The following is a 72,089-nucleotide window of genomic DNA, read 5'->3' as shown; positions in this document are numbered from 1 at the left end:
TAGGTTCGTATGATGATTTCGGACTTGGGCGTATGCTCGGATCGGTTTTGGATGACCTGGGAGCGTTTTGGCACCTATTAGTGAAGGTTGGTTCTTTAGAAGTTCTTTAAATTTGGTTTTGAGCGGGTTTTGGTGATATCGCAGTCTAAATGGAATTCCAAAACCAGGAATAGTTTCGTAATGTCATTTAAGACTTGCACGCAAAATTTGGCATCAATCCGGGTAGTTTAAGTACGTTTCGGCGCATTAGGAGTAAATTGAAGAACTTGAAGTTTATAAGTTTAATCCAATGAGTTTTGGGGTGCGATTCTTACTTTCAATATTGTTTTGGGCATTTCGAGAGTTCGAGCGAGTCCGTTTTATGATTTCCAGCTTACTGGTATGTTCGAGCGGGGCTCCGGGGGCCCCGAGTACCGATCGGATGAGAGCTTACAGCCACAGTTGAAGCTCCCAGATCTAACATAATCGCACCTGCACTTGGCCAGCCACAGGTGCAGGCTCGCAGATGCGAGACACGAGCCGCAGAAGTGAAATATCGAGGGCGGCCCCAGAACCGCAGATGTGAAAGATTGGGCGCACCTGCGTGACCGCAGGTGCTGGAGTTGTGGTCGCAGGTGCGGCCAGGCTCGTAGAAATGGCCCCTTCTGTCCGTAGATGCGGAGTAAGGCCAAGTGAGGAAAAACCGTACCTATGAGGCAATTGCCGCAGGTGTGAGATTACTAATACTGCCAAGGCACCACAAGTACGAAAATCGCTGGGCGGTGAGCGTTCATATAATACAGGACTTAGGCCATTTTTATCACATATTTCTTTCGTTCTTAGGTGGTTTGAGAGCTTTTAAGGATGAAATTTCACCTAGCACTTGCGGGTAAGTGATTTCTACCGATCTTGAGTTAAATACATAGATTAAGGGTAGCTAATAACATGTAAATTAGTGAAAACCTAGGTTTTTGATAAAATGAGATTTAACCACGAAAATGGTTATGGAACTTAGTGAAAATCATATATTTATGTTCCTAAGGGTATGGGTAACGACTTTCTTCGAAAAGTTTCGGAATCCGGGCACGTGGGCCCGGGGGTGAATTTTAGGAATCTTGCATTTAGAGTTGGGTAATCACTTTAATAGTTGGGATATGAACTTTTGAGCATAAATTGATTAATTTATATAATATTTGACTAGTTTCGAGTCGTTTGGCACCAAATTTGGAGGTTTGAGCACGACCTTGGACCGGAAAGTAGGCCTTGAGATGAGGTAAGTCTCTTTTCTAACCTTGTAAGAGAGAATTAACCCCATAGGTAAGTCTCTTTTATAACCTTGTAAGAGGGAATTAACCCCATAGGTAAACTTAATCAATATGTACGTACTTCTATTTGTGGGGGGGGGGGGGGGTACGTACGCACGATGTGACGAGAGTCCTTGTGTAGCTACTATTCATGCTTATGTCCGGGTAGATTTAGGCTTACACCATGCTTTGTTGATATCGTTGCTTGTTTATGCTTACTTGTTGTTGGATTAAAGTGGAAGTTGAGGGTTTCAATATTTAAAATCCAAGTTGAATTTCTTATTTTTAGAAAGGAATTGAGAAATACTATGATGAATTTAGAAATTATATGTTCAACCGCTTCGCAAATATATTCCGCGAGTGGGGTAAACTTCCACTACTCTCAAGGGAGCAGGTCGTTCGCCTCAGCAGGATTTATTGATATATTATATGGTTCGGGCCTTTTGACCCTCGGCAGTGCACAATATATTATTATGTATATTTGGATCGGTCCGTACGTCCTCGGCATAACTCGTGCGTAATGATACCGACATCCCTTTTATTATTTAATAATGTTTCATGGACTTGAAAAGTGAAAGGAATAAATGAGAGAAATGGTTTGATTCTTACGTGAAAGAAGGATTTGCTTACTTACTTCTTGTTTTGAGCGCTGTTATCATTGTATATTTACATGCTTTATTAGAACTTCATATTATTATGTTTTTTGCCCTTAGTAAGTGTCGAAGTCGACCCCTCGTCACTACTTCTTCGAGTTTAGACTAGATACTTACTGGGTACATGTTGTTTATGTACTCACGCTACACTTCTGCACTTGATGTACAGGATCTGAGGCAGGTGCATCTGGTTTATAGTCCGACGTGCACGCTTGACTTCTAGCTTGAGACTACACGGTGAGCTGCCCTTCTGAGCCGTTCAGCAGCAACCGAAGTCTCTCTTTTGGATTTATATTTCTATCTATTTCCTTGAGATAGTAGACTAGTATTCTTTTGTATATTCTGCTAGTAGCCCACACACTTGTGACACCAGGTCCTGGCACACACTAGTAGACTTATGATTTTGGATTTATTTTCATGACTTCGATTTTCTCTCAGTTGCTTTTGTTTAATTATGTTACAACAGTAAATTACTAAAACTTTTATCAATGAGGAAAGATATTCACTTTGCAAACATATTAAAAGTGGAAACCACTAGATTTATCAGTGTTGGCTTGCCTAACAATGATGTTGGGCGCCATCACGGCCTATGATGAAATTGGGTCGTGACATTGATACCTTCACTCAACATTACATGACCCAAAAACACCACTGAATCAAGCCAGAATTCACACTTTGAAAATTTTGCATACAACTTCTTTTCTTCAAGGACTAGAGCACGGTCCTTAGGTGTTGCTCATGTTCCTCCCGACTCCGAGAGTACACCAAAATATCGTTAATAAAAACAATGATGAATGGGTCAAGATAGGGTTGGAATACACTGTTCATCAAGTGCATGAATGTTGCTGGGGCGTTGATCAGCCCAAATGACATCACAAGGAACTCGTAATGATCATACCGAGTCTTTAAGGCAGTCTTCGGAATATCCGGCTTCCGAATCTTCAACTGATTTGCCGGAAATACATATGGATAATCTCTCACTACTCGAACTGACTCAACTATAGGAGTATCAACACTGACATCTCTCACGAAGGCTAGATATGCCTCACACCCCTTCCCAACCATCCGTTGTGCCTTAAGGAAAGACACCACCCTGCTAGGAACATAATCCAAGGTACCCCTCCACTCCAACCGCGACAAACCTGGCATAGCCAACATCACCGTCTTCACGTGACAATCAAGAATAACATGATAGGGTGACAACCAGTCTATGCCCAAAATAACATCAAAATCTACCATACTGAGCAATAATAGGCCGGCTCTGGTCTCAAAACCACTAAGAACAACTAAACACAACCGATACACACGGTCAACAACAATAGAATTTCCCACTGGCATGGACTCATAGACAAGAGAACTCAAAGAATCACGGGATACACTCAAATATGGAGAAAAGTAAGATTATACATAGGAATAAGTGGTGCCTGGATCGAATAAGACTGGTGCATCTCTATGACAAACCAGAACAAAACCTGTGATAATTAAGTCGGATGCAACCGCCCCGTCCTAGTAGGAAGAGCATAACATCTGGCCTGGCCTCCCTCCTCTAGGGCGACCTCTACCTCTAGCTGGCTGTGCAGGTGGAGTGTGATAAGTATGGATTTTGACAACTTATTAGCACCTTTTTGCTTTTGTTTTAGTTCAAAAGTATTGATTTATGTTCCCAACACTTATGAAAGTGTGCAAATTGTAGGAATGTTGGAAATTTGGGCTATCATGAAGAAATCCGACTCAAAAAGTAGTGTTCCGACTCACAAGGCAAGAAGGGGCGCAACATACAAGAAGTGCGGTCTGCAGAGGTATTTCTGTGGCCGCAGAAGAAAGTGCAGGCCGCAGAATTTCCTCTGCGGCCATAGAATTAGTGAAAATGCCTAGCAGACTTTAAGCAGAAGTGCGGACCATACATGAATTGTGCGGCCACAGAACAAGATCTGCACTGACAAGAATTCAAATGTTTAGAGAGTGTGTAAATGACCAAGACTTGAAGCCTTGCTTAAAGTTTGGACCGCACAAGAATTGTGCGGCCGTAAAAGCTGACTTGAAGCCGCATACCAAATTTTGCGGCTGTTGAATCCACGTCCCTACAAGACCAAGCAATGTGCGAACTGTACATGGAATTGTCCAGCCGTAGAACCTCCTTAGGGTCATTTTTGCCCGCGAATTTTAGGCCACTATAAATAGACGTGAATTACATTTTTAGGTCAAGTTTTGAAGTTCAAGCAGTTGTAATATTCCATTTTAGGAAATTTGTGACTATTTTGGGATTAAAACCTCATAGTTTATCATTTTAATCTTACCTTATGAGTTTAATTAGCATTTCTTCTTTGTTTTCTTCATTTTCTACTATGAGTAGCTAGACTCTTACTAGGGTTATGACCCAACCCTAGTGTGTAAACCTTATGGGTATTTAATTCAATGCTTGTTTATGATTGGGTGTTAAAGATTATTTAGTCTTGTTTATAATTTAATTTTAGAATTAATGGTTGCAAACATTAATTCATGCCTTTTTGACTTGGTCTTTACTTGAGAAAGAGGGAACTAGTCTAGGAAAGATTGGCTAACAAGAAATTAAGCTAATTAAGGATTTTTTTGGCCTAATTAAAGGGTTTAAACTAGAGATAGAGAAAACCCGACTTGAGCTCATATCAACTATATAGCTTGATACCCATTTGGGTTTGATAAATCCAAATTGAAAAAATCATTCTATGACCGAGAGGTATTGAGTGGGCAACTTAGAGTTGAGAGCTATAATACACCAATCAATAAAACAAGTGTTAATGTACTTAACCATTAGGCGAACACCTAGGTGAAGGTCACATTCCTAGGCCTTTTAACCATTTGGTAAAAATAACAAAAACAATCATTCTCTTTCTAGTTTCTTCTCATTTAGTTTATAATTGTTAGTGATGATTTAGAAGTAGAAAACAAAATCCTTTGTTTGGAAGCGCAATTCAGTTATTTCATTTGCTCTCATCAAGTGTATACCATAACACCCATATTAAACTCCCTGTGAAAATCGACCCCGACTCTTGTTGGGTACTATTCTTTCAACGGCCATTTCCACTCACTATTGAGTGCGGATTGGACGTGAATCAATTTTTGGCGCCGTTGCCGGGGAGTTAAAATGATGTTAGCTATATATTTGAGTGTGTCTTTGGAATATCTTATTTCCCTTCCGTGTTACTAACTTGTGTGAGAAATTCTAGGTACAAATATGGCGAACAATGATCTCAAAAATTTGCCTTTAGGGGAATTGGACAGCGAGTAGGAACAAGTAGAGGAGGTACCTCTTGAACCTCAAGCAACCATAGAGGTCGGGTACCTCATGACAATGTGCCCGTTCCACCCCACCTCCACCACGAGCGGCACCACACCGGATATTGCCCAACGAAGGTTATGCTAGTGCAATAGTCCCTTCCCATTTTAGGGCGGACAACTTTCCAAATAACCAATGTGATACTCACTTTGCTTGAGCAATGGGGTTTCTTTACCGGTGCTCCAACTCAAAATGCTTATAAACATTTAAAGGGCTTTGTGGATACATGTTGGGGGAGCAAGCAAACTAATGTTTCCTAGGATGCATTGAGGCTAAGGCTTTTTCCCTTCTTTTTATGGGGGAAAGCTTTAGATTGGTTAGAACGATTGCCGAACCATTCAATTCACATATGGGATGAGTTGGCGGAAAAGTTCATTGCTAAGTTTTTCTCTCCCGGGTACATGGCTACACTTCAAGATGAGATCCTGGCAATCAAGCAAGAGCCGAATGAACCACTTCACGAGATATGAGAGTGCTATAGAACAATGGTTAAGGAATGTCCCAACAACGATATGACGAAAAACATGATTCGACAAACTTTTATCGTAGAATTAACACAACTAACCAATGTGTAGTGAATCAACTTATCGGTGGAAACTTTATGACTACGCCTTATGTGGAGGCGTGTGAATCCTTGGATGAGATGGCAGAAACATCGTCGGCTTGGCAATCCCGGGCCAATGTCCCACAAGGTAACCCGAATATGATCTACCTTCACGAAGAACTGCAAGATCATGGGCATGGCATTGTCGAATTGACCACTACCATGACTCAACTAGCAAAGGCCCAACTAAATAAAGTACAAGTTCCTAAGAAAGTTAATGCTATGGAGGGAGAGTATATGTTTGTAAACAAGAGGAGGACCAAGGTTCCACAAGTGCAAACTCGAGTGGAGAACTATGTGCAAGATGATGGTAGTCTTGAGCAAGATGATTCTTACAATGAACAAGAGGAGGAAGTGCAATATGTGAACAATTTCAAGGGCAAATAAACAACTTCCAAGGCCCAAGCCAACAACAATGGCGACCACAAAATAATCATGGCAATTGGAATTCTAACAACCAAGGAAATTGGAGTGGAAACAACAATCAAAGGAATTGGCATAACAATAACAATCAAGCAAATTGGAGTACAAACAACCAAGGAAATTGGGGAGGCAACAATCAAGGTGGATGGAGTAACAATCAAGGAAACCGGGGGTCGGGTTTTCATAGGACCCCAATGTATCAACAACCGAGCAACCTACCTTCTTATCCTTCCCATGGTTCAAGTTCTTCAAACAATGAGATGGGACATATTGAAAGTATGTTCAAGCAAATGATGGAAAAGAATGCCGATTTGGATGCCCAACTTGCCTCACACAACACATCAATCCGCAACCTTGAGGCTCAAATGGGGCAAATCTCTCAAGCTTTAAATTCTCTTCCTAAGGGGGAACTACCAAGTGACACGATGGTAAACCCAAAGGGTGATAACAATACGGGGCATGCTATGGCAGTTGTCACAAAAAGTGTAAGAGGCGGGAATGCACCCACCTCAAGTGGAAGGCGACTTGTCGATGATGATCAAGTGATGCAAAAAGAAGAGATCCCGAACAATGTTGTTCAACCTAATGAGGAAGTTCGGAGTGATATTGATGATAGTGTGGAAGAGACTCAAGAGGAGGTTAATCCATCTAGGGAACACATTATTGACATACCGGAGCCGGTAGTGCAAAATACTAAGGCACCATTGCCTAAGCCTCCACCTCCATACCCTAAAAGACTTGCCAAGCAAAATGGTGAGAATCAATTCAAGAATTTCATTCAAATGGTGAAGAGTCTTTCAACCAATGTACCATTGGTCGAAGCTTTGGAAAAAATGCCCAGTTATGCAAAGTTTATGAAGGATCTTATGACAAAGAAGCAGTCAATGAATTTTGAGACCATCAAAGTCACTCATCAAGTGAGTGAAATTGTTCACTCAATGGCTCCTAAGTTGTAGGATCCCAGTGCTTTCATGATTCCTTGTACAATTAGAAGTGCCGAGTTTGCTAAAGCTCTTTGAGATACTGGGGCAAGTATAAATTTGATCCCCTATTTGGGTTTCAAGACTTCGGGAATTGGGCAAACAATACCCACCTCTATTAGATTGCAAATGGCTGATCGTACCATGAAAAGGCCATTGGGTGTGATTGAAGATGTTTTGGTCAGGGTTGATAAATTCTTTCTCCCAACGGATTTTGTCATTCTAGATAGTGAAGTTGATTATGAAGTGCCAATTATTCTTGGGATACCTTTTCTTGCTACGGGTAAGTCTCTTTGTGATGTTGAAGATGGAAAACTCACTTTCTGGGTTGGTGATGAAAGAGTTGTATTCCATGTGTGTAAGTCTATGCGACAACCAAATAGCAATGAGATGTCTTCTTTTGTGGATTTGATGACCGATGTCATTGTTGATGATACAAGTGCTACAATCAATGTTGGTGATATATTGGAGACCGTCTTGCTCAACTTTAATGATGACGAGATGCATGGCTTCATGGAATGAGTGAATTCTTTGCAAGGAATGGGGTCGTACAACTATGCACCCCAGAAATTGTCATTTGATATTGAAAATAGGAAGACTCTTCCTACAAAGCCTTTTATTGAAGATCCACGTATCTTGGAGTTGAATCCATTGCTGCCACATCTTCGGTATGAATTTCTTGGCCCTCGTTCTACTTTACCGGTTATTCTTTCCTCTTGTTTGACTAACATGCAGGTAGATTCCATATTGACGGTGCTACAAAAGAGAAAGAAGGCTATTGGGTGGACCTTGACAGATATTCGGGGTATAAGCCCCGCCTTTTGCATGCATAAGATCAAGTTGGAAGATGGCACTAAACCATCTATTGAATATCAAAGGAGACTCAATGAGGCCATGCAAGAAGTTGTCAAGAAGGAGATTATCAAGTGGTTGGATGGGTTGTCTACCCAATATCCGATAATTCATGGACTTCTCCGTATCAATGTGTCCCAAAGAAGGGGGCATGATGGTGGTCACCAATGACAAGAATGAATTGATTCCTACAAGAACAGTGACTGGTTGGAGGAATGAATCAACAAAGTCATTAGATTGGCCGGCCGTGCTTTCTATTGCTTTCATGATGGTTACTCGGGGTACAACCAAATTCTCATTGCTCCGGAAGATCAATAGAAAACAACCTTTACATGTCCCTATGGTACTTTTGCTTTCAAGCGGATGCCATTTGGTTTGTGCAATGCACCAGCGACTTTTTAAAGGTGTGTGATGGCTATTTTCACGGACATGGTGGAGGACTACCTTGAAGTTTTCATGGATGACTTCTCGGTGGTTGGAGATTCTTTTGATGATTATCTTTCAAATTTGGACAAAGTGTTGGCTAGATGTGAAGAAATAAATTGGGTGCTCAATTGGGAGAAATACCATTTCATGGTCAAGGAAGGTATTGTCCTTGGCCATAAAATCTCAAGGAATGGAATTAAAGTTGACAAGGCAAATATTGAGGTGATTTCTAAGCTTCCACCCCCAACTTCGGTGAAGGGTGTGCGGAGTTTCTTAGGCCATGCAGGTGTTTAACCATGCGTCATCAAAGATTTCTCTTAGGTGGTGAACCCGTTGTGCAAGCTTCTTGAGAAAGATGCCAAGTTTAATTTCAATGATGATTGCATGAGAGCTTTTGAATTGTTGAAGCTCAAGTTGACAACTACTCCCATCATCACCGCTCCAAATTAAAGTGTGCCTTTTGAATTCATGTGTGATGCAAGTGACGTAGCGGTTGGGGCTGATTTGGGGTAACGTATCGACAAGACTTTTCATCTGGTCCACTATGCTAGTAATACCACGAATAGTGCCCAAGTCAACTACACTGTTACGGAGAAAGAGCTCCTTGCTATTGTGTTTGCAATTGAGAAGTTTCTCACGTACTTGATGGGTGCAAAAGTTATTGCCCACACAGATCATGCAGCGCTTTGTTATCTTATGAACAAAAAGGACTCCAAATCTCGGTTGATGAGATGGGTGCTCTTGTTACAAGAGTTTGATATTGACATCCAAGATAGGAAAGATAGTGAAAACCAAGTGGCGGACCACTTGTCTCCTTTGGAGGAGGAGGGGAGGCAATATGATGGCCTTAAAATCAATGACTCCTTCCCCGATGAGCAACTTTTGGCAATTTCAATGAAGGAGGTGCCATGGTTCGCGGACTTAGAAAAATTTCTTGTGTGTGGAATCATTCCGGATGAGTTCTCCTCAAGCCAAAGGAAGAAGCTCAAAAGGGATTGTCAAGATTATTATTGGTATGAACCATACGTTTTCCGGATTTGTATGGATGGGGTGATTAGGAGGTGTGTACCGAAGGAAGAGAAAAGTGAAATTCGTGGGGCTTGTCATTCTTCGCCATATGGTGGTCATCATGGTAGAGCAAGAACAATTACCAAAGTACTTAGTTGTGGTTACTATTGGCCCACTCATTACAAGGATACTAGTGAGAGTTAGTCAAAAGATGTGATGAATGTCAACGAGTCGGTGGAATCTCAAAGAAAAATGAAATGCCTCTCACAACCATATTGGAGATTAATATTTTCTATGTGTGGGCCATTGACTTCATGGGCCCTTTTGTGAGTTCTTGTGGAAATACCTATATCTTGGTCGCGGTGGATTATGTGTACATATGGGTTGAGGTCGTCGCTTTACCCAACAATGAGGCGAGAAGTGAGTGGATTTCTTGAAGAAGAATATTTTCACAAGGTTTGGTACTCTACATGCATTTAGAAGTGATGGGGGGTCACACTTTTGCAACAAGGCTTTTGACACTTTACTTAGCAAGTATGGTGTTACTCATAAAGTCACGACCCCCTATCACCCACAAGCTAGTGGGCAAGTGGAAGTCTCCAACCGGGAGATAAAGATTATCTTGTCTAAAACGGTGAATGCTAATCGGATGGATTGGTCCAAGTAGCTTGATGATCCATTACTAGCTTATCGGACAACTTACAAAACACCTATCAAAATGTCACCATACCGGTTGGTGTTCGAAAAAGCTTGTCATCTTCCGGTGGAACTAGAGCACAAGGCAATGCCGGATCTAAAGAAGTTGAATCTTGATTGGGATGTAGCTACTAACTTGAGGGTTGCATATTTTAATGAATTGGATGAGTTCTGGTACCATGCTTATGCGAGTTAATCCTTGTACAAAGAAAAGATGAAATATATTCATGATAAATACATTTGGAACAAAGAATTCAAGGTGGGCGATCTTGTATTGTTCCAGCATGCATCATATATATGTATCTATTTTACCGAGCTCCACGTGGCCGGGTACGATTCTACCGAGCCCTATGATGGCCGGGTACGTTTTACCGAGCCTATTACGGCCGGGTACGATATGATGATGGTGATGCCCACAAAGGCGTATGTTTTAAAAGTTTATGTATATATATGTATGTATCATGTATTTCATGTCAGTAGCCCTCAGAGGTACCCAGATGTCACAGGTTGTATATTCTCTATCCCTGTTTACATTACTGTTCTTACTTATGCTTTCTTGCCTCACATACTCAGTACTTTATTCGTACTGACGTCCTTTTTATTTGTGGACGCTGCATGTCGTGCTGCAGGTCCTGATAGACAGGTAGACGTAGCTCCCCCACCACAGTAGGCTGTCCAGTTCAGCGGTTATTGGCGAGATCCCTTCTCCGGACTTGCCGTGGTCTTGGTATGCATTTTTGTTATAGACATTATGGGTATGTCGGGGCCCTGTTCCGGCAATGTTGTAGCACTTATGTTCCTTTAGAGGCTCATAGACAGGTGTCGACTTATGTATGGTTTAGAATGCCTTTTCGGCTGATTTTTGTTGTATAGTCTTTCATGGCATCATGATAGCTCGTACCTTATATATAGTTTCTTGACAGTCTTGTCGTCCCATGTTATGTATGTTCATGACATTATCTTTCATTGTTGGATGTTCATGATCCATGTCTACTATTTATATTGATCTTGTCGGCCCTTAAAGATAATAAGGAAGGTTAGATAAAATGTACGTTGGTGCTCGGCAAGTATGGCCCGGGTGCTAGTCATGACCCTCCAGTTGGGTCGTGACAAACTTGGTATCAGAGCAAGTCTGTCCTAGGGGTTGTCTATGAGCCGTGTCTAGTAGAGTTTTGATTATGGATGTGTAGCGCGCCACATTTATAATCAGGAGGCTACGTGACATCTAGGGTTGTTACCTTCTTCCTGAATCTAGATCGTGCGTAGAGTTGAGTCGTAAGTGTTCATATCTAATATTCACCTTGTTTTCTTTTAGCGATGCCTTCGACTAGGAAGCAAGCGATTAGTAAACGGCTTGATACAGCTGTAGGAGAGGGTAACATTCAGGTGCTGCTGATAAACCGGTTAGTGCGAGAGTTCATGATTTTATTAATCTAGACCCTCCAGTGTTTACCGGATTAGACCCCAAGGAGGACCCACAAATATTTATTGATCAGGTTCATCGTACATTGCGGGTTATGCATGCTAGTGATACGGAGGCAGTAGAGTTGGCTTCTTATCGGTTACGGGATTTAGCAGTTTTTTGGTATGATAGTTGGGAGAGATCTAGGGGTCTGAACGCTCCTCCAGCCGTGTGGAAGGAATTTTTTGAGGCCTTTCTTCGTCACTACTTGCGAGTTGAGATACGACAAGCTAGAGCTGATAAGTTCTTGAACCTTCGACAGGGTAATTTGAGTGTACGAGAGTATAGTATACAGTTTGATTCTTTAGCAAGGTATGCTCCCTATATGGTGGCCGAGATGAGTGATAGGGTGCACCTGTTTGTGAACGGGTTGGGACCACATCTAATAAATGAGTGCACAACAGCCTCCTTGGTAGAGGGCATGGATATTTCCCGTATTCAGGCTTATGCCCAGACCCTAGAGGATCGTAAGCGCCAGCAAAGGGCAGATAGGGAGCAGGATTGGGGCTAGCATAAGAGGGCGAGATTTGTAGGGTATTCTGATGAGTTCAGAGGCAGTATCAGGCCCCAGTCTTCGAGGAGTTTGGTGCCACCTGTAGCTAGTGCTCCTCCACAGTTTCAGAGGCCTCGGTATGATCGATTTACCTATTCTGGTTCAGGTCAGAGTTCGAGGGCATCAGGCTCACAATTTCATAGAGATACTAGTCAGACAAGACCCCCAACACCTCGTTGTGATCAGTGCGGCAAGGTCCACTTTGGACTGTGCCGTCGAGGTTCCGATATGTGCTATTCTTGCAGACAGCCTGGCCATATGATGCGGGATTGTCCTAACAGAGGAGGTGGTGGTTTGGCTCAGCCGACTGGATCTGTGTCTGGTTCTTCCTCATCAGTTCGACCTCCAGCACAAGGTTTTCAACAGTCGACAGGTCGTGGTAGAGGTAGAGGTTCAGTGCCGAGTTCGAGTGGTGCTCAAAATCGAACCTATGCTCTAGTAGGTCGACAAGATCTCGAGTCATCTCCGGATGTTGTTACAGGTATATTGTCTGTGTTTTCTTATGATGTATATGCGCTAATTGATCCAGGATCTACCTTATCATATGTTACACCCTTTGTGGCTAATAAGTTTGGCATTGAACCTGAATTGATAAGTAAACCACTTGCGGTATCCACTCCGATAGGAGATTCTGTGATTGCTAGAAGGGTATATAAAGGTTGCACTGTGATGATTTGTAGTCGTCAAACCTCGGCAAATTTATTTGAGTTAGAAATGGTTGATTTCGATATGATAATGGGAATGGACTGGTTGGCCTCATGCTATGCAAATGTTGACTGTCGTACGAAGATGGTTAGGTTTCAGTTTCCTAGTGAACCCGCCATTGAATGGAAGGGGAACATTGCTACGCCAAAAGGTAGGTTTATTTCCTATCTTAAGGGAAGGAAGATGATCTCAAAAGGTTACATTTATCATCTTGTTCGCGTTAGGGATGCGGAGGCGAAGCCGCCTACTCTACAATCAATCCCCGTGGTCAATGAATTTCCAGATGTTTTCCCAGATGAACTCCCAGGCCTTCCTCCTGAAAGGGAGATTGAGTTTAGCATTGATGCGTTGCCTGACACTCAACCGATCTCTATCCCTCCATACAGGATGGCCCCGGTAGAGTTGCGAGAGTTGAAGGCGCAGTTGAAGGACTTGCTGGATAAGGGTTTCATTAGGCCTAGCACTTCACCTTGGGGTGCTCCAGTCTTGTTCGTGCGGAAGAAAGATGGGTCGTTAAGGATGTGTATTGATTATCGATAGTTTAATAAGTTTACAATAAAGAACAAGTATCCACTTTCAAGGATTGATGACCTGTTTGACCAACTTCAGGGTGCCAAGTATTTCTCCAAGATTGACTTGCGTTCAGGCTATCATCAGGTGAGGGTTAAGGAGAAAGATATTCCAAAGACGGCCTTCCGGACAAGATATGGGCACTTTGAGTTCTTGGTGATGTCGTTCGGGCTAACAAATGCCCCAGCAGCTTTTATGGATCTCATGAATAGTGTATTCAGGCCCTATCTTGATGTGTTCGTGATCGTATTCATTGATGACATTCTGGTGTATTCTCGTTCGGAGGCGGAACATGCGGGCCACTTGCGGATAGTATTACAGACCCTTCAGGATCATAAGTTATATGCTAAGCTCTCTAAATGTGAATTCTGGCTGAACTCAGTAGCATTCCTTGGCCATGTGATATCTGATGAGGGTATTAGTGTCGACACTCAGAAGATCGATGCAGTGAAGAATTGGCCGAGACCTACAACACCGTCAGAAGTCCGCAGCTTCCTGGGGCTAGCAGGATATTATAGGCGGTTTGTAGAAGGGTTTTCCTCTATATCAGCACCATTGACTAAGTTAACACAGAAAGCTACCAAGTTCCAGTGGTCTGATGCTTGTGAACATAGTTTTCAGGAGCTAAAGAATCGATTGACATCCGCGCCAGTGCTCACTCTCCCAGAAGGAACAGAAGGTTATGTGGTATATTGTGATGCCTCAGGTATAGGTTTGGGGTGCATATTGATGCAACGTGGGAAGGTGATTGCTTATGCATCAAGACAATTGAAGAAGCATGAAAAGAATTACCCGACTCATGATTTGGAATTGGCTGCAGTAATATATGCTTTGAAGATATGGCGGCACTACTTATACGGCGTCCATGTTGACATCTACACAGATCACAAGAGTTTACAATACATCTTCAAGCAGAAGGAGTTGAATTTGAGGCAGCGTAGGTGGCTTGAATTACTGAAAGACTACGATGTCGAGATATTGTACCATCCCGGTAAAGCTAATGTTGTGGCAGACGCTCTCAGCCGTAAGTCAATGGGAAGCTTAATACATATTGAGGCAGGTAGACAAGGGTTGACCAAAGAGCTTCACCAGCTGGCCAATATGAGAATCAGATTGTTGGACTCTGATGACGGAGGTGTTACTGTACAGAATACAGCAGAATCATCTTTGGTAGCCGAGGTAAAAGCACGGCAATATGAAGATCCTACCTTAGTAAGATTGAGAGAGGGAATTCAGCAGTGTAAGATTACAGCTTTCAAGATCGGAGGAGATGGGACACTGAGATACCAGGGCCGATTATGTGTGCCTAGTGTGGCAGGGTTGCGAGAGAAGATTATGATTGAGATTCATCAGTCCCGATATTCTATCCATCCTGGCTCGACAAAGATGTATCATGACGTTAAGGAGCAGTATTGGTGGGATAACATGAAGAAGTCTATTGCAGAATTTGTAGCCCAGTGTCCTAATTGTCAACAAATAAAGATCGAGCATCAGAAACCCAGTGGATTGATTCAGAATATAGAGATTCTGACCTGGAAATGGGAGGTGATTAATATGGACTTCATTATTGGATTACCTCGCTCTTATCATAAGTTTGACTCCATCTGGGTGATAGTTGATCGACTTACAAAATCTACCCATTTTCTGCCAGTTAAGACAACTTACACGGCTGAGGATTATGCGAAGTTGTATATCAAGGAGATTGTTAGGCTTCATGGTGTGCCGGTATCTATTATATCAGACCGAGGAGCTCAATTTACGGCTAACTTTTGGAGGTCTTTTCAAAAGGGTTTAGGCATACAAGTAAATCTCAGCACTGCATTCCATCCGCAGACTGATGGACAGGCTGAACGTACCATTCAGACGCTTGAAGATATGCTACGAGCATGTGTTCTAGATTTCAAGGGGAATTGGGATGACCATCTGGCACTTATAGAATTTGCCTACAATAATAGCTACCATTCCAGTATTAAAATGGCCCCGTATGGGGCATTGTACGGGAGGAGATGCAGATCACCAGTTGGATGGTTCGAAGTCGGTGAGACAGAATTATATGGGCCAGATTTGATTCACCAAGCCATTGAGAAGGTGAAAGTGATACAAGAGCGACTGAGGACGGCACAAAGCAGGCAAAAGTCTTATTCCGATGTCCGACGTCGTGATCTGGAATTTGAGGTTGGTGATTGGGTTTTCCTGAAGATCTCACCGATGAAGGGTGTTATGCGTTTTGGGAGGAAAGGTAAGTTGAGTCCGCGGTATATTGGGCCGTACAAAATTCTTCAACGAATTGGACAGGTTGCTTATAAGTTAGAATTGCCATCCGAATTGGAATTTGTCCACCCGGTATTCCATGTATCTATGTTGAGGAAATGTATTGGAGACCCTTCTCGGGTCGTCCCTATCAAAGATGTACAAGTTACAGAGGATCTATCATATGATGAAGTGCCAGTGGCTATATTAGATCGACAAGTCCGCAAGCTGAGAACAAAGGATGTAGCTTCCGTGAAAGTATTATGGAGGAACAAGAATATAGAAGAAATGACATGGGAAGCAGAAGAACAGATGAAGTCTAAATACCCTTACCTATTCCAGAGTGAAGATAACGAGGATGCCGGGGGAAAGAAGGACGCATTATAAGGTGAAACGGCTCTATGAGGTAAGCAATAGCTTGTGAATACTCTTTTTTTAATACAAAATGGTGATATGCAGATAATGTATATATCCATAATGCTTTTATAGTCTTGTAAGGACATAGGTTGGGTTTAACTGCTTGCAAGTTTGGCTAGTGTCCATTTTATAGGGGAAACTCAGCCAGAAATTTCCGTCGGAATCCACTATGAGTTAGACACCCCATAAACCCTTACATTCGAGGACGAATGTTCCTAAGGGTGAGAGGGTGTTACAACCCAAATTTGCGTACCTTAGATCATGCCGTAAGTTAGTCGACGTAAATCCAAGAAGAGATTATCTTTAAAATGATAAGAAGTTAATCCTATTGGTCTTAAACGATCCAAGGGTGTATAAGAGTGGTTAACAAGTATTAGAAGTTAAACGAATCAAGGATGTTGTAACCCGTATTTTCGGGTAACACAAGAGGTGATTAATTTTCCCAAGAGGTCATGTTTTAATGTATTTGAATCATATAATATCCGTATCATAAGTCTTGAAGTCAAGCGAATTATGAAACAAAAGTCGATAAAAGTTGTCGCAACTTACGTTTATAATTTTACTTAAACTTTAGGTCAAATGTTACTACATTTTTCTCCCAATGTACTTAAAATTATGGGGTGATCTACCTATAAAATTGAATATCTATGAGTCTAGTTTTCAACACATTAAACCGTTCATCGATTCGATCTCGGAATAGAGATATATTCGCGTTTTCGCGAGAGTGCGCCAAGCAGCTCTCTATGGGGCCCACATAGGCGGTTTAAGACATATGGATATATATAAGATACCTCAACCCCGTTTTAAGTCATTGTTTTTCAGTATATTCAGACCTTAGAACCCTAAAAACAGTCTCTCAAGGTTCTCTCATGATCCAAGACCCAAACAAAGGGCAAACAACACAAATCAAATGTCGGGAATCCCGTGGCGCTAGTAAGTTTCTTGTTCTTCTTGTTGTTGCTGATTTTTGTGTTGTTCCAGCTCGTGTGGGAGGTTGTTTTAAGTGTTTTATGTCCTGTAAATACACCTTCAAGTTTTTAATATCAACCCTAGGTGATTTCAAGTCTTCTAAAGTAATTCTAGTGCCGAAAAACCCGAATTAATTGCTAGTTTCGCTTCCTTGTTCTTGTGGCAGAATTGAAGGGATATTTCGTGGAAAATTAAGGTCAAATTGGAGTTGTTATTTCTGTTTAAAGGTAAGGAACCTCTTACTCTATATATATTTAAGATTATCCAAGTTGCGGCTAAGTCGTTGAAGCTAGAACTTGTGAAATATATATCGAAAGGCTTGGTAGTAATGTTGTTGGTTGGTGGACTGTTTTGGGAGGCTCAATGTGATTATTAATGATGTTGTTTGGGCTTTTTGGTGATTGTATTGACTTGTGGGAAGTCATATAAATAGGGGAGGTGCTGTCCGTTTTATCGTAAAATAGGTTGCGGTCGATACATAATAGTTACGATGCTTAAACGATAATGATAGTGTCATTTCTCTTATTGTAGACTAAGGAGTCGTGATATTTGCATAGCTTGAGGTTGGGCAGTATATACAAGGTATGTGAGGCTATCCCCTTCATTCTTTTGCACGACTCTGATAGTACATAATGTAATGAACGAGCTCCCAAAGATACTCTACTCTTAGAAGCTAGCAGTACTTACATTGCTGCCCTTCTTATGAAACGATTGATATTGATGTTACTTCTCTTATTCTTATATTATCAATGTTGTTGGTAGTTCCTGATTCTTATAAGATTCTTGATGAAGAGTTAATCCTAATAACGTGTACGAAGGATACCGACCTTACGTCACTCCGAAAGGTTCAAAATATGATTCCAATGAGTCCAGCATGCATCATATATATGTATCTATTTTACTCTACCGAGCCGCGCTATAGTTGGCCGAGTACGGCACCTATTGTGCAACCACTGATCAGTTGGGTTTTACCGAGCTTCACGTGGCCGGGTACGATTCTACCGAGCCCTATGATGGCCGGGTACGTTTTACTGAGCCTATTACGGCCGGGTACGATATGATGATGGTGATGCCCACAAAGGCATATGTTTTAAAATTTTATGTATATATATGTATGTGTCATGTATTTCATGTCAGTAGCCCTCAGAGGTACCCAGATGTCACAGGTTGTATATTCTCTATCCCTGTTTACATTACTGTTCTTACTTATGCTTTCTTGCCTCACATACTCAGTACTTTATTCGTACTGACGTCCTTTTTATTTGTGGACGCTGCATGTCGTGCTGCAGGTCCTGATAGACAGGTAGACGTAGCTCCCCCACCACAGTAGGCTGTCCAGTTCAGCGGTTATTGGCGAGATCCCTTCTCCGGACTTGCCGTGGTCTTGGTATGCATTTTTGTTATAGACATTATGGGTATGTCGGGGCCCTGTTCCGGCAATGTTGTAGCACTTATGTTCCTTTAGAGGCTCATAGACAGGTGTCGACTCATGTATGGTTTGGAATGCCTTGTCGGCTGATTTTTGTTGTAGTCTTTCATGGCAGCATGGTAGCTCGTACCTTATATATAGTTTCTTGACAGTCTTGTCGTCCCATGTTATGTATGTTCATGACATTATCTTTCATTATTGGATGTTCATGATCCATGTCTACCATTTATATTGATCTTTTCGGCCCTTAAAGATAATAAGAAAGGTTAGATAAAATGTACGCTGGTGCTCGGCAAGTATGGCCCGGGTGCTAGTCATGACCCTCCAGTTGGGTCGTGACAATCAGAATCTACTAATTGAACCCCCAAACAAGCCAATTGATGAATCTCTCTAGTTAATTGTCTTTTCTCAGCCTCTACATGTGCTAAACTACCCATAGATTGGCGACTTAAGGCATCTGCTACAACATTAGCTTTCCCTGGATGGTAGAGAATGTTAACATCGTAATCTTTCAATAACTCAAGCCATCGCCTCTGTCGCAAATTCAACTCTTTCTGCTTGAAGATATATTGTAGGCTTTTATGATCTGTAAATACATCAACATGAACACCATATAAATAATGCCGCCATATCTTAAGTGCATGGACAACCACAACTAACTCGAGGTCATGGGTCGTATAATTCCTCTCGTGCTTCCTCAACTGCCTTAAAGCATACGGAATTACCTACCCATGTTGCATCAGGACATATCCTAACCCGGCACCTAAGGCATCACAATACACGGCATAACCCTCTGGACCCTTTGGAAGTGTTAGAACTAGCGCTGAGGTCAACCTGTTCTTAAGCTCTTGGAAACTCCGCTCGCAAGCCTCCATCCATTGAAACTTAGTTGCTTTCTGCGTCAACTTCGTCAATGGTGCCGAAAGGGAAGAAAAGCCCTCTACGAATCTCCGGTAGTATCCTGCTAAGCCTAGAAAGCTATGAACCTCTACCGGAGTGGTAGGTCTAGGCCAAGATTTCACGACCTCAATCTTCTGAGTGTCTACCTTTATACTTTCATCTGATACAATATGCCCCAAGAATGCTATAGACTTCAACCAGAACTCACATTTAGAAAACTTAGCATATAACTTACAATTTCGAAGGGTTTGGAGTACCGCTTTCATGTGGTCCGCATGCTCATCCTCTGAATGGGAATAAACCAAAATATCATCAATAAATACTATCACGAACAGATCTAAAAATAGCCAGGATAGGCTATTCATCAAGTCCATAAACAAGGCGGGTGCATTCGTCAACCCAAAAGACATGACAAGGAACTCGAAGTGGCCATATCGGATCCTGAAGGCTGTCTTCGGAATATTTTTTTCCCGAACTCGGACCTGGTGGTACCCCAACCTCAAATCTATATTTGAAAAGAATTTATCCCCCTGCTACTGATCAAATAAGTCATCGATCCTTGTAAGTGGATACTTATTCTTAATAGTTACTTTGTTCGGCTGCCTATAATTGATACACATCCTCAGCGAGCCGTCTTTCTTCCACACAAATAGTAACGGTGCACCCCAAGGTGAGGTACTGGACCTGATGAAACCTTTCTCCAGCAAAGCTTTTAACTGCTCCTTCAACTCCTTCAATTTGGCAGGTGCCATTCTATACGGAGGGATGGATATTGGTTGAGTTCATGGAAGCAAATCGATGCTAAAATCAATCTCTCGCTCTGGACGAATACCTGGAAGCTCATCTGGAAACACATCTGCATACTCTTTGACTACGTGAATAAAATGAAGTGTAGGTATCTCAGCATCTGCATCTCTAACTCGCACAATATGATAAATTCACCCTTTTGCGATCATTTTCCTCGCCTTCAGATAGGAAATAAACCTACCTCTCGGTGTCATTGTATTACCTACATATTCAAGGACTAGCTCACCTGGAAAATAAAATCTGGCTGCCTTTTCTCGGCAATCAATTGTGGCATAGCAAGCTGCCAACCAGTCCATGCCCATGATAGCATCAAAATCCATCATCTCTAGCTCAACTAGGTCAGCTGAGGTTTGACGACTACAAACTGTCACCGTACAACCTCGGTAAACCTGTCTAGCAATAATCGATTCTCCGACCGGTGTAGATACCGCAAAAGGATCACTTAGTATTTTAGGCACTATACCAAACTTTCCCGCAACAAATGGGGTAATATACGGTAAAGTAGATCCTCATTCTATCAATGCATAAGCATCATGAGAGCAAATGGTCAATATACCTGTCACAACGTTTGGTGAAGACTCCTGGTCCTGTCGACCCGCTAAAGCATAGATACGGTTTTGATTACCACTTGAACTGGAACCTCTACCTCTGCCTCGACCTCTACCAGCCGAAGACTGAGACTTTTATTGGTCAACAAAGCAAATTGCTATCTTTTAAAACATATGTTTTTTTCTCCAAAAAAAAAAAAAAAATTTGAGTTATAGCATGCGTGAGTTAGGATTAATTACATATAATTTCAAATAAGGAAAGATATAATATGTAGAATTTTAATTGATTTCAAAGTCCTAAATTTTAGGAAAATAATTAAATGACTATTTTAGGAAAATAATTAGACAAGAATGGGTTGCTCTAGTGGTGAACACTCTCCACTTCCAACAAAAAGGTTGTGAGTTCGAGTCACCCCAAGAGCAAGGTGGGAGTTCTTGGAGGGAGGGAGCCGAGAGTCTATCGGAAACAGCCTTTCTACCCCAGGGTAGAGGTAAGGTCTGTGTACAAACTACCTTCCCCAGACTCGATTAGTGAGATTATACTAGGTTGTTGTTGTTGTTGTTGTTGTAATTAAATTACTATTTTGTCTAGTGTGAAGTTTATTTTTTAAAGGACAAAAAAATAAATGACATTTCGCTAAGGACCTTCGTGTGTTTTTAAGGGTGCACGGACATAACATATAATGTCATACTTTGGCCATGGGGCCATATTGCAAGACAATTTGCGAAGCAAAATATAAAACTGAACGGAAACTAACGCTGACTAAACATTAATATAATGCTGGGCCGATAAGGCCGTCATAACTACTACAGCTGACAAACCAACAAAATATACATACAAGGCCTACAAGCCCAACATACTGCACTAACTGACAGGATATGTCTACAAGCCTCTACTGATGGATGTACTGTGATCGGAACAGGGCCTTGACCTACCCATAACATATATATATATATATATACATAAGATGTACATAAAACTCTAGACCTGGCAACTCTGAAGGACGTGGAGCTTACCGATCAGACTAAACCTGGGCAACACCTACTGAGGAGGTCTACCCGTCTATCTAAATGAACCTGCACGCATGCAATGCAACGCCCCCATAAAAGGGACGTCAGTACGAAATAATGTACCGAGTATGTAAGGCAATAAAATAACTGAAAGCTGAATCTGAACTGATAATATGATAACTGAAAGTAACTGGGAGTCAAAGATGATATGGAAATATACTTACCTGCTAATACTGACTCAACTATCTCAATATAGTAAGTAAAATAAATGTCCGGCCATATAAGGCTCGGAACGTGTAACTGCTCCACCGTAGTAGGCTCGCTCATAGGCCCTCGGCCATACTAGGATCTATATCTTGGCCATTATGGGCTCGCTCATAGGCGCTCGGCCATAGTAGGCCCGGTATATAACTTACCATCTGATCAGAGGTTGCCCAATAGGGGCCTGCCCACCGATTATAGCTCGATGGTGGTGAAAATACTGTAATACTGTATATATATATAGACCCTATGCTCTCTTGACTGAATAAAGACAAAACTAAACTGAATATTAAGTCCCGATAAGGGAGAATACTGTAACTTATGAGACTAGGATAGTGTATATAAATTCGGGAGTATGAACTTCTCTTTATGCCTCATTATCAAACAAATGTAATTACGAGATCATGCCTAAATGAAGGAAGGGCTTAGCCTTAACATACCTTATCACAATCTTTCCAATCACCAAGTTGAACTCACAGTTGAACTCACCTCTTCGCACCTTAATCTACAACAACGATAATAATACTATCATTATGTTACGAAAGGTACAACTATCGCACAACAAACGACAAACTTATTTTGTATTAAAACGAGCAGCATCTCCCCTATAATCCTTACTTCCTCCAAACTTAAGATAACATCAAAAATACAAGAACACAACAATAACAACATATATACATTATTTTCCAGCCTTATATACTAACTACCCCGGTATGAATTGGCAAGGCATCACACTTTTTGTTAAATGCACTGGTCACCTTGTTCTGATATAATTGTCCATGTCATACTGCATTGGTTCTGTTCTCGTCAATGAGCATGAGTTGTTCCTGCCTGACCCATATCCACTATGCGTAGTTCAATTTTTCTTCTTGAATGACTCTTAAGGATGGTATCTCGGCCTCTGCGGGTATCACTGCTTCAGTGCCGTATACCAACATGTATGGCATTGCCCCAGTGGATGTTCTCATGGTAGTCCGATAACCTAATAAAGCGAAAGGTAGCTTCTCGTACCATTGTCTGTGATTGTCCACTATCTTTCACAGAATCCTCTTGATATTCTTGTTAGTTGCCTCGACTGCCCCATTCATTTGCAGTCTGTAGGCTGTGGAATTGTGGTGGATGATTCTGCTCTCATGAGGTCGCTATTGAGGATAGTGGCATTGTTAGTGATAACAGACTCCGGTATCCCAAATCTGCGAACAATGTTGTTTCGGACAAAATCTGCCACTATCTTCTTTGTGAAGGCCTTATAAGTAGATGCCTCAACCCATTTGGTGAAATAGTCGATAGCTACCAAGATGAAACAATGTCTGTTTGATGCTACAGGCTCTATGGGTCTAATCATGTCCATGCCCTAGGCGGCGAACGGCCAGGGTAAACCCATTATATTTAACTCATTCGGTGGAACCCGGATGAAATCACCGTGAATCTGGCATTGGTGACACTTCTGCACGTAGCGGATACTGTCGCTTTCCATAGTCATCCAAAAGTATCTAGCTTCAAAATTTTCTTGGCTAATGTGAACCTGTTCATGTGGGGTTCGCAGGTCCCTGCATGTATTTCTTCCAATAGTCTGGTGGCTTCAGCAGCGTCTGCACATCTAACAAACCTAAGTCCCGGGTCCTCCTGTTCAAGACTTCCCTGTTGAGGAAAAAGTGGTTTTCCAACCTCCTTAGGGCTCGTTTTTTAACCATTAGTAGCATTATCTGGGTATTCTCTAGTTGCAAGGAATCTCTTGATATCGTGATACCATGGTTTACCATCGGGTTCTTCATCTACATAGAAGCAATAGGCATGTTGATCCCTGATCTCTACCTCGATAAGGTCGATATAGTTCTTGTCTAGATGCTGAATCATAGATGATAAGGTTGCAAGGGCATCAGCGAACTCATTCTGAATCCTGTGGACGTGCTTGAACTTAATCTTTGGGAACTTCTTGTGTAGCTCCTTCATGCAGTGCAGGTATGGCAGTATCTTGGCATTCTTGGTGGACCATTCTCCTTGGACTTGGTGTATCAGCAAATCGGAATCTCCTATGACCAAAAGCTCTTTGATGTTCATGTCGACTGCTATTGCAATTCCAAGGAAGCACGCTTTATATTTGGCCATATTGTTGGTACAAGGGAATCTTATCTTCGTCGATGCTGGGTACTGTTGTCCATATGCCGAAATCAAGACTACCCCAATCCTGACTGCTTTGAAATTTGTTGCTCCATCGAAAAAAACATTCTCCACCCAGGGTATGATTCTGCGATAACCTCCCTGACAAATAGTACTTTTTCATCGGGGAAATACGTGGTAAGCGGTTCGTAATCTCTATCCACTGGATTCTCGGTGAGGTGGTCGGCTAACGCTTGTCCTTTGATAGCCTTATGAGTTATTTACACAATGTCAAATTCGTTGAGGAGAATTTTCCATTTAGCTAGCTTTCCGATAGGCATTGGCTTCTGAAAAATGTATGCAAGTGTTAACATACTTAACCCATTAGGTAAACTCCTAGGTGAAGGTCACATCTCTAGGACTTTTAACCATTTGGTAAAAACAACAAAAACAATCATTCGCTTTCTAGTTTCTTCTCATTTAGTTTAAAATTGTTAGTGATAATTTAGAAGTTGAAAACAAAATCCTTTTGTTTGGAAGCGCAATTTAGTTATTTAATTTGCTCTCATCATGTATATATCCTAACACCCATATTAAACTCCCTGTGGAAATTGACCCCGACTCATGGTGGGTACTATTCTTCTAACGATCGTTTTCACTCATTATTGAGTACAGATTGGACATGGATTAGAGTGGTAACTGGTGTGGTAACCACGATTTGAGAAGCCTGAGGACCCTATGGAATACGTGGGTCCTGATTAGTCTGTGGAGGTGCACCTCTCCTGAGTCTGGGTAGTCCCTCACCATATGATGAGTGTCACCACACTCAAAATAAGCTCTCGGAGGATGTGGCTATTGGAACTGGCTCGGGCCTGATCGGCTGGACTGACCATTAAAAGCACCCCGTGTAGGAGGTGCACTAGATAGTGGCGGTGCATAATGAGCAACCTAAGACTTGGGAGTGGCCGGAATACCGCTGGAAGCTGGAAGTGCTGAATGAACAGGACGACTCACATAGCCTCTATCTATGATGCGCTGGAACTGGGGCACGGGCACCACTATATGTGCCAGAATCTCGAGGCTTCTTTGCCTCCCTCTCCTCTCTCTCCCGGTCCCACATACCCTCCAATCTACAAGCGATCTCCATAGCCTGCTGGTATAGGATGTCAGTATCCAACTCTCGAGCCATGCTGAATCTAATGCCAGGGTAGAGCCCCTCGATAAATTTCCGAACTCGCTCTTTGACAGTGGAAATTAATGCAGGTGCATGTCTGGACAACTCGCTGAACCGGACCGCATACTCTAATATGGTCATAGAACCTTGGCACAACTGCTCAAACTATGCGCGCCATGCATCCCTAAGACTCTGGTGAAAAACTCCCTTATGAACATCTCTGAGAACCGAGCCCAGGTGAGTGACGCTACCTCGGCCGGGCCACCCAACTCATACGCTCACCACCACTGTTAATCCGCTCCCTTAAGCTAGAACATAGTGAAATCAACCCCACTCGACTCTATAATACCCATAGTACGGAGGATATGAAGGCAAACCTTGAGAAAACCATGTGCATCTTCTGAAGCCAAACCGCTGATAGTAGGAGGGTGATACTTCTTGTGCCTCTCGAGCTTGAGTTTCTCCCCCTCAGAAGCTGCTGCCCTAACCTCGGGCTGAACTGGGACAACCAGCTGCACTGGTATGACCTCTAGGACCTGGTCAACCTGGACCTGCTGCTCTGGGGTATGAGCGGTGAGAGTTTGTGCTCCTCCCCCGGCCTGAGATGTGACAGGAGCAAGTGGGATCAACCCTGCCTGAGCTAGAGTGCCAAACATGCTCAAATATTACGTGAGGGTCTCCTGAAGTGCGGGGGCAGTAACATGTGCCTCAGGTGCCTGCCCCCCAACTGGAGCTACTGATGGCTCCTCTGTAGCAACTCGGACAGGTGCTCTAGCTGTGCCACGTGCCCGTCCTCGGCCTCTGCCCCGGCCCCAACCTCTCGCAGCTCTAGTAGGGAGCGCGGGTATCTGAACATCCGATCCAGATGTGTGTGTCCTCGCCATCTGTGAGAGAATAGAATGACAAAGATTTAGAATTTTGAAGTCAACAAATTCGCACGATAAGGAATCAAAGAAGTGAAGATTTTCCTAATAGCTCCATAGCCTCTCGAAAATAAGTACAAGTGTCTCTATACCAATCCGCGAGACTCTACTAAACCTGCTTGTAACTCATACCACCTATGAACCTAGAGCTCTGATACCAACTTGTCACGACCCCAATTTTCCTCCGTAGGATGTCGTGATTACACCTAGTCTCTAAGACTAGGTAAGCCTAACATTCATGTAGAAATAACTGAAATAATGATTAAAGCCTCAATAACTCAACAACTACTATAAAATAGACTCTGCAACTCAGCATTTATAATTTCCCGAAACCCGGCGAATACAAGTCACAAGCTCTATGAAGTGGTACTGAATATCTCTATACATAATTGTCTATAAAAGGATAAGGAAATAAAATAATCTAGGTAGAGGGGGACTCCGAGGTCTACGGACACCGACAGGTATACCTTGAAGTCTTCGGAGCTGAGCTCTCGCTAGTGCCTGGACTGGTAGGAGGTACCTGGATCTACACAAAAAGATGTGCATAAGCATAGCATAAGTACACCACAACGGTACCCAATAAGTGCCAAGCCTAACCTCGATAGAGTATTGACGAGGTCAGGTCAAGGCCCTAATGGAATAAATAAGAAACTGAACAAGTGTATAATAGTGAAGAAAACAAGGGATGCTATGACACAGAACAAAACATTAAAAAACACACGTGAAGAAATGAAAAGTATCAACAAAAGTCACTACCGAGGTACCGCGTCATGGTCTCAAATCACAAATAAATTCACAATCTTTCCTATAACACCACGGAATCCTTGTATTTAGATTTGAAAATCATTTTCCCGAAATAGCTTCCCGTGTTTTAGCCCACCTTATCACACCGCGTGGCTTCTAGTAGTTCCCCTACTATCCACACGTACCAATCCATCTCACTGCATGCATTTCAACCTCAAAACCTTATACCACCGTATGTTTATCAATATCACAACGTATAACAAATCGCACCTCAAGTGCCCAATATCACAACTTGTCAAAGAAAGCAACAATAACAGTGTTTTCACAATAAAGAGCCCATGGCTCAACCACAATGTACACAAGAGTCTCAACAATAACAACCGGAAGTGAATAACTAAATAGAATAGTATTTCACAACTTAACACTTTGCCTCAATGTGAATCACGACCTTTATAACTCAATACCCATTTCATCAACAAGATATTCCAAGAATAAGAACTTCAAATAAAGAATTCACGGTTAAATAATGAATAGGGAATAGAGGAAACAATAGCAACTCCAACTAAACATGTAGGGCCATTAACAAGTAAGAGATAAGACAAGTATAGCATGTTAAGATAGAGTAGAAATGATGATTATAACATGTTAAGGTAACTTAATTAAGGCATGAAAGGAATCTACATAGCTAAAACCGATAAATATTCATATTTAGCCCGTGCACACACTCGTCACCTTGTGTACACGGCTTCCATACATCACAGTTATCACAAATAATACCAATCCTAAGGGGTAATTCCCCCACATAAAGTTAGGTAACATACTTACCTCAAAACACGCTAACTCAATCGACTAGTAGGCCTTTCCCTCGATTATCCAACTCCAAACGGCTCGAATCTAGCCAAAACAACTTCATACCATAAATTTAAACTATAGGAAACTAATTTGAACAATAAAGTTACGATCTTTGAAAAGAAATAAAAAGTCAACTCAAAAAGTCAACCCAGGCTCGCGTCTTGAAACCCGACCAAAATTACAAAATCCGAACACCTATTCGATAACGACTCCAACCATACAAGAATTACTCAAATATGACCTCAAATCACCTTTCAAAACCTCAACATTTAGACTAGGAAGTTTTCACAATTTTTCCCAAAATTTGTAACTCAAATCACTAATTAAATTATGAAATTAACAATAGCTTCGCGTAATTTAACCAAAACCGAGTTAGGATTTCTTACCCCAATAATTTCCTTGCAAATCTCCTGAAATATCACCACAAACCGAACTAACTCGATCAAAAAATGGATTATGAAATTCAAACCCTCGAAGAATCCTTTTCTACCTAGCGATCCCCGCTTCTGTGGGCCTAGGGTCGCATCTATGACGCCTCACCTGCGGAAAATCCATCACAGGTGCGGTTCCAACTTAACTTTAGGGGTTTTGCACCTTCGGTCCCAGCTGGGCAAGGCCACTTTCACTTCTGCGGCTCAAGGGCTGCTCCTGCGGCACCGCACCTACGAACCAGAATGCGCAAGTGCGATTGCACCAAACACAACAACCCTCAGTAATCACACAAGGTCCAAACTTGCTCCGGATTCAATCCGAATCACCCGGGGCCCACGAGACCCCGTCCGAATTTACCAACCAATGGAAAAACACATAACGTACCTACTCGAGACCAAAAATCACATCAAACAACATCGATTCTATGAATCACAACCCAATTCAAGCCTATGAAACTATGAACTTCTGAATTCCAAAAAACTAATGTTGATTGATACCAAAACAACTCCAATTGACTTCACATTTTTCACACAAGTCATAAATGGCATGACGGACCTATTCTAACTTCTGGAATCGGAATCCAACCCTGATATTAATAAAGTCAACACCCGATCAAACTTTCCAAATCTTCCAAACCTTCAACTTCCTAACTTTCGCCAATTCAAGCCGAACCGACCTACGGACCTCCAAATCAACATCCGGACACGCTCCTAAGTCCAAAATCACCATACAGATTTATTGGGACCATAAAAACTCCATTCCGGAGTCGTCTACATAAAACGCAAATTACGGTCAACTCTTTCAACTTAAAGCTCCAACTTAGGGACTAAGTGTCCCATTTCACTCTGAAACTCACCTGAACCAAAACCAAACAACCTCGAAAAGTCACAGAACTATAATATAACATAGAGGACACAATAAATAGGAGATCGAGCTAAAATACTCAAAATAATCATCCTGGTCGTTACAAGTATAATTAATTGGAGTTCTTATTTCTTATAAATTTTGTAACCACCCGATTGGTTGTTTTGAGTATTAGCATTCCATTAAGATATTTGGAGTCTTGATTATCTTTGTATGATGTATTATGACTTGTGTGTATCATCGATTTTGATTTCAAGCGTTTTGGAATTTGTTTGGAAGAATTAATTTCATGTTTGAAGCTTTAAGTTGGAATAGTTGACCAAGTTGAATTTTTAGTATTTGACCTCGGTTCGGAGTTTTGATGGTTCCGTTAGGTCTGGATGGTGATTTTGGACTTGGGCGTAGTCCCAGATTTGCATTTGGATATTTTTAGAAGGTTTCGTCACTAATTGGCGAAAGTTAAAAATTTGAAGGTTTGGAATGTTCATAAGTTTGACCGAGAGTTGACTTTAAGGATATGGGGTTCGGATTGTGGTTCTGGGAATTTCAATAGCTTCGTTATGTCATTTGGTACTTGTGCGCAAAATTTGAGTTCATTTCGAGTTGATTTGATAAGGTTCGACTAGAGTTTTGGAAGTTGAAAGATTCAAAGTTCATTAAGTTCGATTTAAGGAGTGATTCATGGTTTTGATGTTGTTATGCATGAGTTGAGGCCTCGAGTAAGTTCATGTTATGTTATGTGACTTGTTGGTATATTTGGACGGGGCCCCCAGGGGCTCGAGTAAGTTTCGGACGTGGTGCGGATCATTTTGTCGCATGTTGCATTACTGAAGCAGTGGCTGATTCTGGTGTTGCGCACCTGCGGTTGGTTTTGCGCAGGTGTGGTGGTCGCATAAGCGGTAATATTGTAATGAACCGATCGGTTGTTTTGAGTACTAGCACTTTGTTCGGCGGTTTGAGGCCTAGAGTAGCTTCACTTCATATATTATGACTTGTACGCGTAGTCAGAATCGAATTTCGGGAAGTTCAGACTTGATTTGACTGGAAAATTCTCAATTTGGAAGCTTTAAGTTGGAAGAGTTGACCAAGGTTTGACTTTTAAGTAAATGACCTCGGAATAGGTATTTGAAGGTCCAATAGGTTCGTATGATGATTTCGGACTTGGGTGAATCTCCGGGTTGAGTATCGGGTTGTCCGAGACCATTTCGGCGCTTATTATGGAAAGTTGGCATTTTGAAGGTTTTAGAATTTCCTAAGTTTGGTTAGAAGTGGAATTTGGTGTTATAGATATCCGTTTGGGGTTTCGAGTGTTGGAATAGGTTTGTATCATGATTCGTGACTTGTGCGTAAAGTTGGCGTCATTCAGGAATGTTTAAGTATGAATCAGACGTGTTCGTCAAAGTTGGAATGTTTGAAAGTTAAAGGAAGGGATTTTGATCGTTGATTCATAGTTTTGATGTTGTTTGATGTGATTTGAGTCTTCGAGTAAGTTTGTATTATGTTTTAGGACGTGTGGGTATGTTTGGATGGGGTCCCGGGAGCCCCGGGTTTGATTCAGGTTGAAAACGAATTTAAATTTGGACTAAGAGGGATACTGTTGTTGCTGAAGTCTTGTCTCATCGCAACAGCAGAGGGAGTGGCCGTAGGTGCGGTCACGCAGGTGCGGTGGGTCATCACAGATGCGATATTTGTAGAGGAGATTTGGGAGCGCAAGTGCGAGGAATATTCCGCACCTGCGAAGTCGCAGATGTTGAGGAGAGGTCGTAGAAGCGGAATTGGCCAAGATAGCCTCGGGCCACAGAAGCAGACTTGGACACGCAGGTGCATGAGCGCAGAAGCGCTTGTTGTCTGCATAAGTGGAAACGCAGCTGCGCTATTTGGACCGCAAAAGCGGAGGGTGTTAGCTTGGGTTGGAGCCGCACCTGCGATGAATTTTCCGCAGGTGCGGAGTCTTAGAAGCGGCTATTTGTCCGCAGATGCGAAACCGCCTGGGTAGTGAGTTTTTATTTCGGGATTTGGCCCATTTCTCTCACATTTTTCATTTGGTTGGGCGATTCTTGGAGCTCTTGGAGGGAATATTTTCATCATCTATTGCAAGGTAAGTAATTCCCACATATTGTAAGTTAATTACACGGATTCTATAAGGATTTAACATGGAAATTTGTAGAAATTTGAGGGATTTTGAAGAGAAATCTAGAAATTATATTTTTGGATTTTGACCACGAAATTGGACATAGAATTTGGAATAAATCATATATTTGAGTTCGTAGTATTATGGATAAATTTTATCTTCGAAAATATTTGAAATCCGGGCACGTGGGCCCGAGGGTTGACTTTGTTGACTTTTCGAGCGGAGTTGAGAATTATTATAAATTGTTGAATTATACGCATTGGAGTATATTTTGATTGATTTGCATATTGATTGACTAGTTTCGGATCGATGGACATTGGGTTGAGGTGTTAGAGAGGCGTTGGAGCCGGTTATGGAACTTCGGAGCGAGGTAAGTCTCATGTCTAACTTTGTGAGGGGAAACCAACCCTGTAGGTATTAAAAATTATTATGTTCTACTAGTTGTGGGTGCTACGTACGTAGGAGGTGATGATAGTCTGTACGTAGCTAAAAGCATGTTTATGTCTGTGTAGGCTTAGGACATTATCATGTAATATTTGAATCATTTGAACTCATTTTTGCTTGCTTAATAAAGTGACTTTATAATTGAAATTGATTTGGGAATATATTAGGCCGAGTTTTATCACCTTGAGTTGTTTAGCGAGTTGTAAGCACGTGACTCGTAATTCAATAAATTTCTTCCTTTCCTGTGGATCGGGCCGAACGCCTCAGCAGTATATTGAGATGCATCTCTGGTTCACGCCGGTCGACCCTCGGCAGTGTACACACCACTCTGGATCGGGCCGTACGACCTCGGCATAATCGTGCGTATTACCGCTAGGAGTCCGAATATTCGTGAGATGCCCTTTTATTGAGACTCTGCATTTATAAGGTATTCACTATTCGTTTGAGATTACATTTGACATTTTTGATGTGTTGAGAAAACATATGACATTCGAGAGATTTATATTGCTAAAAGAAAAGTTGGAGAACTATGTGAGTTACAGTCTTTACCTCATGGTTGCTGTTATATTTCATATCTGTTCATAATTTATTATGTTGTTTTATTAGACCACTAGTAGGTGTCGATATCGACCCCTCATTACTACCTCTCCGGAGTTAGGCTAGATACTTACTAGGTACACGTTGATTTACGTACTCATGCTACACTTCTGCACTAAATGTGCAGGATCTGACAGGTTCATTTGGTGGTCATTTGGCGCGTTGGAGCAGCTACTGAGGAGACTTAATGGTGAACTGCATTCTAGGTTATGCATCGCGGCCCACAGAGTCTCCATCATATTATTTACCCTATTCTGTCTAATTTACATTCCAGACAGATGTTGTATTATTATTATGGCACTCCTTAGTAAATGCTCATGTACTTGTGGTTTTAGGATACTCTAGTAGTTGTTTATGGTTTGGCTAGATATTGTCATCCTTTATTTTATATTCTACTAATATTTTAAGTATTCATGACTTTTAAATGCATTGAATCCCATACTTAATAAGACTTATTGTTTTAAAAATAATGAATTGAATAATTGAATTGATAGTTCACCGTTGTCTTGCCTAACGGCGAGGTTGAGCGCCATCACGACCTATAATGGGAAATTGGGACATGACAAATGTGGTCACACCTGCGACGAAGGCTGAGTTGGGCTACCTGCATAGAAGCGGGATTTTTAGCGCACCTGCAACATCGCAGATGCGAGGAATATGTCGCATAAGCGAAGTGTGGCACAGAAGCGGGAGCTGTTGTCGCACCCGCGTATGCGCAAAAAGCGGGATTTTTTTCCGCAGGTGCAATGGGCGAGTTTCCGTGGTTTTTCGCAGAAGCGTATTTTTTATCGCAAAAGCGACGCCGCAGAAGCAGCTAAGTGTGTCGCAGATGCGACGATGCCTGGGCAGAAGCTATATATCGAGGGCTTGGCTATTTTGTTCACATTTTGAGTTGGGAAGCTCGGATTTGGGCGATTTTGGAGGCAATGTTCACCACATGGATTGGGGTAAGTGTTCCATACCCGGTCTTGATTATATTTCATGAATCTATCTTTGTTTTTGGCATTTGATTGATGATTTCTAAGTGAAATTTGGGGGGTTTTGTCTAAAATTTCATAAAGTAAATTTTTGAGTTTTGAATAATGATTCGGAGTTGGATTTGGACTCGTAATTGAATAGGTTATCGGATTTTGTGTGTTTTGTCAGGTTCTAAGGTGCGGGCCTCGGTTTGACTTTGACTAAATGTGTAAAGATTCGACCTTTGTCGATTGGGCTTGTTTCCTTTGGCATTATTTGATGTTCTTGAGTTGATTTTGGCTAGTTTTGAACCATTCAAAGGTCGATACGCGCAGGATGGTGTTTCTAGAGTATTGTTTGGCTTGCTCGGCATTTGATTCGGCTTGTTCGAGGTAAGTAACACTTTTTAAACTTGGTGTTGTGGGTATGAACCCCCGAATATATGTGTTATGTGTTTGGTGTTAAGGTGACGCACATGCTAGGTAACGGGGGTGTGGGCGTGCACCATGTGAATTATGACTCTATTGATTCTGTGGTACTATGTAGTGACCTAATCTTCTTTCTATCCATGAAATTTCTACGTGCTAGAGTAATTGAGTTGTGACCCATGTTAGAAACCATGTTTAGGCTATATGCTTATACTATTGGGATCCACTGAGATCATTTCTGCTATTGAGTTATTTGCTTATATTGCAATTAGTAACGATCGGTCAGTCGTTTCGAGAGTTATAGCTCTGCTTCCCCTATTTCTACTTCTTTTTGTGTTCTTCAGCTATATTATGATATGTCGGTTTAGTTGGTTTGGGTCCGGAGTGGTTTCGAAGTTAATTGAGACACTTAGTCTCTTTATTAGAAGCTTAAGTTGGAAAAGTCAACCGGATATTGAGTTATGTGTAAACGATCTTGGATTTGAATTTTTATGGTTTTCATTAGGTAATTTTACACTTAGGAGCGCGTTCGGAAAGTGATTTGGAGGTCCTTAGTGGAATTTGGCTTGAATTGGCGAAAATTAAAAATTTGGCAATTTTTGTCGGCAGTGAAAAATTTGATATCGAGGTTGGAATGAATTTTCGAAAGTTGGAGTAGGTTCGTGGTGTCATTTGTGACGTGTGTATAAAATTTGAGATCATTCGGACGTGGTTTGATAGGTTTCGGCGTCGTTTGCTGAATTTGGAAGTTTAGGAGTTCTTAGGCTTGAATCCGAGGGTAATTTGGTGTTTTGATGTTGTTTTGAGTGATTCGAAGGTTCGACTAAGTTTGCATGGGGTTATATGACTTGTTGGCATGTTTGGTTGAGGTCCCGAGGGGCATCGAGTGTGTTTCAGATGCTTAACAGTTGAGTTTTAGACTTATGAGATTGCAGAAGACTTCTGATATAGGGTAGTTTCGTACCTGCGGTGGGGAGGCTGCATGTGCGTACTCGTACGTGCGGAGGAAAGAGCGCAGAAGCAGGAGTTGAGAAGATGGCCGGGGGTCGCAGGTGCGAGGGTGTTTCCGCATCTGCGAGCCCGCAGAGGCGCCTGAAGCTCCGCAGATACGGAAAATGAGTTGGAGGGGAGGATCGCAGAAGCGGACTTTTGTTCGCAGGTGCGCGCACACAGGCACGACCACTTGCACGCAGATGCAGACCCAGCCCTTTTAGTCATTCCCGCACCTGCGATGGAATTTCTGCAGGTGCGGCATCGCAGATGCGACTGACGGTCCGCAGGTGCAGAAGAACTGGATAGAAAGTTGGGATTTCGAAGGTTTGATTCCATTTCGATTTTGGGACTTTGAAAGCTCGGTGTGAGGCAATATTTTGAGGTTTCTTTAAGAAGATTGTTAGGATAAGTGATTCTAACTCGGATTGGACTATATTCCATGAATGTATTGCTATTTTCATCATTTAATTAGTGATTTGAGTTGTAAATTTGGGGGAAAATGATAGAAACTTCATAGGCTTAAATTTCGAGTTTTGGAAGGTGATTTGAGGTTGGATTCAAGTAATTCTTGTATGGTTGGGCTCGTGAGTGGATAGGTGTTCATATTTTGTGACTTTTGTCGGCTTTCGAGACGTGGGCCCGGGGGCCGGTTTGAGCCTATTTTGGATTTTGGGCTATATTTTAATAGTTTTCTTATGGAATTGATCCCTTTAGCCTTTATTGATTATGTCGGGCTATTTTTCCTCACTTATATTTTATTTGGGTTTTACCCCCGTATTTATGAGAAACTCCGGTTATTTTAAATATCTTAATTCTTTTCTATTAAATTTGGAAAGTGTTTTGTAAAGGTCGGCTTGCCTAGTACCATGATAGGCGCCATCATGACGAGTTAGGTTTTGGGTCGTGACAAGTTGGTATCATAGCCTAGGTTACATAGGTCTCACGAGTCATGAGCAGGTTTAGTAGAGTCTTGCGGATCGGTACGGAGACATCTGTACTTATCTTCGGGAGGCTGCAGAACCCTTAGGAAACTTCACATTCTTAAATTCTTGTCGTGCGAATCTGTTGATTCTAGTAACTAAACATCTGTTGTTTCATTGTCTCACAGATGGTGAGGACTCGTACTACCGGTCAGGAGGGCCATCCACCAGTACCACCAGCCAGGGCCGTTGTATAGGTCGTGGTAGGGGCAGAGGTGCAGCCCGCACGGCAGCTGGGGCAGTACCTGCAGATCCACCAGTTGTCCCAGATCAGGACCAGATTCTAGTTGTTGATGCTCCAGCTCAGGCACCACCTGTGCCTATTGTGATTTCAAGCCTTTAGGAGGCCTTATCTCAGATTCTGACCGCGTGCACCAGCCTTGCTCAGGCGGTCTCTGCTCCGGCCGCAGCAGCTACTTCTCAGGCCGGGGAGGTGCTCAAACTCCCGCTGCTTGCACACCAGAGCAGGTGGTACAGGGATTCCAGACACCGGGGGCACCACCTGCCTAGCCGGTTACAGCTGCTCAGGACTATGTGGTTCCTGCTATGCCTGAGGATGAGCAACGTAGATTGGAGAAGTTTGGGAGACTCTAGCCTCCATCTTTCAGTGGTGCAGGGGGAGAGGATGTACAGGGTTTCTTGGATAGGTGTCAGAGGATACTCCGTACAACAGGTATTCTGGAGAGCAGTGGGGTCTCATTCACTACCTTTCAGTTCTCTGGGGCTGCATTCAGTTGGTGGGAGGCTTACGAGAGGCGTAGGCCGGTCGGTGCAGCACCCCTTACTTGGCAGTAGTTCTCCGTTATCTTTCTGGAAAAGTTCGTGCCTCAGTCCCGCAGAGAGGAGCTGCGCAGATAGTTTGACCAGTTTTGTCAGGGTGATATGTCTGTGATGCAGTATGAGATGCGATTCTTGGAGTTGGCCTGTCATGCTATCTGGTTGGTTCCCACAGATAGGGAGAGGATCATGAGGTTTATAAATGGCCCCACTTATCAGTTGCGATTGCTTATGACAAGAAAGAGAGTGTCTGGTGCTACTTTTGATGAGGTTGTCGATATTGCTCGGCAGATTGAGATGGTTCGCGGTTAGGAGAGGGTTGAGAGGGAGGCCAAGAGGCATCGTGGACAAGGTGGGTTTAGTGGTACTCTTTCTGGGGGTCAGTTCCATCACGGTAGAGGTCGTCCATTCAGACATGCCCAGACGGCTCGTCCAGGTCATCGTGGCGCATCATCTGGCCATGGTTCTCACAGTTATCAGCAGGGTCATTCATCTCTTGGTGCCCTTCCAGCGCAGAGTTCTTCTCGTGCTCTATCAGGTCAGGGTTCGTCTATGCCAGGTCCTTCTGCTGGTTATCCCGGTGCTCGAGGCTCCCTTCAGTCCCCAACACCAGCACCGGGGTGTTGCTATGAGTGTGGGGAGTTTGGTCACATGAGGAGAGAGTGTCCCCATATAGTGGGAGGTCTCGCTCTGCAGACAAGCCAGTCTATGTCATCAGTATCAGTTCCTCTACCACCAGCCCAGTCAGCTAAGGGTGGAGCCCAGTCAGCTAGGGTCGTCCGAGAGGGGGACGCAGATCAGGGGGTGGCCAGGCCCGTTTCTAAGATCTTCCTGCTAGACCAGATGTTATTGCTTTAGATGCTGTGATTACAGGTATTGTCTCAGTTTGTCACAGAGATGCCTCTGTATTATTTGACCCTGGTTCCACTTATTCATATGTTTTCTCGTATTTCGCTCATTTTTTGGATATGTCCCATTAGTCTTAAGTTTCATCTATTCATATATCTACTCCTATGGGCGATACTATTGCTGTGGACTGCGTATATCAGTCATGTGTGGTGACTATTGGGGGTCTGGAGACCAGAGTGGATCTTTTGCTGCTCAGTATGGTCGATTTTGATGTGATATTAGGTATGGATTGCTTGTCTCCATATCATGTTGTTCTAAATTGTCACGCTAAAACTGTGACGTTGGCGATACCGGGGTTGCCGAGGGTTGAGTGGAGCGATTCTATAGACTATGTTCCCAGTAGAGTGATTTCATACTTGAAGGCTCAGCGAATGGTTGAGAAGGGTTGTCTATCCTATTTGGCTTTTGTGAGGGATGTTAGTGCAGAGACTCGTGCCATTGATTCTATTCCGATGGTACGTGACTTTTCGGATGTTTTTCCTACAGACCTGTCGGGCATGCCGTCTGACAGGGATATTGACTTTGGTATTGATTTGGTGCTGGGCACTCAGCCCATTTATATTCCACCGTATCGTATGGCACCAGCGGAGTTGAAGGGACAGCTTCAGGAACTCCTTGATAAGGGGTTTAGTCGACCTAGTGTGTCACCTTGGGGTGCACCGGTCCTATTTGTGAAAAAAGAAGGATGGTTCCATGAGGATGTGCATTGATTACAGGCAGTTAAACAAGGTCACAGTCAAGAACAAGTACCCTTTGCCACGTATTGATGACCTATTTGACCAGCTTCAGGGGGCGAGGGTGTTCTCCAAGATTGATTTGAGGTTAGGGTATCACTAGTTTAAGATTCGGGATTCGGATATTCTTAAGACAGCTTTTAGGACCCGATATGGCCATTATGAGTTCTTAGTGATTGTCTTTTGGGGTGACCAATGCCCCAGTAGCATTCATGTATTTGATGAACAGTGTATTCCAACCCTATTTAGACTTATTCGTTATTGTATTCATTGATGACATCCTGGTGTACTCTCGTAGCCAGGAGAAGTATGCTCAACATCTGAGGATTGTGTTGTAGTGATTGAGGGAGGAGAAGCTCTGTACAAAGTTCTCCAAGTGTGAGTTTTGGCTCGGTTCAGTAACATTTTTGGGGCACATGGTGTCTAGTTAGGGTATTCAGGTGGATCCAAAGAAGATAAAGGCGGTGCAGAGTTGGCCTAAACCGTCCTCAGCCACGGAGATTAGGAGCTTTCTTGGTTTGGCAAGCTATTACCGTCACTTTGTGGAGGGATTTTCATCTATTGCATCACCCCTTGACCAAATTGACCCAAAAGGGTGCTCCATTCAGGTGGTCGGATGAGTGTGAGGAAAGCTTTCAGAAGCTCAAGACTGCCTTGACCACAGCTCCAGTTCTAGTTCTGGCATCAACTTCTGGTTCTTACACCGTGTATTGTGATGCCTAGAGAATAGGTATTTGATGCACTCTGATGCAGGAGGGTAGGGTGATTGCCTATGCCTCGCGCCAGTTGAAGACTCATGAGAAGAACTATCTTGTCCATGATCTTGAGTTAGCAGCTATTGTTCACGCCCTGAAAATTTGGCAGCACTATCTGTAGGGGTTCATTGTGAGATCTATACTGATCACCAGAGTTTGCAGCATCTATTAAAGCAGAAGGATCTTAATTTGCGCCAATAGATATGGTTGGAGCTTCTAAAGAACTATGACATCACTATTGTTTACCATCCGGGGAAGGCTAATGTGGTGGCCGATGCTTTGAGTCGCCGGGCGGAGAGTTTGGGGAGTTTAGCATATCTTCTAGTAGTAGAGAGACCTTTGGCATTGGATGTTCGGGCCTTAGCTGGCCATCTTGTCAGATTTGATATTTTGGAGCCGAGTCGGGTATTGGCTTGTGTGGTCTCCAGGTCTTCTCTTTATGACCGTATCAGGGAGCGTCAGTATGATGACCCCCACCTGCTCGATCTTCAGGACAGGGTTCAGCGAGGTGATGCTAGGGAAATGACTATTGGTGATGACGGTGTGTTGAGGATGCAGGGTCGGATATGTGTTCCTAATGTAGATGGGCTCCGGGAGTTGATTCTTGAGGAGGTTCTTGAGGAGGCCCACAGCTCACGGTATTCAATCCATCCGGGTGCCGCGAAGATGTACCAGGATTTGAGATAGCACTATTGGTGGAGGCGGATGAAGAAAGATATAGTTGGGTTTGTGGCATGGTGTCTCAACTGTCAGCAGGTTAAGTATGAACATTAGAGACCGGGTGGATTGCTTCAGAGTTTAGAGATCCCAGAGTGGAAATGGGAGCGGATCACCATGGACTTCGTAGTTGGGCTCCCACAGACTTCGAGGAAGTTCGATGCTATTTGGGTTATTATGGATCGCCTGACCAAGTCCGCGCACTTCATTCCAATTGGCACTACTTACTCTTCAGAGCGGTTGGCTGAGATTTACATCCGAGAGATTGTTCACCTACATGGTGTCCCACTTTCCATCATTTCATATAGGGGCACTCAGTTTACATCGCAGTTTTGGAGGGCCGTGCAGTAAGAGTTGGGTACTCAAGTTGAGTTGAGCACAACCCTTCACCCTCAGACGGACGGACAGTCCGAGCACACTATCCAGATATTGGAGGACATGTTACACGCTTGTGTCATTGACTTTGGGGGTTCATGGGACAAGTTTCTGCCGCTCGCAGAGTTTGCATATAACAACAGTTATCAGTTGAGAATATAGAAAGCTCTGTACGAGGATTTATATGGGAGGAGGTGTAGATCTCCAGTAGGATGGTTCGAGCCGGTGAGGCTAGGCTCTTGGGTATAGACTTGGTCCAGGATGCATTAGACAAGGTGAAATTGATTCAGGAGCGGCTTCGTACGGCGCAGTCTAGGCATAAGAGTTATGCGGACAGGAAGGTTCGTGATGTGTCTTTCATGGTTGAGGAGAAGGTTTTGCTGAAGGTATCACCCATGAAGGGTGTTATGAGGTTTGGGAAGAGGGGCAAGCTGAGCCCCCGGTTCATTGGGCCTTTTGAGGTGCTTCAAAGGATAGGGGAGGTGGCTTACAAGCTTGCCTTGCCACCCAGCTTGTCGAGTATGCATCCAGTGTTTCACGTTTCTATGCTCCAGAAGTATATTGGAGATCCGTCCCATGTTTGGATTTCAGCACGGTTCAGTTGGATGGTGATATGACCTATGATGTGAGCAAAAGGCCATTTTGGATCGACAGGTTCAGAAGTTGAGGTCAAAGGATATAACTTCAGTGAAGCTGCAGTGGAGAGGTCAGCCTATGGAGGAGGCCACCTGGGAGACCGAGTGGGAGATGCGGAGCAGATATCCACACCTATTTGAGCCTCCAGGTATGTTTCTAGACCCGTTCGAGGATGAACGTTTATTTAAAAGGGGGAGGATGTAATGACCCGACCGGTCGTTTCGAGAGTTATAGCCCTGTTTCCCCCATTTCTTCTTATTTTTGTGTTCTTTGGCTATATTATGATATGTCAGGTTAGTTGGTTCGGGTCCGGAGTGGTTTCGGAGTGAATTGAGACACTTAGTCTCTTTGTTAGAAGCTTAAGTTGGAAAAGTCAACCGGATGTTGACTTATGTGTAAATGATCTCGGATTTGAATTTTGATGGTTTCCGTTAGGTGATTTTGGACTTAGGAGCACGTTCGGAATGTGATTTGGAGATCCGTAGTGGAAATTTGCTTGAATTGACGAAAATAGAAAATTTGGCGATTTTGGTCGGCAGTGGAAAATTTGATATCGGGGTCGGAATTAATTTCCGAAAATTGGAGTAGGTTCGGGGTGTCATTTGTGACGTGTGTTTAAAATTTGAAGTCATTCGAACATGGTTTGATAGGTTTCGGCGTCGTTTGCGGAATTTGGAAGTTTAGGAGTTCTTAGGCTTGAATCCGAGAGTAATTTGGTGTTTTGATGTTGTTTTGAGTGATTCGAAGGTTCGACTAAGTTCACATGGGGTTATAAGACTTGTTGGCATGTTTGGTTGAGGTCTCGGAGGGCCTCAGGTGTGTTTTGGATGCTTAACGGTTGAGTTTTTGACTTATGCGATTGCTGAAGACTTCTGATATCTGGTAGTTTCGCACCTGCGGTAGGGAGGCCATAGGTGTGTACTCACACATGCAGAGGAAGGAGCGTAGAATCTAGAGTTGAGGAGATGGTTGGGGGTCACAGGTGCGAGGGTGTTTCCGTATCTGCGAGCCCGCAGAGGCGCCTGAATCTCCGCAGATACGAAAAATGAGTTGGATGGGAGGATCGCAGAAGCAGACTTTTGTCCGCAGGTGCGCACATGCAAGCGCGACCACTTGCACGCAGATGCGTACCCAGCCATTTTTGTCATTCCCGTACCTGCGATGGAATTTCTGCTGGTGTGGCATCGCAGATGCGACTGAAGGTCTGCAGGTGCAGAAGAACTGGACAGAAAAGTGGGATTTCGAGGGTTTGATTCCCATTTTGATTTTGGGACTTTGAAAGCTCGGTGTGAGGCGATTTTTTGAGGTTTCTTTAAGAATATTGTTGGGGTAAGTGATTCTATCTCGGATTGGACTATATTCTATGAATCTATTGCTATTTTCATCATCTAATTAGAGATTTGAGTTGTAAATTTAGGGGGAAATGGTAGAAACTTCATAGGCTTAAATTTCGAGTTTTGGAAGTAATTTGAGGTTGGATTCGAGTAATTCTTGTATGGTTGGGCTCGTGAGTGGATAGGTGTTCATATTTTGTGACTTTTGTAGGATTTTGAGATGTGGGCCCGGGGGCCGATTTGAGCTGATTTCGGATTTTGGGCTATATTTTAGTAGTTTTCTTGTGTAATTGATCCCTTTAGCCTTAATTGATTGTGTTGTATTACTTGTGGCTAGATTCAGGACGTTTGGAGGCCGATCTAAGAGGCAAAGGCATCGCGGAGTAGGATGTTTCTCGGATTGAGTTAAGTAACAGTCTTAAATCTGGTTTTGAGGGTATGAAACCCCGAGAATTTGTATAATGTGATATTTAGAGGTGACGCACATGCTAGGTGACAGGCGTGTGAGCGTGCACCATGAGGGATTGTGACTTGGTCTATCCCGTGAGACTGTAAAGTCGAATAGCCATTGTTATTACTTGATTTTTCTTTGTCTTTGAGCAATTGACTGCCTTTCATATTAGAAACCATGCTTAGGCCATATGATATCACAATTGGGACCCGCAGCGGTCGTATACTTGTTGAACTGACTGCTAATTGCTTTCTTGTACTGAGTCACAATCTTATTATGTGTTATATCTCTGTTTCCTCTCATTTCTTGTTGATACTTGTTGTATTCCCTGTTCAGGCTGGTTATTATGATATTCTGTGAGCCCGAGGGACAAGAGAGGTTAGTGACTTAGATAGGGCCTGAGTGCCGGGTTGAGAGATATGTGAGATATATTGGATCGGACTGTACGCTATAGCAATATTGGATCGGGTTGCATGCCGCAATAAGCCTTCGGTCCATATATCGGATCGGGCTGCACGCCGCAGCAATATATGGATCGGGCTGCACACCGTAGCAGTATTGGGTCGGGCTGCACGCCGTAGAAATATATAGCGCTTGGGCTGTAGGAGCCCCTCCGAAATCTGTACACCCCAGTGAGCGCAGGTACTTTTGATTGTGAGTATTGAGGCTGAGAGCCGAGTGATTGAGCTGTTGAGATAGATGAGTGACAGTAGCTCTGTGAGGCTGTACATGCTCTTATTTTGTTGTTGCACTTCGTTGCTAATTGTTGTTGTTGTGAAACTTTTTGTAGGGCTTATATTGTTGTACCTGAACTCGAAATGTTTTGATTTAAAACACCGAATTGAAAGCATTCCTACTTTTCTTGCCGAAATTACTAAAATGAAATACAATTGTGTAGCTCGTCACTACTTCTCAATTCCTTATTTAATTTTGTTACTTACTGAGTTGGAAGTACTCACGTTACTCCCTGCACCTTGTGTGTAGATTCAGGTGTGACTGGACGTGGAGGTCATTGAGTCCGTGCGCAGTTGATCTTCCGGAGATTTACGAGGTAGCTGCCGGTGTTCGCAGACCTTGTGCTCCCTCCTCATTATCTTTTTTTCTATGTATTGATATCTAGACGCAGACTATTGTAGACACTGTCTTTTAGATTAAGAGTCTAGTTGCTCATGACTTAGTGACACCCCGATGTTGGGCTATTTTTTCGCACTTATGTTTTATTTGGATTTTACCCTCGTATTTATGAGAAACTCCGGTTATTTTAAATGTCTTAATTCTTTTCTGTTAAATTTGGAAAATGTTTTGGAAAGGTCGGCTTGCCAAGTACCACGATAGGCGTCATCACGACGAGTTAGGTTTTGGGTCATGACACAATTACATACTGAGTCATACTCATGCATTGCATATCATATCTCAGTCTCTGTTATCATTTGTCTCACATCATATCATCATTGTTTGGGTTGATTGGCATGAAATTTGTGAGGCCGAGAGACTGGTGAGGATGATGACTGAGTGAGGCCGAGGGCCTGATTGTAAGTGATATTTATGGGATCGGTCTACACGCCGCATCAGGCTTTATTGATTCAAATGGGATTTACCGATAATATTTATTGATTTTGGGTCGTGACAAATTTGTTATTCTTTTTTATTTTATTTTCTACAAAATATTATTGGTTCCTGTATATTATGTTGGAAATCCTACGTATGAAGCATTATTATCCAGTATATTATAATGGAGAAGTGTAAAATAACGGAGAAGTGTAATTTGCTACGATATTTTTTTATATGTTGTATTTTGTCTTTTATCTTTTTTATATTTTTTTTATGTATAATATGCTGGATTTCATGATTTTTGATCATTCTATTCCAATATAATTAGCTGGAGTTGTTATTTCTTATAATTTTATTTTTATTTTTTATTTTCGTTCGTACAAAATATTTTTGGTTCCTTTATATTATGCTGGAAATATGAATTCTGAAGAGTTATTATCCAGTATATTTTACTGGAGAAGTGTAATTTAATAACGGAGAAGTGTAACTTGCTACTGTCACAACTCAAAACTCCCTCTGTAAGACGTCGTGACGGCACCTAGTCTCTACGACTAGGTAAGCCTAAACAAATGCGAAAATAACAAAAATGAAATTAAAACGTAACAAATAGCTGCAACAGATAACTAAATAACTGGTAACAATACCGCTCGGCATTTACATTAACCAACACTCTAGTAATACACAATATTCCAAAAACCCGGAACATCATAAGTCACAAGCTACAGAAGAAAACTAATATCTCAATGCACCAGAGTCTAACAAAAGAAGTACGGAAGGTAAATGACATAGGAGAGACTAGAGGGGGACTCTGAGGTCTGCAGACGCGGCAGATGTACCTTGAAGTCTCCGTACAACGGCAAGCACTCTCAGCTAGTAGCGGGGCTGATAAGAAGCACCTGGATTTGCACACAAAACATGTGAAGAAGAGTAGCATGAGTACACCACAATAGTACCCAGTAAGTGCCAAGCCTAACCCCGGTCGAGTAGTGACGAGGTCAGGTCAGGCCCACTGGTAAATAATAAACAAGGCAGGCGAATATACAGTATAATAAGAGGCTAGAATTTAACAAACGGAAACACAGCAAGGCAACAGTACAACACATAGGGGTAAATAGCAAGGGATCTTCCGAGATACCGTCTCATAGTCCCAAAATAAATATACAGGGAGAACTCCCGAGGTACCACCTCATAGTCTCAAATGTAAATATACAGGGAAAACTCCCGAGGTACTGCCTCGTAGTCTCAAAAGTAAATATATAGGGAGAACTCCCGAGGAACCGCCTCGTAGTCTCAAAAGTAAATGTGCAGGGAGAACTCCCGGAGAACCGCCTCGTAGTCTCAAAAGTAAACACACAGCTCAAACCGATAAATACAACAGTTAATAGCAAGATTTCTACACTTATACTGATAAAGAACAAGGAAATGTAGGAAATCGACTAGGCATGCTTCACAGAGTTCAAATAAGCAGTTAAAACACGTAGACATGCGGTATTAGACTAAACAGGATAACTACACATATTGGAATAGCTCAATTAAGAATGAAAATAGACTAATACTCATTTAAACGGTATAACTCAAATTAAAGGAAAACCAGGTTGCTATGCAGTAAAATAAATCGGGTATTACAACAAATAGCCCGTGTACGTACTCGTCACCTCATGTACACGGCGCTCGCATATCACAACAGTACCAAATCCTAAGGGGATTTCCCCCACACAAGGTTAGGCAAGCCACTTACCTCGAACCAACCTCAATCAATCAGTTACAATGCCTTTTCCACGAATATTCGACTCTGAATGGCCCAAATCTAGCCAAAACCAATTACATACCATAAATACAACTATAAGAAACTAATCTAATTAATAAAATCAAAGCTAAAGCAAGAAATTAGAAAATCGCCCCAAAACGCCTCCGCGAGCCCACGTCTCGGAATCGGGTAAAATTCACAAAATATGAACACCCATTCACTCACGAGTTCAGTCGTACCAAAATTATCCAAATCCGGTGTCAAAATCCCAATCAAAACTCAAAAACTTAGTTGAAGAACTTCTCCCATCTTTTCCAAAGTTTTCAACCCAAATCCGAAATTTAAGGATGGAATTAATGATAGATTAGTGGGATTTAACCAAAAACAAGTGAAAAATCATTACCCAATTGATGTCTCTGAAAATCCCTCAAAATCTTGTCCAACGCGCAGGCAAAATGGCCTGGAGACTCTGTCGACCAACTTCCTCAATGCGAACGCGAGACCTCATCGCGAACGCGTAGATCAATTACCTCAGAGCTTCACGAACGCGGGACCTCCATTGCGAACGCGAAGCACAAATCCCACCTGCTACCAGTTCCTCTTCGCGAACGCGGATATCCCCTCACAAACGCAAAGAAGGAAACCAGCAACTGGAGAACCAGAAAATTCTGCAATTCTTCACAAGACCAAAATGATCCGTTAACCACCCGAAATCAACCCGAGGCCCCCGGGACCTCAACCAAACATACCTACAAGTCCTAAAACACCGTACAAACTTAGTCGAGCTTTCAAATCACATCAAATAACGCTAAAAACATGAATCACCCTCCAATTCAAACTTAATGAACTTTGAAACTTCAAACTTCTATAACCGATGCCGAAACCTATCAAATCACATCTGATTGCCCTCAAATTTTGCACACAAGTCATATTCGACTTTTCGGACTTACTCCAACTTCCAAAATCGGAATCCGACCCCGATTTCAAAAAGTCCACTTCCAGTTAAACTTCCCAAATAATCAACTTTCGCCATTTCAAGCCTATTTTAGATACAGACCTCCGAAACACAATCACGAACGCGCTCCTAAGTCCAAAATAACCCAACGGAGCTAACGGAACCAACGAAACTCCATTCCGGAGTCGTCTTCACACATTTCTAACTATGGTCAAAATCCAAAGACTTAAGCTCCCGTTTAGGGACTAAGTGTCCCAATTCACTCCGAAACCACAACAACAACCTCCCGGAAAGTCACATAAGTAGAAAAAGATACGGGGAAAGCAGTAAACAGGGGATCGGGGATAATACACTCAAAACGACCGGTCGAGTCGTTACATCCTCCCCCTCTTAAAATAATCGTTCATCCTCAAACGAGCATAGACACATACCTGAAGTGGTGAAAATATGAGGATAGCGTCTGCGCATATCATGCTCGGTCTCCCAAGTCGCCTCATCGACCGGCTGACCCCTCCACTGAACCTTCACGGAAGCAATGTTCTTTGACCTCAGCTTTCGAACCTGCCTGTCCAAAATAGCCATTGGCTCCTCAACATAAGATAGATCCTTGTCCAACTGGACTGAGCTGAAATCCAGCACATGAGACGGATCACCTAATACTTCTGGAGCATAGAAACATAGTATACCGGATGAACTCCTGCTAGACTGGGAGGTAAGGCAAGCTCATAAGAAACCTCCCCAACACGCCGCAATACCTCGAAGGGACCAATGAACCTTGGGCTCAGCTTGCCCTTCTTCCCGAACCTCATAACGCCCTTCATAGGTGAAACCCGGAGCAAGACCCACTCTCCAACCATGAATGCAACATCGCGAACCTTTCGATCCACATAACTCTTCTGTCTGGACCGGGCTGTGCGAAGTCGATCCTGAATCACCTTCATCTTATCTAGGGCATCCTGAACCAAGTCTGTACCGAATAATCTAGCCTCACCCGGCTCGAGCCAACCCACTGGAGACCGATACCGCCTACCATACAAAGCCTCATACGGTGCCACCTGGATGCTCGACTGATAACTGTTGTTGTAGGCAAACTCCACAAGTGACAATAACTGATCCCAAGAACCTCCAAAATCTATCATACACGCACTGTCACGACCCAATTTCACCTATAGGTCATGATGGCGCCCAACACTACAGCTAGGCAAGCCAACTAATAAGTCAAACGTACATTGGTTAAACTTTTATTCCAAGAAAAATAATAAAATACCAATTTCTACCAATGTGTGTACCAAGACCCGGTGTCACAAGTGCATGAGCATCTAGTAGATTATACAAAACTCCAAATACTGTCTGAAATAAAATAGACAGAATATAAATATAAGAAGAGACAGTGGTAGCTGCAGAACGGCTCAGAAAGGCAACTCACTACTATGCCTCGGGATGACGTGGGTATGTGATGATAGGTCCTCCACTAGTACCTGTCTCAGATCCTGCACAAAAAGTGCAGCAAGTGTAGTATGAGTACGTAAACAACGTGTACCCAGTAAGTATCAAGCCTAATCTCGAAGTGGTAGAGACGAGATGGCCGACTTTGACACTCACTATGGGTCAATAATAATAACTGAAATAAAACTAGGATATTTAAATCAGCATGATTTACAGAATTTACAATAATCTATTTAATCAGAAGAAATAATCATATTTCCTTCAAATGTAACAATTCTCAATATATTAATTAAATTCCCTCAATTCAAATATTTTCTAATTTATCAATTAAACCTCATTCACAGAAGTAACAATTAATTCCTTAACAAGCAAGAATAATAATTCATTAAATTCCAAAGATTTTCCAATTTATTAATTAGCTTCATAAGCTGAAATAAATTATTAAAGTATTGTGTAATTATTATTATTAAGCACGATTTCTGCCGAGGACGTACGGCCCGATCCAGAGTGTCGTGTACACTGCCGAGGGACGTGCGACGCGATCCATAGATGCATCTATCCTGCTGTGGTGTTCGACCCGCTCCACAAGAAAGGAGGACATTTTCTTATGTGCCTCCGGAAGGAGATTATATTTATTATAAGGTAATTTCGGGAGGAGAACAATTTCTTTTAATAATTAATTGATTTAAACAGAAAATCAAGCCCATGAGATTTCCATCCTTTAGTATCTTTATCTAACAATTCACAATATATTCATATAGATATCAATTAATATAAATAAATCAAAGAATACAATATACACAAGTAAGGCATGCTTTGAGTCCTAAACTACCCGGACTTTAGCATTAATAGTAGCTACGCACGGACTCTCGTCACCTCGTCACCACGTGCGTACGTAGCCCCCCACAATTAGCAACAATTATTTAATTTTAATCACCTATGAGGTAATTTCCCCTCACAAGATTAGACAAGAGACTTACCTCGTCTTGCTCCAATTTAATCCACTATAAGGCCTTTTCCACGATTATCCAACTCCGTCTGGCCCGAATCTAGCCAAAATAATTCGATACAATCACTAAATATTATAGGAATCAATTCTATAAAAAAATACTACATTTTAAAGAAAAGATCCCAAAATTACTTAAAAATTCGCTCGCGGGGCCCACATTTCGGAATCTGGCAAAAGTTATGAAATCCGACAACCCATTCAATTACGAGTCCAACGATACCAGTTTCACTCAAATCCGACTCCGAATCGATACCGAAATCTCAAAAATTCATTTCTATGAGATTTCTAGAAATTTCCCAAATTTAAATCTTAAAACACTAATTTATGGTGAAAACAATGATATAATTGTACATATAGACCAAATACGAGTTGGAATCACTTACCCCAAATGTCTTTCCTTGAAAATCTATCAAAATCACCTCTGCTCAAGATCCAATTTGTTAAAAATGGCGAATGGAACGAATGCCCTCTTTTTATAAAACTGCCCTCCAATTTGCCAATTTGTTAAAAATGGCGAATGGCAGCAGCTTTTTAACTCAAGGTTTTGATCCGTTAACCATCCGAAACTCACCTGAAACCCTCGAGACCTCAACCAAATATACCAACAAGTCCTAAAACAACATACGAACTTAGTCGAACCTCTAAATCATATCAAACAATGCTAAAACCATGAATCATACCCCAATTCAAGCTTAACGAAACTAAGAGTTTTCAACTTCTACATTCAATGTCGGAACCTATCAAATCAACTCCGATTGACCTCAAATTTTACACACAAGTCATAAATTATATAACGGAGCTATGAAAATTTTCGGAACTGGATTCCGACTCCGGTATCAAAAAGTTAACTCATCGGTCAAACTTCCAAACTTAAATTCTTATTTTTAGCCATTTCAAGCCTAATTTAACTATGGACTTCCAAATAAAATTCCGAACACGCTCCTAAGTCCAAAATCACCATACGGAGCTGTTGGAATCATAAAAATTCTATTCCGGGGTTGTTTTCACAAAAAGCTGACCGAAGTCAAACTTAGCACTTTAAGGCCAACTTAAGGAACCAAGTGTTCCGGTTTTACCTCAAACACTTCCAAATCCCGAACCAACCATCCTCGCAAGTCATAAATTATTACAAGCACCTACGGGAAGTTTTATTTTAGGGAACAGGGTTCTAAAAGTTAAAATGACCGGTTAGGTCATTACACGCATGGAGCATATCCTCTAATATCTGAATAGTGCGCTTGGACTGCCCATCCATCTGAGGGTGAAATATTGTGCTCAGCTCCACTCGAGTACCTAACTCATGTTGTACTGCTCTCCAGAATCATGATGTAAACTGCGTACCCCGGTCAGAGATGATAGATAATGTTATGCCATGAAGCCTGACGATCTCGCGGATATATATTTGAGCCAGTTGCTCGGAAGAATAGGTAGTCATCATTGGAAGGAAATGAGTTGACTTGGTCAGCCTATCCACAATCACCCAAACTGCTTCAAACCTTCGCTGAGTCCGTGCGAGTCCAACAATGAAATCCATAGTGATCCGCTCCCATTTCCACTCTGGAATCTCTAACTTCTAAAGTAACCCACCTGGTCGCTAATGCTCATACTTCACCTGCTGGAAATTTAGACACCGAGCTACATACTCCACTATGTCCTTATTCATCCTCCTCCACTAGTAATGTTGCCTCAAGTCCTGGTGCATCTTCAAGGCACCCGGATAAATGGAGTACCGCAAGCTGTGAGCCTCCTGGAGAATCAACTCACGCAAACCATCCACATTGGGCACACAAAGCCTGCCCTGCATCCTCAATGCACCATCATCCCCGATAGTGACCTCCTTAGCATCATCATGCTAGACCGTGTTCTTAAGGACACGCAGATGGGGGTCATCATACTGACGCTCACTAATAAGATCATAGAGAGAAGACCGAGAGACCACACAAGCCAATACTCGGCTCGGCTCAGAAATATCCAACCTCACAAACTGGCTAGATAAGGCCTGAACATCCAACGCCAATAGCCTGTCTGCTGCTGGTAGATATGCTAAACTCCCCAAACTCTTTGCTCGGCGACTCAAAGCATCGGCCACCACATTGGCCTTCCCCGGATGGTACAAAATGGTGATATCATAGTCCTTAAGTAGCTCCAACCACCTCCGCTGATGCAAGTTAAGATCCTTTTGCTTAAACAGATGCTGCAAACTCCGATGATATGTGTAAATCTCATAAGGGACACCGTACAAATAGTGCCGCCAAATCTTCAAGGCATGAACAATAGCTGCTAACTCAAGGCCGTGGACATGATAGTTCTTTTCATGCACCTTCAACTGTCTGGACGCGTAGGCAATCACCCTACCGTCCAGCATCAACACCGCACTGAGACCAATCCGCGACGCATCACAATATACAGTATAAGACCCCGAACCTATAGGCAATACCAATACTGGGGTTGTAGTCAAAGATGTCTTGAGCTTCTGAAAGCTCTCCTCAAACTCCTCTGTCCACCTGAACAGAGCACCCTTCTGGGTCAGCCTGGACATAGGTGCTGCAATAGATGATAATCCCTTTACAAAACGACGGTAATACCCCGCCAAACCAAGAAAACTCCGGATCTCCGTGGCTGATGACGGTCTGGGCCAATTCTACACTGCTTCAACCTTCTTCGGATCCACCTGGATCCCATCACTTGATACTACATGGCTTAAGAATTCCACTGAGTCTAGCCAATACTCACACTTTGAAAATTTTGCATATAACTTCTTTTCTCTCAAGGTCTGAAGCACAGTTATCAAGTGTTGCTTATGATCCTCCCGAGTCCGGGAGTACACCAGAATGTCGTCCATAAACACAATGACGAATGAGTAAAAGATAGGGTCGGAACACACTGTGCATCAAGTGCATAAATGTTGCTGGGGCATTAGTCAGCCCAAATGACATCACAAGAAACTCGTAGTGAACATACTGAGTCCTGAAAGCAGCCTTCCGGATATCTAGTTCCCGAATCTTCGACTGATGATAGCCTGAACGTAAGTCAATCTTGGAAAACACTCTGGAACCATGTAACGGATCAAATAGGTCATCAATAAGGGGAAATGGATACCTATTCTTCACTGTGACTTTGTTCAACTGGCGGTAATCAATACACATCCGCATAGAACCATCCTTCTTCACAAATAAGACAGGAGCACCCTAAGGTGACACACTGAGCCGAATGAAGCCCTTATCAAGCAACTCATGTAACTTCTCCTTCAACTCCTTCAACTCAGGAGGAGCCATATGATATGGAGGAATAGAGATGGGCTGAGTGCCCGGCAACAAATCAATGCCAAAATCAATATCTCTGTCGGGCAGCATGCCCGGAAGATCAGCTGGAAACACATCTAGAAAGTCCCTCACTACTGGGACTAACTCAACTGTAGGGGCATCAATACTGATATCTCTCACATAAGCTAGATACGCGTCATACCCCTTCTCAACCATTCGTTGAGCTTTAAGAAATGAAATAACTGTCACGCCCTAAACCTGGGGGCGAGACCGGCACTCGGTACCTCACCTATCCTTGTGTACCAACTTGCGACTAAGGGACTATGAACATATAATGTCATACTTTGGCCATGGGCCACATTGTTAGACAATTGCGAATGCTGAATAAACATCAATATAAAGCTGGGCCGACAAGGCCGTCATAACTACTACGGCTGGCAAACCAACAAAATATACATAAAAGGCCTACAAGCCCAACATACTGCACTAACTGACAGGATATGTCTACAAGCCTCTACTAATGGATATACTATGATCAGAACATGGCCCCGACCTACTCATAACATATATACATATATACACAAGATGTACATAAAGCTTTAGACCCGGCAACTCCGAAGGGCATGGAGCTTACCGATCCAGCTGAACTCGGGCAACACCTAATGCGGAGGTCTACCCGTCTGTCTGTCTGAACCTGCACGTATAAAATGCAGCTCCCCCAGAAAAGGGACGTCAGTATGAAATAATGTACCGAGTATGTAAGGCAATATACTGAAAGCTGAAACTGAACTGATAATATAATAACTGAAAGTAACTGGGAGTCAAAGATAATCTGGAGATATGCTCACCTGCTGATACTGACTCAACTCTCTCAATATAGTAGGTAAATAGTTGCCCGGCCTTATAAGGCTCGGTATATATAATTGCTCTGCTGTAGTAGGCTTGCTCAGAGGCGCTCGGCCATACTAGGATCTGTATCTAGGCCAACTGGGCTCTCTCGTAGGCGCTCGGCCACAGTCAGCTCGTTATATAACTTACCTTCTGAGGAGAGGTTGCCCAATAGGGGCCTGCCCAGCGATTATAGCTCGATGGTGGTGAAAATACTATAATATTGTATATATATAGACCTTCTGCTCTCTTGACTGGAAGAAGACAATACTCAATTGAATATAATATCCCGATAAGGGAGAATACTATAACTTATGAGACTAGGATAATGTATATAAATTCGGGAGTACGAAATTCTCTTTATGCTTCGTTATCAAACACATGTAGTTACGGGATCATGCTAAAATGAAGAAAGGTTTAGCCTTAACATACCTTAACTCCATTGAGTCCTTAATACCTTCCGAGAAATTCTTCAAACAACTCAACTCCATTTACCACAGCATAAGGAGATTAAAAATCAGTGCTGATGTAGCTCGTTTACGTAAATTTGGGCAGCATCTCCCCTGTAACTAGGCCCTCCTCCAATACCATATACCAAAAATAACAAGAACACAACAATAACAACATGTAAGAATCATTTTCCAACCTTATCTCCATCACAATATACCACAAAATATCCCACACACCCTAATCACTTCATACATGAAACGACAACCAAAGTAGTGTCAAACAACCTAAAACACGTAATGACGAATGACCAGCCCACCATTCCGTCATTATGTGGTATTTCTCCACAACATTTCTTCACCAAAACTCCATTAAACAGTAGAAAAATAGACAGCCCAAAGGCAACCCGAAACTGCCCACAAAACAGTACACTGCAAGTCAAATAACTCGAACTCATGGCTTCCGATCACCGTCCCGTGAGTTCTAACTATTAGGAAATGAATTTATCAACCTTTATTGATATTTAAGAGCTTAAATAAATAAAGTAGGAATATTCTTAACTATTAAATACATTCCAAAACTCAAACTACAAAGAAAAAGAGAGGCAATACAGCGATACTTACGTCGTAGGGATCGTTTTAATGCTATCGCTACTTGATTTCGTGTCCGGGATGATAATATTATTTGAAGAACTTGTAGAGAGCTTAAGGGTAAGGTTAGGGGTGTTATTTGGGCGTGCTCTTTGGAAAAATGGAGAAAGAGACGAACTAAGGGATGTAAATATCCCATTTTTTAAAAAGTCAAAAAGGTGCTACTTGGCACTCTATGATTGGCCCTTCTTCAGACGCTTATATCTTTTTATCCGGATGTCGTATGAATAAACGCTTAAGAGCGTTGAAAACTACATTCCAAGACCTTCAATTTGTTATATAATATGTCCCAAAATACCCCATATAGCACACTAAATATATTGCTAAAAACCCTCTATTACAAGGCAAATCCTTAGTCGGTTTTTCCGCAACGTAAATCCAATTTTTCCCAAACTTTATATTTTATATCCAAACATCATATATAGTCATATCATGACTTTAAACTCATTTAAATCATGATTAACAAGTCTCATATTCATCTTAACTTACTTAAGACTTCGGTAAACATTTCTTATCCTTGTAGAAGGACTTTGTCCTTTTTGAGCTCACATTAGATAATCCTATGATGATAGTGATGTCTGAAGTACGGGGTGTAACATCATGTCCCATTAGAAACATTTTCCCCCGGATGATATCTTAAAGGCTTGCGAAAATGGGACGTAACATCGTTAAATCACCTTATATACTTTCAAAGAGGATCTCATTTTCAAGCTTACATCAATTGACTTACGATGTACTTTCACGTACAAAAGCATGGGGTGTAACAATAACTTTGCTGGGACTATACTCTAAGGTACCTCTCCACTCTAATCGCGATAATCCTAGCATAGCCAGCGTCACGATCTTAGCGTGACAATCAAGAATAGCATAATGGGGCGACAGCCAGTCCATGCCCAAGATAACATCAAAGTCTACCATACTGAGCAATAATAAATCGGCTCTGGTCTCAAAACCACTAAGAGCAATCAAATACGACCGATACACGCGGTCCACAACAAGAGAATCTCCCACAGGAGTAAACATATAAACAGGGGAACTCAAGGAATCCCGAGATATGCCCAAATATGGGGCAAAATAAGAGGACACATAGGAATATGTAGAGTCTGGATCAAATAAGACCGACATGTCTCTATGACAGACCAGAACAATACCTGTAATGACAGAGTCGGAAGCAACTGCCTATGTACGAGCCGAAAGAGCATAATATCTCGCCTGGCCTCCCCCTCAAGGGTGACCTCGACCTCCCCGACCTCCACCTCGAACTGGCTGAGCAGGTAGGGTGGTAGCTTAATCATAGCCTGAGGACCCGGTGGAGCACGCGATGGCTGAGAAGTCTGTGGAGATGCACCCATCTTAGGTTTAGGGAAATCCCTCACCATATGGCGGGTGTCGCTACACTCAAAACAAGCTCTCAGAGAGCATGGCTTCTGTGACTGGCTCGGGCTAGGTCTGTTGGACTGATCGCTAAAAGTAACCCGTACAGGAGGCACACTAGACACTGGCGGTGCATAATAAGGCTCCTGGGGCCTAGAAAGGACCAGAATACCACTGGCGGCTGGAAGAGCTGAATGAACCGGGCGACTCCCATAGCCCCTACCATGGCGAACTGCAGCTGGGGAACGAGTACCACTATAAGTGCCAGACACTCGAGACCTCTTGGCCTCCCTCTCCTCTCTCTCCCGAGCAAGCATACCCTCCACTAGCCTAGCAATACTCACAACCTGCTGGTAAGAAATATCCATCTCCAACTCCTGGGCCATGCTAAGCCTGATACTGGGGTGGAGTCCCTCAATAAACAGACGAATCCTCTCTAGAACTGTGGCAACCAATGCGGGTGCATGTTGGGCCAAATCACTGAAGCGAAATGCATACTCTGACACAGTCATAGCACCCTGGAGCAACTACTCTAACTCCGCGCGCCATGCGTCTCTGAGAGTCTGGGGAACATACTACCTCAAGAACATGTCCGAGAACTGAGTCCACGTAAGTGAAGCTGCCTCAGCCAAACTACTCAACTCATAGGCATGCCACCACTGATAGGCTGCTCCTCTCAGCTGGAATGCAGTAAAAGAAACCCCACTCGACTCCGCTACACCCATAGTATGGAGAATACGGTGACACTCCTCCAGAAAACCCTGGGCATCCTCTGACGCCAATCCACTGAAGGTAAGAGGGTGGTACTTCTTGTACCTCTCAAGTCTGAGCTGCTCCGCACCGGAAACTGCTGCCTTAACCTCGGGCTGAGCTGGAGCTACTGGTTGTATCGAAAAAATCTCCAAAACTTGGTTGACTTGAACCCGTTGCTCTGGAGTACCGGCGATGGGAGTCTGTGCTCCTCCCCCGGCCTGAGATGTGGCAGGAGCAAGTGGAATCAATCCATCCTGAGCCAAGGTGCTGAACATGCTCAGAAACTGGGCTGGAGTCTCCTGGAGGGCTGGTGCAGCAACAGGTGCCTCAGGTGCCTGCCCTACAACTGGAGCTACTGGGGGCTCTTCTGTCGCAGCTTGCGCGGGTGCTCTAACTGCAGCGCATGGATGTCTTTGGCATCTACCTCAACCCCGGCCTCTCGCGGCTCTAGCAGGGGGCGTGGGTGCCTGGTCATCAGATCCGCTTGTACGTGTCCTCACCATCTATGAGAGAATAGAATACAGAAGTTTAGAATTTCGAAGTCAACAATTTCGCATGAAAAGGAATCAAAGAAGTGTAATTCTTTCCTAACAGTTCCATAACCTCCCGAAGATAAGTACAGACGTCTCCGTACCGATCCGCGAGACTCTAATAAACCGGCTTATGACTCACGACACCTATGAACCTAGAGCTCTGATACCAACTTGTCGGGACCCAATCCCCATGATGTCATGTCGGCACCTAATCTCTACGACTAGGTAAGCCTAACAAATGCGAAAATAACAAAAATGGAAGTAAAACTTAACAACTATCTGCAACATATAACTAAATAACTGGTAACAATGCCACTCAGCATTTACAATAACCAACACTCTAGTAATACACAGAATTCCCAAAATTCGGAACATCATAAGTCTCAATACACCAGAGTCTAAAAAAAGAAGTACAGAAGGTAAATGACATAGGGAGAATAGAGGGGGGACTCCGAGGTCTGCGGACACGGCAGATGTACCTTGAGGTCTCCGTACAATAGCAAGCACTCTAAGCTAGTAGCGGGGCTGATAAGAAGCACCTGGATCTGCACACAAAACATATGTAGAAGAGTAGCATGAGTACACTACAACGGTAACCAGTAAGTGCCAAGCCTAACCCCAGTCGAGTAATGACAAGGTCAGGTCAGGTCCACTGGTAAATAATAAACAAGGCAGGAGAATAAACAGTATAATAAGAGACTAGAATTTAACAAAAGGAAACACAGCAAGTCAACAGTACAACACACAGGGGTAAACAACAGGGGATCTTCCGAGATACCGTCTCGTAGTCCCAAAATAAATATGCAGGGAGAACTCCCGAAGAACCACCTCGTAGTCTCAAAAGTAAATGTGAAGGGAGAACTCCCAAGGAACCGCCTCGTAGTCTCAAAAGTAAATATGCAGGGAGAACTCCCGAGGAACCGCCTCGTAGTCTCAAAAGTAAATGTGTAGGGAGAACTCCCGAGGAACCGCCTCGTAGTCTCAAAAGTAAATGTGCAAGGAGAATTCCCGAGGAACCGCTTCGTAGTCTCAAAAGTAAACACACAGCTCAAACCGATAAATACAACAGTTAAGACCAAGATTTCTACTGTTATACTGATAAAGAACAAGGAAAAGCAAAAAATCAACTAGGCATGCTTCATAAAGTTCAAAAAAGCAGTTAAAGCACGTAGACATGCGATATTAGACTAAACATGATAACTACACATATTGGAGTAGCTGAATTAAGAATGAAAACAGACTAATACACATTTAAACGGTATAACTAAATTTAAAGGAAAAATAGGTTGCTACTCATTAAAATAAATCGGGTTTTACAACAAATAACCCGTGTACGTACTCGTCACCTCACGTACACGACGCTCATATATTATAACAGTACCAAATCCTAAGGGGATTTTCCCCACACAAGGTTAGGCAAGCCACTTACCTCAAACTAATCTCAATCAATCAGTAACAATGCCTTTTCTACGAATATCCGACTCTGAATGGCCCAAATCTAGCCAAAATTAATTACATACCATAAATACAACTATAAGAAACTAATCTAATTAATAAAATCAAAGATAAAGCAAAAAATTAGAAAATCGCTCCAAAAAACCTCCCCGGGCCCATGACTCAGAATCGGGTAAAAGTCACAAAATATGAACACTCATTCACTCACGAGTTCAATCGTACCAAAATTATCCAAATCCGATTTCAAAATCCCAATCAAAACTCAAAAACTTAGTTGAAGAACTTCTCCCATTTTTTCAAATATTTCAACCCAAATCCGAAATTTAAGGATGCAATTAATGATAGATTAGTGGGATATAACCAAAAACAAGTGAAGAATCATTACTCAATCTATGTCTCTGAAAATCCCTCAAAATCTCATCCAAATCTGAGCTCCCTATCTCAAGTTTTTATAAAAATGGCCAACCCTCATTTTTTGGAAACTTTCATACTGCCCGGACATCCCTTCTTCGCGAACGCGGCCACACCCTCGCGTTCGCGAAGCACAAAATTGCTTCAGTCCAAAATTCTTCATCACGAACGCGGTGGTCTACTCGCGAACTCGATGGTATACTCGCGAATGCGATGGTTACTTAGCTCGACCCTACGCGAACCCGAAACCAGCATCGTGAATGCGTAGGCAAAATGGCCTGGAGACTCAGTCGACCAACTTCCTCAATGCAAACGCGAGACCTCATCGCGAACGCGTAGACCAATTACCTCAGAGATTCGCGAACGCGGGACCTCCATCACAAAAGTGGCCACCAGTTCCTCTTCGCGAATGCGGATATCCCCTCGCGAACGCGAAGAAGGAAACCAGCAACTAGAGAACCAGAAAATTCTGTATTTCTTCACAAGTCCAAAATGATCCGTTAACCACCCGAGACCCCCGGAACCTCAACCAAATATACCTTCAAGTTCTAAAACATAATACGAACTTAGTCGAGCCTTCAAATCACATCAAACAACACTAAAAAACACGAATCACCCTCCAATTCAAACTTAATGAACTTTGAAACTTCAAACTTCTACAACCGATTGCCCTCAAATTTTGCACACAAGTCATATTCGACATTTCGGACCTACTCCAACTTCTCGAATCGGAATCCGACCCCGATATCAAAAAGTCCACTTCCGGTCATACCTCTCAAAAATTCAACTTTCACCATTTCTAGTCTATTTTAGCTACAGACCTCCAAAACACAATCTGAACGCGTTCCTAAGTCCAAAATCATCCAACGGAGCTAACAGAACCAACGAAACTCCATTCCGAAATTTTCTTCACACAATTCTAACTACGGTCAAAATCCTAAGACTTAAGCTCCCGTTTAGGGACTAAGTGTCCCAATTCACTCCGAAACCACAACAACAACCTCCCGGCAAGTCACATAAGCAGAAAAAGATACGGGGAAAGAGGTAAACATGGGATCAAGGCTAATTCACTCAAAATGACCCGCCCGGTCGTTACAGCTACGCTATTTATTTTATATGTTGTATTTTGTCTTTTATCTTTTTTATATATTTTTATGTATAATATGCCGGATTTCATGATTTTTTATCTTTCTATTCTAATATAATTATCTGGAGTTCTTATTTCTTATAATTTTGTTTTTCTTTTTTATTTTCTTTCCTGCAAAAATATTATTGGTTCTTGTATATTATGCTGGAAATCCTACTTATAAAGCATTATTATCAAGTATATTATAATGGAGAAGTGTAAAATAACGGAGAAGTGTAATTTGCTACGCAATTTTTTTATATGTTGTATTTTGTCTTTTATCTTTTTTTTTATTTTTTTTAATGTATAATATGCTGGATTTCATGATTTTTGATCATTCTATTCAAATATAATTAGCTGGAGTTGTTATTTCTTATAATTTTATTTTTATTTTTTATTTTCTTTCATACAAAATATATTTGGTTCCTTTATATTATGCTAGAAATATGAATTCTGAAGAGTTATTATCTAGTATATTTTACTGGAGAAGTGTAATTTAATAACGGAGAAGTGTAATTTGCTACGCTATTTATTTTATGTGTTGTATTTTGTCTTTTGTCTTTTTTATATATTTTTTATGTATAAAATGCTAGATTTCATGATTTTTTTATCTTTCTATTCTATTATAATTATCTGGAGTTCTTAGTTCTTATAATTTTGTTTTTCTTTTTTATTTTCTTTCCTGCAAAAATATTATTGGTTCCTGTATATTATGCTGAAAATCCTATTTTTGAAGCATTATTATCCAGTATATTATAATGGAGAAGTGTAAAATAATAGAGAAGTGTAATTTGCTACACAATTTTTTTATATGTTGTATATTGTCTTTTATCTTTTTAATATTTTTTTATGTATAATATGCTGGATTTCATGATTTATTTATCGTTCTATACCAATATAATTAGCCGGAGTTGTTATTTATTTTAATAGTATTTTTCTTTTTTATTTTCTTTCGTACAAAATATTTTTGGTTCCTTTATATTATGTTGGAAATACGAATTCTAAAGAGTTATTATCCCATATATTTTACTGGAGAAGTGTAATTTAATAACGGAGAAGTGTAATTTTCTACGCTATTTATTTTATATTTTGTCTTTTGTCTTTTTTATATATTTTTATGCATAATATGCTGAATTTCATGATTTTTGATCTTTCTATTCTAGTATAATTATACGGAGTTCTTATTTCTTATAATTTTATTTTCTTTTTTATTTTCTTTCCTGCAAAATATTTTTTGTTCCTGTATATAATGTTAGAAATCCATCTTATGACGTGTTATTATCCAATATATTATAATGGAGAAGTGTAAAATAACTGAGAAGTGTAATTTGCTGCGTAATTTTTTTATATGCTGTATTTTGTCTTTTATCTTTTTTATATTTTTTTAATGTATAATATGCTGGACTTCATGATTTTTGACCGTTCTATTCCAGTATAATTAGTTGGAGTTGTTATTTTTTATATATTTTTTTTCGTACAAAATATTTTTGGTACCTGTATATTATGCAGGAAATATGAATTCAGGAGAGTTATTATCCAGTATATGTTACTGGAGAAGTGTAATTTGCTACGTTATTTTTTTATATGTTGTATTTTGTTTTTTGTCTTTTTTTATATTTTTATGTATATTATGCTGGATTTCATGATTTTTTATCTTTCTATTCCAGTATAATTATCTGGAGTTCTTATAATTTTGTTTTTCTTTTCTATTTTCTTTCCAACAAAATATTTTTGGTTCCTGTATATTACGCTGGAAATATTTTTGGTTCTTGTATATTGTACTTTTAACGAAGTTCTTTTTTAAATGTTGTATTTTGTCTTTTCTATTTTTTATATTTTTATGTATAATATGCTGAATTTCCTGATTTTTGATCGTTCTATTCTAGTATAATTAGCTAGATTTTTTGTTTCTCATTATTCTGTCATTCTTTTTTTTTTTCTTCAAAATATTTTTGATCATGTATATTATGGTGGAAACATGACTTCTGAAGTGTTATTATCCAGTAAATGATTATGGAAAGGAGTTCTTTTTTATTTCTCATAACCCATTATAAAATCCAGTATAATATGCTGAATTTCATGACTTTTGTTGATTCTATTCCAATATAATTAGCTGGATTTATTATTTCTCATTGTTTGTCATTCTTTTTTATTTTAATCTCTTCAAAAGTATTTTTGGCCCCTGTATATTATACTGGAAATATCATTTCTGAAGAGTTTATATCAAGTGTATTATACCGTGAAAGTGTAAATTAATGAAGTTCTTTTTTATTTTATTTTCTTCAAAATATTTTTCGTTCCTATATATTATGCTGGAAATATGACTACTAAAGTGTTATTATCCATTATAATATAATGGATAATAATATAATGGATTATACCATTCTTATTGGTATACTAAAGAGTATACCGTTCATATTTTTATACTATTTAGTATAATTTGGTTCTATCACTTTTTGGTTCTATCACTTTATCTCTTTTCAAAATGACGTGTCATGCCTAAAGTTTCAGTTTATAACAGGTGTGCCCCACTTATTTATATCAAGTACGTTGTCTCTTTTTCCCAATTTCAAAATACACAACCATTAGGTTTTAATCGCAAATTCTCGAACTTTAGTTTGTTAAATGTCAAGTTTAATTTCGAGTAAAAAGTGTTGAAGTTTTATAGGTAGAAATCACTCTCTCAAGCGTGCAAGAACTTTTCATCCAATCTCACCATCACCATAACTTTCTGATTTTGGTATGAATGTTGAAAATCAGTCTGTTATAATGGCGGAGTTTTATATGAAAGATGCTCCAAGTGCGCATGCAATTGAAGAATCATCTTCGGCAAGTAGAACACAAGTAGTTAGTTTGTGACGGACGCGTTCACAAAGGGCTAAGGCACGAGATACTGATGGTTCTTCAAATTCTAAACAACAACACACTCATATTTCTCAAACTGATCCAAAAGGACCCTTAAGTGGTCATAGATATGGAAAATCAGCTTCCAATGCATCTGGATCATCTAGTTTTAGAAGAACACGTTCTCAAAGTACTAAGGAACGCGAAATTAGTGGTTCTCCAAGTGCCAAGGAAACAGAACTTGATGTTTCTCAAAATAATTTCATGCCTACGAAAAAAGGAAGGTTTGTGAATCCAGTATTCATCAGAGAAAACATGCTGAATCCCCTTCAAAGGTAAATTTTGTTACACCTTATTTATTAATAGATAATTCGTATAACTTATACCCATGTGATATACTTATATGTGTGTGTGTATTTAAATGCAGCTTTGTGCAAGTGATAGGCCAAAACTTGGCATTGACTTCAATTCTGAGATTGTTAGCAATTTGAGAACAAAATTATCAACTAGACAACTTGAACTTTTTAGATCAACTTGTTTTGGCTATTTATTGGATTTTCCTAGTATAAAACTGCAATCGCAGTTGATATACTCTTTGTTAACGATGGAGGTTGAAAAAAAGGGAATGAGGCTGAAATAGCGTTTCTTGTCAATGGGGTTAAGCTACGTTTTGGTTTGTCTGAATTTGCTTGTGTGAATGGATTAAAATGTACCCGTGATGTACAGCTCCCTAGTCAATCTACAAGAAAGAACAATCGTTTAATTGAAAAGTACTTTGTGGGTTACCCTTCTATTGCTAAGAAACACCTTTTGGATTGTTTTCTTACAAAAAGATTTGAGTTTGATGAAGATTCTGTTAAGATGGCAGTGCTATTTGTGATAAACTAGTTCCTCTTTTCTATTAAGAACGTAAAACTAGTTGATAGGAAGTACTTTGACTTGGTTGAGGAAGGTGATTACAACAATTATCCATGGAGAATAGATGTATACAAGGAAACCGTGAGAACAATGTAAGGTATTTTGGATAAGCAGCGACAGTATTATTGGATTTCGGGATTTTCTTTTGCTATTTAGATATGGTTCTATGAATGTTGTGGATATTTGCATAATCTTGTCGATGTTCGGTGTCGAAATACATCTCCACGAATTCTTAGATGGAAGGTTACACGGCAACTAAAGTTTGAGGAATTAGATAAGAAAATGTATGGTTTACCTTCTGAGAAGGTAAATTAATTTTCTTTGTTTTGCCATGTATTAACAGTTAATTTTGCTATATATAACTTTTTTTAATAAATTTATGCTTATGTATTTGAATTTAAGGAATATGTCTCTTAAGAACTTGGAGAATGAAATGGTGGATAATGTTGATCATAAACACCTTAGTTCAGATGATGATTTTGTTGATCATCCACCTAAGAGTTCAAAAAGGCAGTGCAAATGCAGATTAAAATGCAGGCGAAAAGGCATCGGAAAGCTGCTAATGACTTGGAGAAGAAGGGGAAAGATGGTAATGATTTGGAGAAGTAGGGAAAAGCTGCTAATGATCTTGTCTATCGTACACCTCAAACATCAAAAATACAAAGTAAAGCTGCAAATGATTTGGAGAAGCAGATGATGGAGAATATTCATCAAAAAGTCATACTATAGGGAATGCCTCTGTCAACCCTCCATGTCACGACCCGCCAAAACTCATGATAGGTCGTGATGGCGCCTAACACCATTGTCAGGTAAGCCAACCATAATTAATTAACTTAATTACTCCTTTTCATATTTGAAATCAGGATTTCCTTCAATTTAATCATAAAAGAAGAACTTTACGGAGTAAATAAAAATATTTTAATAATTTCAATACCAAATAACCCATAATCACCCCAAAATCCGGTATCACAAGTGCATGAGCATCAACTAGAAAATATAATAAAAATGCAATATTTGTCTAGAATACAAATTAGATAGGAGAAACGTAAATAACTCTGATGAAGACTCTGCAAGCTGTGGATCGTAACATGAAATGCAGCTCAGGTAAGTCCCCGCAACATCCGTGTCTCTGCACCCAAAAGACCACCGGGTATATATGCAACTGCACAAAATATGCAGCAAGTGTAGTATGAGTATATAAATCAATGCGTACCTAGTAAGTATCTAGCCTAACCCCGGAAGAGTAGTGATGAGGGATCGACATCGACACTTACTAGAGGTCCAGTTAAATAAATAATACGATAATTCATACAATTGTAAAGTACACAGCAATAGGGGAGAAATCTGAAGTTTTATAGTGTTCCAATTATTTTCTTTTTATCAAAAATTTATCAATCATGTATCCTACCTCAATATCTTAGAATAAATGCCAAGTGTCAATACCAATCAGATAAGAAATACCATAAAATACCGGACGTCAGTGAAAAGTTTATCTCGTGAATATTCGGACTACTAGCGGTATAACGCACGATTCTGTCGAGGTCGTTCAGCCCGATCCGGAGTAGTGTGTACACTGCCGAGGGTCGAACGGCACGAACTAGAGATGCACCTCTATATACTGCCAAGGAGTTCAGTCCGCTCCACAAGAAAGGAAAGAATTTATCCCATTTCGAGAGATACTGTCGAGGCATTTGGCCCGCTCCACAAGAAAGGAAGGAAGTTTCCGAATCACAAGATACACACTTACAATAAAGTACATGAGCATAATAATAAGTATATCTCTTTACATTTATCGAATACCTTAGCAACATCTCAGGGTATTAAAGCTTGACCTGATACTTTTATTTCTAAATCAAATTCAGTTATAACTTTAATTAAATAAGCCATCAGAACAAGTTCAAATAATTCAATTATTACAGGATAAGGTCCTAAGTCTACCCGGACATAGACATGCTTTAGCTACGTATGGAATCTCGTCACCTCGTACGTACGTAACACCCACAACTAGTTGCACATAACAATAAGTATCAACTAGGGGTGGTTTCCCCCTCACAGGGTTAGACATGAGACTTACCTCGTTCCGAAACTCCATAACCAGCTCCAAAGCCCTCTAACACCTCAAACTGATGCCCGCCGCTCCAAAACTAGTCAAACAATGTGCAAACCAATAAAAATATACTCTAATACTCATAACAAATCAATTTAGACAAATTCCTAACTCCGCTCGAAAAGCCGATAAAGCAACCCTCGGGCCCACGTGCCCGGATTCCGAAAATATTTGAAATAAAATATTACCCATAACATTATAAACTCAAATATCTTATTTATTCTCAATTCTATGCCCAAATTCGTGATCAAAATCCAAAAATACTAATTTCTAGGTTTTTTACCATAACCCCAAATTTCTACAAATTTCCATGCTTGAATCTATATAAAAACCATGTATTTATCTTGAAATGGATGGGAATAACTTACCTTGGCATAGATGAAGAAAAAACCCCCAATTGAAGCTCTCCGAAAATCTCCCAACGAAGAGAGAATGGAAGAGAATGGCCAAATCCCCGTTCTTAAAGAACCCTTCTGCCCAGCGACTTCTCATACCTGCGGTCACTTCACCGTTTCTGCGGTTCCGCATGTATGGAAAATATTCCACTTCTGCGGAGATGCCCCCAGCTACCTGCTTCCGCTTCTGCGTCTTCCCTTCCACAGGTGCGGTCTCGCTTCTGCGGTGAGATGACCGCATCTGCGGTCCCAGCACTGCCCAACAAAAATCACATATGCACCCTTTTGGCCGCTTCTTCCAAGTCCAAACTCGACCCGTCGATTATCCGAAATCCACGTGAGGCCCTCGGGACCTCAACCAAATATACCAACACGTCCCAAAATACATTACGAACTTAGTCGAGGTCTCTAATCACGCCAAACAACATCGAAACTACGAATCACCCTCCAATTCAAACTTAATGAACTTTAAAACTTCAACTTCTACAATCGATGCCGAAACCTATCAAATCATGTCCGATTGACCTCAAACTTTGCACACGAGTCATAATTGACATTACGGACCTACTCCCACTTCCGGAATTGGAATCCGACCCCGATATCAAAAAGTCTACTCCCGGTCAAACTTCTCAAAAATTATCCAAATTTTCAATTTTCACCAAATGACCCAGAAACGACCTACGGACCTCCAAATCTACATCTGGACGCTCCCCCAATAACAGAATCACCATACGGAGCTATTTCCAGACTCAGAATCCCAAACAGACATTAATAACATTGAAATGCACTTCGACCCAAATTTATGAAATTCTTCCAAAATGCCAACCTTCCACAATAGGCGCCGAAACGCTCCCAGGTCATCCAAAACCCGATTAGAACATACGCCCAAGTCAAAAATTATCATACGAACCTATTGGAACCTTCCAATCCCGATTCCAAGGTCATTTACTCAAAAATCAAACCTTAGTCAATTCTTCCAATTTAAAGCTTCCGAAATTAGAATTTTCTTCCCAGACTAACTCCGAACTTCCCGAAATTCAATTCCGACCATACGTGCTAGTCATAATACCTGAAGTGAAACTACTCAAGGCCTCAAACAACCGAATGGCGTGATAGATCTCAAAACAACTGATCGGGTCATTACATTCTCTCCCACTTAAACATACGTTCATCCTCGAACGTGCTAAGAACTGCTCCGGAGTTGTTCGAAATCCTTGTTTAACACCTCGTGAACCTACCCGTGCTACCACAACCCGGTTGAGCACATTAGCTCGAGCAAACCTAAAAATTCTCTCTTTTATCTAGTCAAATAAGCCTTAGAGCCAAATTCTAACATCTGAAATTCTCTACCAGGTATGTTTCCAACATACGAATACTGTATCCATCACTACATGGTGTACCAATACATGATTGTTTACACTTACCGAATTCACACCATGCACCGTATTATTCACATGACCATAATGACATCCCCTGAAAACAATAGCCGAAATCCCACGAATCTGATGCCCACAACATACCTCATGAAGCATATAAATCCCGTTTCAGCTCCCGCAATACTTCCATGACAGAAGAGATGTGTAGAAACTCATAACCACCTGCCGAATCACAACTCATGGGGTATCTCCTCCCGATAAGAACCATTACCTCATTTCTGGACTAAATATCAATATTTACTCTTTAATGTGCCTCATATAAAGCTAATCGCACTGATCCCAGGTCCAATAAATCTCGTCTCACCCAGTATAAGCTATTCTGGAAATAAGCCACCACAAACACTACCAAAGGTCTCATATGATGCCACCATATGCCAACAATCCACAAATTCAAATGTGGTACATAAGGAAAACGAACTCTGGAAAGAACTACTCAACCCACGTAACTAATTAAACAACCCAAAAGGTGTCATGAATCTTTCTCAGAAAATGCAGGACAAAACACACAGGAATAGATATAGGGGACTGTGCACAACATCACATTGTTGCGGCGTGCAACCCGATCCACATATGATACCGTTGCGGCGTGCAACACGATCCAAAAAAAATACCCGTGGCGGCATGCCACCAGTTCCAAATAATATACCTGTGGCGGCATGCCACCCGATCCAAACGATATACCCGTGGCGGCGTGCCACCCGACCCGCACATAACGATCAAAAGAAAACACACATAAAGTCGTAACGCTTATACTCACGAAATGTCCGAATATCAACCCTAAGCACGTCGAGTGAATAATACGAATCCTGGGGAGACGGATAGCATCATACGCTATGAAACTCGAGTACAACTAAGGTACGATATATGATCTGCATCTCGAGAGCCATCCTGCTCACATAACATCACAGCTACGCGGGACCTCAACACATGTGCGAAAAATCAAGATGTCTCACAACCCACGTGGCACCATAGAGTATTACATGAAATAGCTGGCGATGAAATAATCATCCAATGCCCGAATACTCCCATAAGGAATGCTATGCTGTATAAATACACCCAGACTGGTGTAGAATACACATCCATACCTGGACCCATCAACGGACCTCAAACCGATTCTGATCATACCATGCTTGGGCAAATACCCTCTCAAGGGTCCACAATAACCTTTTTCCTATGACACACAAGAACAACAGTCGAATCCGGAACAAACTTCCACAATTCACAACCAACCGAATAGAGCGCCTTTCAGGCCTAAACTCTCACATTAGCGATAGTATCAAATCTCCTTACTTGGTTTCAATCTTTAATAAATCAAGTGACTACATGTCACAGTTATACAATCTTCCCGTGGGATACGCTCCCACGACCTTCCACACCAGGTAACAAGTCTGCACATCCATACCACCAGCCACACTAATGTTGTAAAGCAAATCAAGAAGCCGCAAATCAGTACACAAAGCCTCTTACACATGACACCGATCTCAAGTGACGCTAAAGACAATATCAGCTTACTCTAAACATCTGAATTTTTCCCTGCTCATTCGAGCTCATGACATTCTTGTCAACACCAAACCACAACCTTAATCCTCAGCTTCCAATTTCCATGCCGCTCACTGCACCTAACATGCCAATACGTAAGAGTACAAGAATTTCATCAAAACTCCTTAACCACTAATATGGTACACACTTCATCATATAGAAACCTTTCACTTAACTCATTTTCGGAGAACCATAGCAACACGCGACCAAATTCTCACAACCGCAGAAAATACAATCCTCAAGTAGTGGTACAAACCACCATAACTCTTCCGGGATCCATCTACACATGAGCCGTAATACCCGAATGCCTCAAATTAAAACCAATTATGGCGTCGTCAAGCCTCACACGTACCGCCACAAATCACATGTATAACTTAACACGCTAAAGGAATTGATCATTGCCACCATCATGCCAATTCAACCATTTCTAACCGATGCGACTTCTTCTAATTTTCTCTAGACTTGCCTTAGGAATACTAATAGCTCCATTCAAAAATCATGAACCCAAATCCGCACTCATCCTGAGTACCTTATTTCACGAGGCCATGTTTTCTCCATAACCCACGAGCCATCTCATACCCTCCTTATGCGCATATTCACATCTTCAACTGGTACACCTATTCTGAAAATCCCTCTATGAATCCGAATTATTTTCTCCCATTCCTCTAATGCCACACTGCAGACCGAAGATAATGTAGAACACTCCAAGCCACTCTTCATAATCCACTGCAAAAGCTCAATAATTAACCATACTACTGGCTCGAAATCCTTAGGCACCGCACTTTAAACTTTAGAACCCACTAGAACCATTGTTGAGAGTCACCCACTATGACTTGTTCCCAATTATGATCAAACTCCAAGACCCTACTAGAACATGAACATCTTCTCAAAGAAGCACTCGGCTAACTCACTTCCCTTGTACATCCCATCTACACGAAGCATAAACTCCGAGTCTTCCCAAAGCCTTAACATGAATCGATAAGGCCAATTGTAGTATACATTCCTCAAATCCTTGGCTCAAATCACCATTTATGTTCTCTTTCCTTAGTCGTAACAACCCACCAATATGCCGATAACCAGAAACCTCACAAGTAGACAACCATGCAATCCAATCGTAGGCGGTGGGGCTCTTCTACTTAGCTTGAAGCAACCATTACATGACCCTGGAACCTACCAAGATTCCTTCTTCCTTACTGACATGACCTCGCGCGATCGACCCGCCAAATTCCTCGAAATCTTCCTATTAGCCATTCCATGAACGCTCTGAATCACTAGCCACATTTACATATTCGAACTCTTACCAGATAGCCAGTAAAATTCTTCGTAGAAGCTTTATCTACACCACACAACCGCTAACCTGCTCACAGGAGATATCCCACCTGTGGATATTCTATGCCGACCTCTTTCAACGACATTGCACCGAGTACAATTACTACGAAACTAATAAACCCTCCTTAGCCCGTGCTCATTCACCAACTGTACAAGTCCGTTCACTCCTCATTGACATCAACTAGAGGTGCAACGATACATTCCAATCCAAGTCATGTTGCCTCCCTCTTTATATTAAGAAACTCCCTCAGTAGTAGCCAAATATTCCCAATTAGTCTGTAGCCCTAGTCCATGTCCACCATGAATCCCAAATCACTCTAAACTTTCCCCAAGGCGTGTAGCTATCCTACCACAGAACCCATATGCTACTCTGCCACTCTCCCACTTTGGTCAAACCCTCTCCTTTAAGCAACTACTCGACTTTTGTTTCTAACACTTGGCCTTCTAGAATTTTAACCACCACAAGACACCTCCCACATGCCCTTCCTCATCCTTCGCTGCCCAGTTGTTGCCTTAAATAAAAATCTATCTCTGTAGCACTTGAACCAATCGATCGCTACTAATTTTAAACCTTTCCGAAGATCATCTTTCTCGAGCCATCAACACTAGAAACACTTATTCGAATTCCAAAATCGCTACACCCCGAGATTTCTGACAACCGCTTCTCCAGCACCATTTCATAATACCCCGCCCCGAAGGCGAATTGAAGAAGACCACAACACCGGCAAACTTAACGCATCCAATCCAGGATGACGACACCACATAATAGATGAAAATTCCACCGCGCTCGAAATACCTAGTCTCGTTACTCCATCAACCCAAACCTGAACGTTCGTAGTCTGATTGCCTCTCCTTTGTCGGAACTAAATGTTGAACCTCTAAGCCGTGAAATGAGAAGTCCTTCTATCAAGTCATTTACTGCCGCGATCCATAGATAAGCACCCTATCATTACGCCAACACTATGCGATAGCAATGCATGAATCATCATAACAATTAGCGCCAAATCTCAAACCATAGGCAATACTGATACTGAGCTGAAATGACAGAATGACCTTCCGCAAGGCGACGACAATAGCCCAATCAAATACGCAGGGAGAAACATCCCGCACCACATCTGCAGTACAATTAAAATTCCTCGTTTCCAAATTTAAAACAAACGCTTCACGTCGCACAAGATTGAATAGGAAAGAAATAAAGGCATAAGCCTCAAAGGAATCAAATCGCACGATGAGGAATCAAGAAGGGAAGTGCTCCTAACAGTCTTGTAGCCTCTCGAAGATAAATATAGACGTCTCTGTACCGATCCGCAAGACTCTACTAGACTCGCTCATGACTCGTGAGACCTAAGTGAACCTAGTGCTCTGATACCATGTTGTCACAACCCGCCAAAATCCATGATAGGTCATGATGGCGCCTAACACCGTTGTCAGGCAAGCCAACCATAATTAATTAACTTAGTTACTCCTTTTAATAATTGAAATC

At 41.7% G+C, this 72,089-nt stretch overlaps 2 protein-coding genes across 2 annotated transcripts; both read left to right on the top strand.

Annotated features, from left to right (window-relative positions):
- Window positions 1–7,799: 7,799 nt before the first annotated feature.
- Window positions 7,800–9,749, top strand: LOC138894659 (uncharacterized). The gene is made up of 2 exons (XM_070179376.1): window positions 7,800–7,927; window positions 9,104–9,749. The coding sequence occupies exons 1-2, from the start codon at window positions 7,800–7,802 to the stop codon at window positions 9,747–9,749; spliced, it is 774 nt and encodes a 257-aa protein (XP_070035477.1).
- Window positions 9,750–36,624: 26,875 nt separating this feature from the next.
- LOC138894658 (uncharacterized) lies at window positions 36,625–37,377 on the top strand. The gene is made up of 2 exons (XM_070179375.1): window positions 36,625–36,819; window positions 36,904–37,377. The coding sequence occupies exons 1-2, from the start codon at window positions 36,625–36,627 to the stop codon at window positions 37,375–37,377; spliced, it is 669 nt and encodes a 222-aa protein (XP_070035476.1).
- Window positions 37,378–72,089: the final 34,712 nt, after the last annotated feature.

The sequence above is a fragment of the Nicotiana tomentosiformis genome, chromosome 6 (assembly GCF_000390325.3).
Source record: "Nicotiana tomentosiformis chromosome 6, ASM39032v3, whole genome shotgun sequence".
Lineage (NCBI taxonomy): Eukaryota > Viridiplantae > Streptophyta > Magnoliopsida > Solanales > Solanaceae > Nicotiana > Nicotiana tomentosiformis.
This window is presented reverse-complemented; position numbering and strand designations above follow the sequence as displayed.

Coding starts and splice junctions, on each gene's coding strand:
- LOC138894659 (XM_070179376.1), top strand. CDS start 7,800: ATGGGGTCGTACAACTATGCACCCCAGAAATTGTCATTTGATATTGAA. Junction 7,928..9,103: donor CCATTGCTGCCACATCTTCG/GTATGAATTTCT, acceptor TACCACGAATAG/TGCCCAAGTCAACTACACTG.
- LOC138894658 (XM_070179375.1), top strand. CDS start 36,625: ATGTCTGTGATGCAGTATGAGATGCGATTCTTGGAGTTGGCCTGTCAT. Junction 36,820..36,903: donor TTGCTCGGCAGATTGAGATG/GTTCGCGGTTAG, acceptor TCTGGGGGTCAG/TTCCATCACGGTAGAGGTCG.